The 71666-nt window shown below is 36.4% G+C and overlaps 6 protein-coding genes and 1 long non-coding RNA gene across 8 annotated transcripts; 3 read left to right on the top strand and 4 right to left on the bottom strand.

Annotated features, from left to right (window-relative positions):
- Window positions 1-6667: 6667 nt before the first annotated feature.
- On the bottom strand, window positions 6668-7484 carry LOC133828805 (putative receptor like protein 25). The gene has a single exon (XM_062258902.1). The coding sequence runs from the start codon at window positions 7415-7417 to the stop codon at window positions 6815-6817; it is 603 nt and encodes a 200-aa protein (XP_062114886.1). The 5' UTR covers window positions 7418-7484; the 3' UTR covers window positions 6668-6814.
- Window positions 7485-9612: 2128 nt separating this feature from the next.
- On the bottom strand, window positions 9613-14057 carry LOC133828804 (uncharacterized). Its single transcript, XR_009891325.1, has 2 exons — window positions 13798-14057; window positions 9613-9862 (listed from the first exon to the last, which is right to left on the bottom strand). It is a non-coding gene; the product is annotated as an uncharacterized LOC133828804 (long non-coding RNA).
- Window positions 14058-16583: 2526 nt separating this feature from the next.
- LOC133831826 (putative disease resistance RPP13-like protein 1) lies at window positions 16584-20613 on the top strand. Its single transcript, XM_062262239.1, has 4 exons — window positions 16584-16672; window positions 16915-17326; window positions 17889-20506; window positions 20593-20613. The coding sequence occupies exons 2-4, from the start codon at window positions 16921-16923 to the stop codon at window positions 20611-20613; spliced, it is 3045 nt and encodes a 1014-aa protein (XP_062118223.1). The 5' UTR covers window positions 16584-16672; window positions 16915-16920.
- Window positions 20614-26459: 5846 nt separating this feature from the next.
- LOC133831825 (putative disease resistance RPP13-like protein 1) lies at window positions 26460-30837 on the top strand. Its single transcript, XM_062262238.1, has 2 exons — window positions 26460-26721; window positions 27729-30837. The coding sequence occupies exons 1-2, from the start codon at window positions 26460-26462 to the stop codon at window positions 30686-30688; spliced, it is 3222 nt and encodes a 1073-aa protein (XP_062118222.1). The 3' UTR covers window positions 30689-30837.
- Window positions 30838-33763: 2926 nt separating this feature from the next.
- On the bottom strand, window positions 33764-35777 carry LOC133829841 (transcription termination factor MTERF9, chloroplastic-like). The gene has a single exon (XM_062259652.1). It carries the CDS (start codon window positions 35327-35329, stop codon window positions 34184-34186), a length of 1146 nt encoding a protein of 381 aa, XP_062115636.1. The 5' UTR covers window positions 35330-35777; the 3' UTR covers window positions 33764-34183.
- A 1210-nt stretch (window positions 35778-36987) lies between these two features.
- Window positions 36988-47586, bottom strand: LOC133829840 (uncharacterized). The gene is made up of 14 exons (XM_062259651.1): window positions 46940-47586; window positions 45390-45479; window positions 44964-45026; window positions 44402-44488; window positions 44149-44301; window positions 43913-44058; window positions 43267-43501; window positions 43068-43178; window positions 41493-42551; window positions 41126-41389; window positions 40572-40757; window positions 39269-40423; window positions 38632-38970; window positions 36988-38264 (listed from the first exon to the last, which is right to left on the bottom strand). Exons 1-14 carry the CDS (start codon window positions 47360-47362, stop codon window positions 37701-37703), a joined length of 4875 nt encoding a protein of 1624 aa, XP_062115635.1. The 5' UTR covers window positions 47363-47586; the 3' UTR covers window positions 36988-37700.
- Window positions 47587-49243: 1657 nt separating this feature from the next.
- Window positions 49244-51854, top strand: LOC133829838 ((+)-borneol dehydrogenase 2). 2 transcript variants are annotated; one of them, XM_062259649.1, is made up of 2 exons: window positions 49244-49537; window positions 50889-51854. In XM_062259649.1, the coding sequence occupies exons 1-2, from the start codon at window positions 49500-49502 to the stop codon at window positions 51685-51687; spliced, it is 837 nt and encodes a 278-aa protein (XP_062115633.1). In that variant the 5' UTR covers window positions 49244-49499; the 3' UTR covers window positions 51688-51854. The 2 variants fall into 2 exon arrangements, with proteins under 2 accessions (XP_062115633.1, XP_062115634.1); XM_062259650.1 differs by lacking the exon at window positions 49244-49537 and adding an exon at window positions 49877-50815.
- Window positions 51855-71666: the final 19812 nt, after the last annotated feature.

The raw sequence follows: 71666 nt of genomic DNA, 5'->3' as shown, positions 1-71666 counted from the left end.
CCCAGATACCAGTTTGGCTCCTAGACCTGATAGGAGGCCACAGGGTGCACAGATTGGCCGCCAGGGCGGCAATGAGAACTGGAAGACATATCCAGAGTGTGCTAGATGCAGGAGACGTCATCTGGTTGAGTGTCGGGCGAAGGCGTGTTTTGTATGTGGACTGGTGGGGCATCTTAAGAAGGATTGCCCAAGATTGAAGAAAGAAGAACCTAAGAAGCCAGATAGCGCGACTCCAGCCCGAGTATTTGCATTGACACAAGCTGAGGCTGAGGCTAGGCCTTCAGTGGTCACAGGTCAGCTTTCTAGTGCTGGCATATCTTATTCTGTGTTGATTGATTATGGTGCTACACAATTGTATGTATCTAGTAGGGTTGTTGATAGTTTGTGTGACGCCCCACGTCACTATGGCTGCTTTCTGGAATGACGACTGGCCCTACAAACCAACACGAGTCTTTTCAGCATGCTTTGTCCTCACTCACATGCTTCCTAGGAAACTTCCTAGGAGGTCACCCATCCCTAGATTACCCCAGGTCAAGCACGCTTAACTTTGGAGTTCTCAAGTGATGGGCTACCGAAAAGAAGATGCATCTTGTTGATATAGGTAGTACCCATCAATCCATTTAAGCCCTCTTCAACTGTGTAGTCCCATACCTACACAGTCTTAGAATCATCACACTTGACCTTCCCCAGGCGGTGTGGGATTGCACAGCGTACCCGGTCTTTCCCCTTACGGATCACGGGATTCTGACTGTCACAGTTTGTGTAGGCCCTGTGAGTTTTATGTTGTGGGATTTGGGACATTATTACCCACTGGGGATTTGGTGGTTTCCAGGAAGTGGGTTAGGTCTTTACTAGTGATGGTAGATGGTAGGGAGCTATCAGTTGATTTGATAGAGCTAGCCATGACTGATTTTGATATGATTTTGGGGATGGATTTGTTAACCAGATATGGAGCGACTATTGATTGTAAAAAGAAGATGGTAACTTTTGAACCTGAGGGTGAGGAACCTTTTGTATTTGTTGGCATTGTGCATGGACCCCGAATGCCTATGATCTCGATACTGAGGGCTAGGGACCTGCTACAGGAAGGCTGCATAGGATTCCTAGCCAGTGTGGTGGATACCACACAGGTCATGCCAGTGGGACCATCAGAGACTAGGTTGGTCTGTGAGTTTCTGGACGTGTTTCCAGAGGATCTACCGGGATTACCACCGAACCGAGAGATCGACTTTGTTATTGAGCTGGCACCAGGGACCAAGCCAGTGTCTAGGGCACCTTACAGAATGGCCCCAGCTGAGTTGAGGGAACTCAAGGTACAGTTACAGGAGTTGTTCGATTTGGGTTTTATTAGACCCAGTTTCTCACCGTGGGGTGTGCCGGTGTTATTTGTGAAGAAGAAGGATGGTTCACTAAGGATGTGTGTAGACTATAGATAATTGAATAAGTTGACCATTAAGAACAAGTATCCCCTACCAAGGATAGATGATTTATTTGATCAACTGCAAGGTAAGAAGGTATTCTCAAAGATAGATCTTCGATCTGGTTATCACCAGTTGAGAATTAAGGATGAAGATATACCCAAGACAACTTTCTGTACTAGATATGGGCACTATGAGTTTCTTGTTATGTCATTTGGTTTGATCAATGCTCCGACAGCTTTTATGGACCTAATGAATAGAGTGTTTAAGGACTATTTGGACCAGTTTGTGATCGTCTTTATTGATGATATCTTGATTTACTCACAGACAGAGGAGGAACATGAGCAACATCTCCGATTAGTCTTGCAGAGACTGAGAGAACACAAGTTATTTGCGAAGTTTAAGAAGTGTGAGTTCTGGTTACCGCATGTAACATTTTTGGGTCATATTGTTAGTAGAGATGGGATCAAGGTGGATCCATCTAAGGTTGAGGCTGTGAAAAATTGGCCAAGGCCAAGGAATGCCTCAGAGATTAGAAGCTTCCTTGGGTTGGCAAGCTATTACAGGAAATTTGTAGAAGGATTCTCCAGAATATCATCTCCATTGACAGAATTAGCACGTAAGAAACAGAAGTTTACATGGTCAGATAAATGTAAGAATAGCTTCCAAGAGTTGAAGCGGCGTTTGATTACTGCTCCAGTCTTGAGTCTTCCGACTGGTCAGGGGAAATTTATGGTCTACTGTGATGCCTCAAGGCAAGGTCTAGGTTGTGTCCTTATGCAGGCAGAGAAGGTGATTGCTATGCATCACGACAGTTAAAGGAATATGAGCAGAGGTATCCAACCCATGATTTGGAGTTAGCAGCAGTGGTCTTTGCATTGAAGATATGGAGGCATTACCTTTATGGAGAGAAATGTGAGATATATACAGACCACAAGAGCCTCAAGTACTTCTTTACACAGAAGGATTTGAATATGAGGCAGAGGCGGTGGTTGGAACTGGTGAAAGACTATGACTGCAATATTCTCTATCATCCAGGTAAAGCCAATGTGGTGGTTGATGCCCTAAGTCAGAGAGGTCCGGGGCAGTTGTATAGTGTGAGACAGATATCCAGGGAGTTAGCTGAGGATATGACCAGAACAGGGATTAAATTAGTAGTGGGCCAGTTAGCCAACATTACCCTGCAGTCTACTCTCCTAGAGAGGATAAAGGAGAGTCAGTTGTTAGAGCCACAATTGGTGAAGGTTAGAGCGGATGTTCTAGCTGGAGCCGCTAGGGACTATTCTATATCTGACATGGGCCTGCTAAGATACAAGGGTCGGATTTGTGTTCCGATAGATGCTGTTATTAGACGAGAGATTCTGGATGAATCTCATACCACCATGTATTCCTTGCATCCCGGTACCACCAAGATGTATCAGGACCTAAGAACTTTGTATTGGTGGCCGAGGATGAAGGGTGATGTAACTGAATATGTAGCCAAGTGTCTGACATGTCAGCAGATCAAAGTTGAACATCAGAGACCTGCAGGATTATTACAGCCCTTAGACATCCCAGAGTGGAAATGGGAAGACATCGCAATGGATTTTGTGGTGGGATTGCCTAAGACAGTGGGTCAGCATGACTCAGTATGGGTAATAGTGGACAGATACACTAAATCAGCTCACTTTCTACCAGTGAGGACAACTTATACTGTTGACCTGTATGCGGATCTTTATGTTAAAGAGATAGTACGTCTTCATGGAGCTCCGAGGTTGATCGTGTCAGATCGAGATCCTACTTTTACTTCCAAGTTCTGGGGAAGTTTGCAGAAGGCAATGGGCACGCAACTGAAGTTCAGTACATCGTATCATCCTCAGACCGATGGTCAATCTGAGATGACTGTTCAGATACTGGAGGACATGCTAAGAGCATGTGTACTGGATTTTGAGGGGTCTTGGAGTAAGTATTTACCCCTGATAGAATTTTCCTACAACAACAGCTATCAGGCGACTATAGGAGTGGCTCCTTATGAGATGTTGTATGGTAGGAAGTGCAGATCACCTATCCATTGGGATGAGTTGGGTGAGCGCAGATATTTAGGTCCTGAGGCAGTTCAGAGGACCAATGAAGCTATAGAAAATATCAGAGCTCGGATGCTCGCATCGCAAAGTAGACAGAGAAGTTATGCGAATCCAAAGCATAGGAACATGGAGTTCCAGGTGGGAGATTATGTCTCCCTTAGAGTCTCACCGTTCAAAGGGGTGAGAAGATTTGGCAAGAAGGGCAAGCTGAGCCCTAGGTTCGTAGGACCATTTGAGATCCTGGAAAGGTTCGGTCAGGTAGCCTATAGGTTGGCATTACCTCCAGCGTTGTCAGCTGTGCACAACATGTTTCATATCTCGATGCTACAGAAGTATGTTTCTGATGAGACTCGTGTGCTGAGTTATGACGATCTGGAGCTGCAGTCAGATTTGTTCTTCGAGGAGCAGCCAGTCCAGATATTAGACAAGAAGGACAAGGTCCTAAGGAATAAAGTTATACCTTTGGTGAAGGTATTATGGAGGAACAGCAAGGTCGAGGAGGCGACCTGGGAGTTGGAGTCAACTATGCGGGATCAGTATCCCGAGCTGTTCAGGTAAAATTTCGAGGACGAAATTCCTTTAAGGAGGGGATAGTTGTAACATCCCGAATTTCCTAATATGGCTTAGCGCCTGGATTAGGGGGCCGAGAGGCAATAATTTAATTATTATATGAATTATATTATAATATAATCATGCTTGTATTTTAAAGATATTGAATATGTGTATGTGGGCTCGTTTCTTATAAGAAAGGTATATTAGTAATTTGACCCGTTTGGGGTATAAATGCGAATATGTGCTTGTGTGATTGAGACCACATTATTATGTGGATATATTTGGGTTACTTGACGAGAGGCGATCCCGATGCGCGAGTTAGCGAAAAAGTCACAACGGGGTCTAAATACCCGGTTCGGGGTATTCTAGTAAGTTAGTACATTACCGGGAATTAGTGGGTAATGGGAATTTATTGGTGATTGTGTGAGTATATTGGGAGTAGCGGGAATTATAGGATGCAAATTGTGGATGGCGGGATTTAAAGCAAAGGACAAAATTGCCCTTATAGATATTTGAGGTATAAGCTTAGGACAAGGGGTAATTTAGTCATAACCAAGCAATTTAGGATTTAGATGGCTGGGAATTTATCAGAAGGTTGGAGAAATTAAGGAAAGAAGTTCAGCAGCTCACTCTTGCTCTCTATCACGTTCTACATTTTCTCTTGGAGCTTTGGTGATTTTGATCAAATTGAAGGATTTTGCTTGGAGGGAAGGCTTGAAACCAGGGAATTGTTGAGAGTCATTATCATTGGAGTCTTATAGTTGAGGTAAGGTTCTGAACTGAAAGATTTCATGTTAGTTCAGTTGGGTTATTTAAAGCTATGGTGTCCATGCATGTTTGATAGATGGTTGGTTGGGTTTGGGAATTTTGATAAGCTTGATTATGGTAATTAGGCTGGGTTTTGTTGGTAAGAATGGGTATATAAGTTGTGGGAATTGAATTGGAGGTGTGGGACGAATTTGGTTAAGTTTTGGCTGGGTTCGGTTGCAGAAAATCCCAGAAATTTCTGGGTTCGTGGTGATGAGCCGCGGCCTGCGAGGAAGATTTTGGAGCTGGTAGGGCTCGGTTGCTGGGGCGGGCCACGGCGCTCGTTGGTTTCCTGGGAGGCCGAGCCTCTGGAATCAGAGGCGGGCCGCGGCTCGGTTGCAAGGGGCCGCGGCTCTTTAGGGGAAAATTGACCTTAATGGGATTTTTAGGTTGGAAACTTAACCGTTTGGGCTCGGGATCGATCATACTTCCTTGTTAAGTGGAATTCGATGTCCCGGAGGCTAAGAGTTGGTCTGGAAGTTGTTATTTACTTGTTATTGATGGGAACTTCCTTATTGCGGTTGTGACTAGGTTTTCGCTAAGGGCTTGAATCGAGGATCGTGCTCGGAGGGTTGTCGCTAGTAACCCGTATACGGACCAAAGGTAAGAAAACTGCACATGTTATGTGAATGCATGATTAGAGCTTAGTTAGGGTGATGAACATGATTATAATTATGTTGCGAATGTTTGATTAGGTATATTGTAACAGGCATAATTATGATTATGCTTATGACTGTTGAGTGAATTTATTATAATGCATTGTGTGACTATTTGTTAAGTATGCTATATGAAACATGTGACTGTCTGTTATGATTGTGAAGCTTAGTTTATAAACTATGGTATCATTAGAATGTTAAGTAGAGATCAACTTATTAGTTGAGAGTTCCAAGGCTTCAACTTATAAGTTGGAGGCACGTGGTGGCTTGACTTATAAGTCAAGGGCATAAGGGACTTAGTTTATAAGCTAAGATTGGCATAATGCACGTGGATTGCAGGCCACCATGGCTGAGCCACCCTGGGAGTGCAACATGCACTTGATTGGGTTGGATGCCAACAACTGGAAAGGAAGTACGACATGCACTTGTGTGACTCTATGGTCTCTAATTGAGTTTAATAAATGCATTGGATTCAGTTATTACTGTTTGATGGTTGTTTATTCGCTGAACTGTTGATTAAGTTTTCTTGCTGAGTCTTCTGGCTCACAGGTGCTTTGTGGTGCAGGTAAAGGTAAAGAGAAGCTCAACCAGCCATGAGTCGGAGGGCATTGGCAGTGGTATGTACATATGCAGTCCGCTCGACCACCACGGCCGAAATGCTCAAAGGAACTAGGGTTAAACCCAGCTTTTGCCGCTTAGGACGGCTTAATGTGTAATCTGAGTTTTGTAACAAGCTTTTAAACCAATGTTTTTGGGATCCCATGTAAAGAACTAGTTGTTAACTTAATGGAAATGTTTATGAAATGATCAAAAGTTTTTAATATCCAAACCTTAGTGGCTTAATCACATGTTTAGTCCAAATGACTTGTTAGTAAGTCCTGCACTAGTTTCAAAACAAGCCTGGTAATGGACCCTAATTAGCAGGGCGTTACAGTTTGAAAGCCATCTTTTTCTTCTCATAAAAGCTACAAGAGAATGAGAGATGAATCATTATATGACGACAGAGGAGAGCCATATCTCTTTGGTCCCCACCAATGATGATATTTTTTTGGTAGAGATGTATAATTAAAGAAAGAAAAGCAGATGACATAATTAATTAATGACTTATTAGAAGGGACATAAAAACTTTGGAAAAAGAAAATGTAGTTCTTGAACAATGATATATGTTACATTCAAAAAGTTGGGTATAGAAAGAAGGACATAATTTAATTTATACAAAAGAAAATCACACCAATATGTTTATTAGTTGTACAGTAGTACTTATATAGCAGAAAAATAATATAGGAACAATAGTTATTGTGGATACATACACACTTAATTAGTTTCTGATCATCAGTTCCACCAATCTTGTTCTAGAGAAGTAAATCAACCACGCCAACCGCGTCCTTGGGATCACCATCTCCCCAAGAGAGAGTCCAATAACAAGCCCGCTAACAACTCCAGCCAAAGCGAATTTCCAGTCTAGTTCAATGCCAAAATTAGAATCAACATCTTTATTTAAAGCAGATGATGGTGGGAGCAGCAAGTTTTCACATTTCTTCCACAATGGATCTCCACACAGTCCTTGATTACCCTCAAATGAGGTATTCTCGAATGTGTGGAACTGGTTCTCATGTGGTATAGGACCTGTGAGATTGTTATAAGAGACATCAAACTTTTGGAGGAATTTTAGCTCTGCTAGTTGCTGAGGAATCTTTCCCGACAATTGGTTTTGAGAAAGGTCTAATGATTCCAGTTCTGTTAATGTCCCCAACGATGGTGGAATGTGACCTGTGAGCGCATTGTTTGAAAGGTTGAGTGAGTAGAGAGCCTTAAGGCTTCCAATGGACTCAGGAATCTGACCACTGAAATTGTTGCTCGATAGGTCAATGACTGCTAGATTTGCTGGGATTTTCCCATAGCTTGTTGCCACACTTTTCATCACAAATGTTGTTGAATAATTATACAAAGTGGCTCCACTATCAATACCATGTGTGTTAAATGTGACATTTTCCCATGCGTTCATGTATTTCGAGTTGCTCACCTTAAAAGCTACCGGTAGGGCTTAAAGTGAAGTTCTTACAGAAGAATTCTCCTATAATTATATATGTTATCTCCATTTATTCAACTTGATGTGTACCCGTGAGAATTAGCCAAGAGATAAGTAACCAGGTATCCTAGGAGTCTGAATGATCATTGGGGTGCTTATGCTCCATTATATAATATGTTGTGTAAATATATTTAGTGTGTGCACACATTACGGTAAAAAACAATTTATCTGCATTTTTAAGACATTTTAAATATTATGAATGGTTTTAATTATGCAAAATTTGCGTTAGTATTTTCGGGTCATTGATTAGTTATACAATAAGAAATCAAATATGCCTTTGATAAATTCTACATAATCATATATATTATAAAGATTTACAATCACAAATGGCTGTAAAGATTGATACAATAAATGAGAAAAGTAGTGATATATATGGATAATTTAGAAGTCAAGTATTATTCTACCCTACTTTACACGTTTGGTTCTGTATTATTTTCCTAGTTTGTCTCTATTATACATAGACCACATGTAGGAAGATATATAAAAAAAATCAATGACTTTATCACCTATATATAATAGAATTCAAACCAAGTTTTCTTCCTTGAAAGTTTGAAACTAGTCAAAATAGTGATAGCACGTTTTGGCCTGTTTTTGTTTGATCTTTCTTCTTGTTTTTTTTCTCCCGAATAGAATGACACTCTTGATAAATATGGGAAGGACCTCCATTAACTAACACATCTAGTGAGACCACCTTATCTTATTGGAAAGTGATCAATTAATGACTTTTCTTCTCAATATATAGTCACTACTCTCACACCATAATATGCCAATTATTGTCATTATTAATTAGGCATGAACCAACAATTTCTTCTTCTTTTTAAAAAAAAAAAAAAAAAACAGATGAACAATTAATACTAGTATAAATCTTTTAAAGTTTGATTTACTACTAGAAGGAAGAGTAATGGTAATAGTAATGATAATAAAATCAAATAGAATAAAAATGGTGTTGAAAATTGATTATAATGTTTGGTTTTTTTGTTGGAATGAATATTGAAATCTAGTATTAATTGACATAATTGTCTATACATTACTTTTTTTGTTTATATTTTTTAAAATATTCAAAATATAAATAAGTGTTATGACTAATTAAATATTACTGTGTTTATTAGTGTATATTTATTTTAGTCCTTTATTTATAGTGCCTTTTGTTGTATTGAGCTTACACATGTATAGGCTGGTAGTTGTACCGACCCTTCTTTTGTATATGTGTATTCTTTGAGCAATAATAATCAGAAATAGAATTCTCTCAAATATTCTCACTACTACAAGAGCAAACGACGACAGTTAACTAACTGTCATATTTACCTATGCCGGCATAAAGTAACTACGTTGATAGTTAAAAACTATCGCTGTTACAAACAATGCCGAAAGTTATTAGGTGTCACTAATTCTGGCAATGCCCACAGTTATTAGGTGCCGTTATTACTGGCAATGCCGACAGTTATTAAGTGTTGTCATTACTTGCAAACAAAATTAATTTTTCTTAAAAATTATTTATTTTTATTTTAAATTAAAAATTATGATTTAAATGTAACATTTATATACAAATCTAATAAATTATAGATTAAAATAACAAAACATATACAAATAATTTACAAATCTAATAAAACTCATTTTGGAATAAATATAACACTACTACTCGACTCAAAAATCATATAGTTTTGTCTATAAACATAATCATCTTGACTTTAAAAAATATATAACTAGATTTACAAAGGTGTTGTTTAGTAATAATTAAAAATTTGACAATTCAACATAAAATAGTGCTTGGTAACTCTATTTTTATTTATTATTTTTTTAAATTTTAAACAAAATTTATTAAATTTCACTTTCAAATTTTTTTTAAACCGTTTTCAACTTTTAGTTTCTTTTTTTTTTTCTCTTCTTCTTTAAATCAACACCTCATTTTATATTGTTAAACAAAACATAAAAGTAAAAATTATCAAGCACATTTATTATTTTTTGTTTTTAAAAACAAAAATAGTTATCAAATATATTTTTATTTTTTAAAAATAAATAAACAAAAATAAAAATAATATTTCTATTTTTGTGTTTAATAAATTCAAAATCAAAAATTTCACCAAACACAACCAAAGTAAATAATTAACCACTCAAAAAAGAATCTTTTACTCTACTAAAAATTACAAATAAAATAAAATACTAAATTCATTGTCGAACAACATATCTTTCTTCTTCTTATTCTTATACTCACCCTCTTCGTCAATAGTCTTTCCAAAGTAAGAATTGACTGCCATGAGTTTCTTTCTAAAATCATCCCTGAAACATGAAAAATCACATTATAATACACCAAACATGAAAAATTATAACTAGATTTTTATTGTAATGTAAATAAATAAATTTACTCACAATAGTTACACAACTCTCTTGCTACTAATGTCTCAGTCCAAGTGTGACAACATATTCATTGCAATATCATTTATAGGAGTATTGTCATTAAAATTTTGAAGAGAAAACATTGAAGTATAAAGTAAATCAAACGAAAAATCAGACAGCATATACCCTAATTTACTAGCCTAGCCATCTATCACAATTAACACAAACAAATCAAACAACACACAGGTTTTCATCCATATATCATGGCAGCACACAAAATTCTCAAAACCTACTTAACTAATACATGCAAGTTTTCAACCTTCTGTTATCACCGCAACACACAATTATAATCCCGGAACCTACTTCACTATAAATGAATATTTAAGATATTCAAACTCCTCTAACATACACTTGTATAATATGTAGAGAAAAAATTAATGAACAATATTAATATGATATGAAACCAATGACAGCAGTAATAAAAAAATGTCATACTACTGCACATAAATAATGTTAATTTTGCAGCCAAAACCAAGCTATTTGAAAACAATGTAAGTAGAGGACCTTAATGGCATGTCACACTCAACAAAACTATATATAGTCAGAATCATCTATTATCTAAGTATAAGATTGATATATATATAGAATAATTCTTCTATAGGAGCTTCACTTTAAGCCCTATCGGTAGGGTTCTCAGTGTTTCTTGCCACGTGAACAGTTTTCGGCGCGATTTTTTTTTATGACCGTGTATATTGTAGCTATTTAGAGCATCATGCAAATTTTAGAAAATTTCGAATAGTTTACAGTATCGAAAACTAGGTTCAAACATGTTTTCCACGCGCATAAAAAAAATTAGTCACGCGTGCAACATGTTTGAACCAAATTTTTGATACTGTAAACTATTCGAAATTTTCTGAAAATCACGCTGATGCTCTAAATAGCTACGATATACATGGTCATAAAAAAAAAATCGTGCCAAAAACTGTTTAAAGGTCGAGAACACTAAGAGTCATACCGGTAGGGCTTAAAGTGAAGCCCCTATAGAAAAATTCCCCTATATATATAATGTTTTTCAAATCGTTATAGAAATAGTTATTGTCTGTCATTATAAGAATTAAAGTTATCAGTCTTAATAATCAAAATTCAATTGAGATAAGATACTTTAATTATTTGCAAAGTTAGGAAAACATAGTACAGAGCTGGCATATATGCCATTTTCAATATTGGAACCTTGTATTCAACAACATCAAATAAAATATTGAGATGACTTGATTCAAAATCACAGAGCATACGAAAAACCTTGCATAAATGACATAAACAAACATACGGCAGTCACTAAGACATTTTAACAAACACACAATGTGCAGAAATAAGAACTCATAACACAAAAACATAATAAACTACCCACCACCCACGCAAGCAGGCCACGCTACTTCAAGTTGGTCAATAGCAGCGGGTCTGTTTTTCATCACCAATTACAATTCAGCATAGACTAATTTTTCAAAAATTTATTTTCATTTGAATCAATGAGCTCAAAGGTAAAAATCTCTTCCATAAAATATTTTGGTAAAAAAAGAATCCCCGACGGGATTCTTTATGTAGAAAATTTTCAAACCAAAAGCCAAATATAATCCAGAAAATATCATATAATAGACACTCAATTATTTTTCAGCACTTAAAACCACTCACATAGAAAATAACACAAATCATCGTAGCGAAGATGGGACTACAAAAGAAGTAGAAAATGAATGAGAAATCTGATTTCAAACAAGTAATAAAAACATTTGCATTAAGAAACTTCAGAAAATATAATGAATCAATTTATCATGCATGTATCAGTATTCTCAGCATAAAGACATTTCTCAACAAACTAATAAATATAAGAAACACAAATCACCGTAGCAAAGATGAGACTACAAAAGAAGTAGAAAATGAATGAGAAATCTAATTTCAAACAAGTAATATAAACATTTGCATTAAGAAACTTCAGAAAATATAATGAATCAATTTATCATGTTTGAATCAGTATTCTAAGCATAAAGACATTTCTCAACAAACTAATAAATATAAGTAGGGTACTCTAGTTTATTTAACATGTTTGCTTGTCAATTCATACCTTTGTCAAATGAACCAAGAAGCAATAATACATGTTTCAATACAAGAACCCAAATCAAAGTTACTATCTATTCAATACATTACTACTAGTCAAGTCATCAAGGAACAATTGTTAAACAATATTCAATATATGAAACACACAAGAAGTAAGCTAAGAAGTGTCAACAATCACCATTTAAACAACATCATACATACAAGTAAGTCAATATTCAACGAATACATTAAAAATTTCCAAAGTCTCAATTACTATCTCATAAATTAATTAAAGCTTATTCAATATTCAACAAATACATTAAAAACTAAATATTTTTTTAAAAATATTTTTCCATACTCAATAGTTTCAATGAACTAATTTTATCTCTCTAATACTTTATATCAAAACAAAATCAATAAATTAAAATTTTTAGACTAGAACAAGATTTGATTAGAATATTTATTATTATTGATTCCCTTCTTATATTTGGATTTAAGAACACTCAATTAAAAAAATATTTTGTATCAGTAAAGCTTATGGCGTTGCCTGCATCACATAATTCTCATTGCTTCCTCCATCTTCTATTTAAGAGAGATATATGGCTTGGACTAACTAAGAGCAAAGACTAAAAGAATGATAGTCTGCAGCAAAATAAAAACTGCAAACAACATAATAACACTAAATTGCAAATTTCAGATTGATTGGAATCAAGACAAATCAAATAGATGAAGCAAAGAAATAGAATTGAAAGATAGGTCCACAGATTAAACTAACCATACATAACATAAACTGAAACATAACCACAGAAAGGCAACAACAAGCACCCAACACCACCACAAATGCAGAGAAGGGTTAATAGTTTCAACAGAACATATATACTCTGATTCGACATAATTGAATACATTAATTCATCATAAAATATTCAAGAATTCATGTATTTTTAAGTAGTGTTGTTATTATCTTGTCTGTTTGTAGAACCAGAGAAATAACAAAGGCAAGGCATATATTGGGGTGCAAAATCACAACACATTCTATATTTCTATTCCTCTACCATTCACACTTGGCTCATGCCAAACAATGTTTTCAGGCTAATCTTTTAGCTTATTTTAGGAAATCATAAATCTTAATTCATACAAAAATCTATATCAATTATACTTTGTATATTTCAGACGAGTAAAACTAATTGAGTTAAAAAAAAATCGTACATATATATATATATATCATGAATGAGCGTTGTTAGATTTAATGACCCAAAAGATAAAAAATTGCGAAAACACAAGAGATGGTATTGTACCATTGGTTTTAGATTTATTAGTTGGTTCCTAAAACTATAATCACAACAGAGTTAAACAACAAGTATAGTCTAATGAGGAAAAAAAAAAACAACAACATGATACTTCTGCTATCAACGAGCCAATTGTATATATAACAAGATATATTGTTATAAAGAAACATTGCCCACGAGACGAAATTGAATTGACCATTAAAAGTGGCCTTTTTATTCTTAAACGATAAAAAAAAAAAAAAAAAAAAAAAAAGTCATACACAAACAAGAAATTTTACCATGGAATCACAAAGCAAAATTAATTATTTTCTAAATTAAAAATCATCAATGCTTACAAAAACCATGATGAATAATAGAGTGAAGCAAAACTAAATGATACCCAAAACAAAATTCATCATATATTTCGAACGTATCTATATATATATATATATATAATAGAATATATACATACCAAATTAAGGGAGTAATGGATAAAGATCTGAGATAAAAACTGTAGAAACATACCCACCCAAAGAAGAAGCCGAGAGGTATATGCCTATGTGCTTGTGAGTGGGGATTTAGTAGGAGACAACTGCTGAACCAATTTTAGGTGAGACTATTATTGAAATTACATTAGGACGAGTAGAGCTTTAGGTTCGACTGTCAGGTATTAAAGAAGAAAGCCCTAATTTCATGGAGGAGGAGAGCTACAAGTACGGTGTTGAAGCGAGAAAGAGGAAAAGAAGAAAGGGATCTCTCTTAGTGAAGTGTATGGGTGTTTACTGTTTAGTAAAGTGTATAGGCGGGAATGTATTATTAAATTAAAAAATATTATACTTTAGTGCTTTATTTTCTACTCAACCGTGTTTTTACTTTCAAAATATATTGAATAAGGGTGCAGCTGAGAGAGATACTCATTTTGGTATATCTCATCTATGTTTATATAAAATGTGTGTAGATAATAAAAAATTTTGTTTTAATTATTTTTTATTTTTTTAATGTTAATTTTAACGGAATGTTCTTATATTTAATAGAATATTCTAGTAGTTTGTAATTACTTAAATAAAATAAATAATTAAAAAAATTAAAATAGGATATTTTTTAGATATTTTACAATAAATAAGTATAAAGAAGGATCCACACACCTGATTAAGGCTGACAATTCGTGTAATCGTGTTAGATTTGTGTTGACACGACATCCCTCTACGAGTTTCCTCATTCCTGTGGCTATTCTAATCTTTTAGATCGATCGGGGCTCCTGACTAGATGTTCGAAATCTGATGACCAGATGTTCGGAAGTGATGTGGCACGATTAAGGTAAATACAAACACAATACAATTATTAAACAAGTCAACACAATACGACACGATAACACGTTTATGACACGATTAATGTGTCATGACACAACATGAAATTGACACAATTAATCATAACTGTATATGAAATAATCATAAAACCTATGATAATTATTCGACTTATCGTGTTGACATGATTATTAAACGGGTCAACACGATTATGACACGACACTATTAAAGCAAACTCGAACACATACAACACGATTATTAAACATGTCAAAAACTTAAATACGAACACGAACACGATTATTAAACGTGTCACTCAAACCCATTTATTTTCGTATCGTGTTATGTCATTATATCGTGACTCAAATTGCCACCCCTACACCTGGAGTTATATATTGTAGCAAGATGTAATCTCATCCATCCATTGTATAAGAAGAACCGCATTTTGCTTTCCAAAGTTTAATTTATGTCGTTTCTAAAAAGTTAGTATCCTCTCCCTTCAATTTTTTCTTCGATAAAATAATATCATGGTACGCAGTAGGCCAGGCTAAGGCCAGAGGGACATATTGACTCACTCAATGCTTTATCATCATCTTGTACTTGCCTAGCTTTTATTTTTTTGAGAAGAGAAAAAGTACATGGTTTTGGAACTATAGTAGTGGCTGCTGGATTTCATACAAGTCCAGGCATATTCACACCAAGCCTAGGAAGCAGCCCTCAACAAAGTCCACACTATATTCACAAGTTGGCATGAATCATGAAATGGCTGAATATATATTGACTGGTTATTGAAGATGATATGGTTAAGACTTCAGACACAATTATAGCTTAGCTCATATTCATTTGTCTATAGTCCACCACCTTGAAAAGAGTGACCACATAAAAAAGCCAAATGCTGGGACAAATTCCAATTTAAGTCCAAGTGTCACACTTTCTTGCACACTAGGCTAGGTAAATACCTCTATTTTTATATGTGTAATTTAGTCCGAGCAGCACTGTAAGATTTTAATATTTTAAGCAACGTGTTACTTAATTTTATTTAAAAAATATTATTTTATTTTTATTATATTTTTAATTAGTATATATTATAAAAGAATAATATAAATATATATTTAAAAAATTAAAGCATAAAAATAAAATAAATAAGATAATTTTTATTTAAAAAATAAATAAAAAACCATTAAGCCAAAAAAAAATTAAATACATACTTTTTATATATAAAAATATGTGTATTTTAATTTTAAAATTAAATAATTTTCTTTTAGAAAAAACACATATGAATTTTAATTTAATAAAATATTAAAAAACTCTAAACTAAAATTATAACGTGTCACTGCTAATATTAGAAATGTAGACGCTAATAATATTTTTAATTAAAAAAATTATACGAAGTGATATCAATAACGAACATACTTTGTAGCTACTTCTAGTTCCCACTAATATATTATCACTCATAAAAATCAATTTTGTTGAAGTAGTGTATTATTCAACACTCGTTGGAAGTGTTCTAAAAGAAAAATATGGCTTTGGAACTATAGTGGCTGGTGGCGTTGGTCATAATCCACATAAATGTATTTAAAGTCAAGGCAGTGGTTGCTGTTGGGGCCTAGCTAGCCTAGAAATCAGCCCTCAACAAATTCCACAATTCACACCAACTTAACATGAATAATGAAATGGTTGAATATATTCACACTTAATTTATTGAAAATGAGGATTAGGACCAGAGAGATAATCTCATATTCATTCTGGTATTCGATTGCTTCATCTCCAATTTGCTTATTATATTCTCGTCCTTAAAAAAGCTTCAGTCAACACTATTGACTAACTTGTATAATATCTATATATATATATATATATGCCAACAATTCTATGCTGCCAACTATGGAGTTTTGGAAGGTTATTACAAGAAATCTTATGAGGTAATAAGAGCTCTTAACTAATTAAAACTCTTCAATTTTTTTAGTTTTGGTCTGTGCAGCCATGAGATTTAACATATATGTGTGTGTGTGTGGCATGTTATGTTTGGAGGTAGATAACATTTTGGGGAATTTCTTGAAGGGTGATTTAAGGTTTTTGATGGAGTAAGGAAGCTTCTTAAGGTAATTAATAAAAATCTTAGCTGGATTATTTATATTTCGCTCTTGCATATATTTATTTAAAGTAAAAATGTAACAAGGTTTTAAGATATAGCTCAATGATGATAATAAAGGTGAAAAATCTTTATTAAAGAGATAAGGTTAATTAGGATGAGAGAGGTAATAATTAACTGGTATATTCATATAGTGGCATATATGCTTAATCTCCACACATTAATTTTTTTAACTGTTTTATCTTTTAATAGAATAACATGGCGTTGGAACTGGTTGGTGGAGCATTGCTCAGTGTTGCAGTTGACAAGCTTTTTGAAAAGTTGACTTCTCCAGCATTTGTCAACTTCATCAGTGGAAAGAAAACCATTGATGATGATGATTACCTGCTTAAGGAGTTGAAAATGAAGTTGAGGAGAGCTCGTGTGCTGCTCAATGATGCTGAAGAGAGACAACTTGAGGAGGAAGCTGTGAGGGAATGGCTGGATGAACTTAAAGATGTCATTTACAAAGCACAGGACTTGGTGGACGACATCGACCATGAACTCCTATCCATGAGTTTGGAACGTGACCATAAATCCAAAACTAAAACCAATTTCCGAAAGAATATCAAGACCAAGGTCTTCTCATCCTTTTCAAAACTTGACAAAACTACTGCTGTTAGAGGTGAGATATAAAACTGATGGTTTTTTTATTTGGGATTGAGAAAATAATGATGAGTAGTATTAGTCGCTAGAGTAAGTATGATGGGTTAGGGTATTGTAGTTGATGTTGTTGAGTGGACGAGTGATGGAATTTGGGGGGTTTGGAGGAGTAAGTTTTGTGTTTTATAGTGTAGAGTATAGTAGAAAGTAGTAGAGTTTTATGGATAGTTTGTTGTTTGTAGTTATACTATTTACTAGCCATAGGGTATTTATAGTAGCTAATCTACTATAAATACAATTTTTAGACTAATCTACATGATTAAGAGTAAGAGTCTAGACTATTCTTGTTTAACAAGCATATAGCTTTTTGATTACAGAATATTTTAGAAAATATCTTTGAAGTTTTTTTAATTGTACAAATATCTAGAAAATTCTAAAATATTATAAAGTTTTAAAAAAATGTGTAACATACAAAAAATATATATATATATATAAACTTAAATAATGTGTACTGATACTCAAAACTAGATATTTCTTTTCATATATAGTGTTACATGATATAAAATTAAACTACATATGTACAGGTGAGATAACCAAGATCTTGAAGGATCTGACACTTCTTTTAGAAAATGATGTTGGTCGTGATTTGAAAGTGTTTGAAGAAACTAGTACCAGTGGAGCTTCTTCCAGAATTCGAGTTACTCCTTGGCCAGAAAAAAATCAAGTTCATGGAAGGGATGATGATAAAGATAAGATAATTGAGCTATTGTTGTCAAATAATATTTGGGGGAGTAAGATAGATGTGCTTCCCATAGTGGGTATGGGTGGCCTTGGCAAGACCACCCTAGCTCAGCTTATCTACGATGATAACAGATTCGAAGAACAAGGTTTTCAGCACAAAGCATGGGTTACTGTATCAACTGATTTTGATGCTTTCAGAATAATGAGGATTATATTGCAACAAATCAATCCAAGCGGTAGAGATGACTACATCGACGAACCAACAATACTTCAACGTTCATTGAATGAAGCTCTTAAAGATAAGAAATTTCTCATTGTGCTTGACGATGTTTGGGATGAGGATTACAACAATTGGAGTGTGATATGGAGCACGTTTGGATTTGGAGAGTGTTCCAGCAGAATCATCGTGACTACTCGCAGCAAAAAAGTTGCATCGAATGTGAAAACAGGGCCAATCTATGAATTGCAACTATTAGAAGATGAGCATTGTTGGAAAATATTTGTGGAGCATGCCTTTGGTGGAGACTCAAATGCAGACCAGTTCTTGGAAGAAATAGGCAGAAAACTTGTTGACAAATGTGGAGGAATCCCATTGGCTATAACATCTCTTGGTGGTCTTTTGAGGTCTGAAAATGATCCAAAACATTGGGAAGGAATTCTAAACAACCATGCATGGAAGACAAACAAAATTCTTCCATCTTTATGGTTAAGCTATCGTTACTTACCTTCGCCTTTGAAACAATGCTTTACTTATTGCTCTGTGTTTCCCAAAGATTATGAATTTGAGAAGAAGGAAATGATCTTACTATGGATGGCAGAAGGCTATCTGCAATGTGATCAGAAACAAAAGCAAATGGAAGAAATTGGAGAGGAGTATTTCAATAACCTTATATCAAGGTCATTATTTCAAAGATCAAGAAAGCCTTATGGGGAAAGATTTGTCGTGCATGATCTTGTACATGATTTAGCTATGTTTATATCAAGAGAGTTTTGCTTGGCATTAGATGACAACAACAAATCGAAGCTTTTTTTGAGGAAGATTCATCACTTATCATTCGCACTAGTCCCAGACCATTATGATCATCATGAGTCCTTGAAGACATGTCTCTGCAAAGCCAAAAATCTACGCACCTTCATAGGACAAGGACAAGGACACTTAAATTTCATACCTTCATATGATGGTGTGGTCAAAGAATTGATAGCAACAAAAAGCCATTTGAGAGTATTCTGCTTGTGTATGTCATCCTTGCACAATTCAATAGCGAATGATCTAAAACATGTAAGGTATTTGAACTTATCCCATAGTCATATTAGAGAGATACCATGTTCGCTTTGCACTATGTACAATTTGCAGACATTGTTATTGTCACATTGTGGAAATCTCAATAGGCTTCCAAAAGACATGGGAAGACTAGTCAATTTGCGTCATCTTGAAACTACTGGGTCCGGTCTAGTGGAGATGCCCCCACAAATGGGTAATTTGAAACAGTTGCAAACATTAACTGATTTCATTCTGAGTCGCACTGATCATGGTTCTGGCATTAGAGAGTTAGTAGAGTTGCAACATTTGGGTGGCCATCTTTGCATTTCAGGGCTTCAAAATGTGACTGATGTTGATGACATTGTAAGAGTAAATTTGAGGAGCAGGAAGAAGCTTAGTGATCTATGTTTCGAATGGAAATGTGATACTACAAGCACAAGAAGAGAGCAATCTGGAAAGGTACTTGAAGCACTTGAACCACACAGAAACTTAGAGAAACTAACCATTAGATATTACCCAGGTTCAAGTTTTCCAAGATGGGTTGGAGATTCTCAATATTCAAGAATAGTTTCAGTAGACCTATGTGGTAATAAGAGCTGTGTTTTCTTACCACCGCTGGGGCAGTTACCTTTTCTTAAAGCTCTTAAGCTCAAAGGCTTCGATGAGGTGGAGAGCATGGGGGCTGAAGTTTATTATGGCAATAATTCTTTTGGTGCTATAGCTCCATTTCAAAGTTTGGAAAGGTTGAGTATTGAGAAGATGGCGAAATTGAAGAAGTGGTTATTTGTTGGAGATGATGAGAAAGAAGGTGGATGTTTCCAACGTCTTTGGTTGTTTCATTGTCCAAACACAACTGACTACTTATTACCCGATGGCCATGAAATAGAATCTCTCCAAATTGAAGATAGCTACAAATTAATGGAATATCTTCCATTGAACCGCTACCCAAGGCTTGAATGGCTTTGTTTATGGGATTGTGATTTCGTAAAGTCACTGCCATTACACAACTTCCCAAGCCTTAAATGGTTTTTCTTGAATGAATGTGATCACTTGGAATCCCTTATCGTTCCACCAAAAATAGAAGTTCAGTCGTCCTTAGTATCAAAATTAGAATTGCTTAAAATTGATAAATGCAACAAAGTCTTGGCACAACATGCACAATGGGATTTGGAAGGACTAAAGTCTCTCAAGTCATTAGTGGTAAAGAATTGTGATGTGGTGTTGGATTCATTCCCAGGAGGATCTCTTCCTTTCTCTTTGACTAGCTTGGAACTTGATTCTCTTAGCTGCCTTCGAAGCTTGAATGAAAATACGTTGTGTTGTTCTCCGTGCCCGCATTGGACTGATCAGCCGTGTTGTTCTCCCCGGTGGTACTTTCCACCGCCATATCTTGGTCACACGGTACCAGGCCCACCATCTGAAGGAGGTCCAAAGTGACCAATTTTTTCACATCCTTCTCCCTAAGACTCATGCTAGCCAACTTCTCGGCCCGCTCAAACATCCCCTTAGTAGGCAATGGTCACTCGAATGGACCCGCACGTGTAAAGGCCAAGTTGTTGGCCTCAATGTCCGATGTAAGGAAGTATTCTTTGTGATACTTCCCGGGGTTCGATTTGTGAGAGATACCATTAAGATATGTAATCCCCCTATGCCTATGGTAGAAGTGGAAGAAGCCCGTGTTGTTGTGGGAAGGATTGGTCCTAAGGTCAAACAGGTAGTGCACCTCATGAGGGGTGGGCTCGTCCCAACCATGCAGGAAGTAGAGGATGTACAGCGCAGAGAGTGCCTGGATCCCATTCGGTGAGATCTGGAATGGGGAGACATTGAAGTAATCCGCTACAGACCGAAAATAGGGGTGTAGCGGAAGTGTCGCTCCGGCGTGCACATGGTGCCTGGACCAGGCGCAATATGTTCCACCAGGCCTATTGGCTCTTTGATGAGACCCCGGACATATCACGTTTGCCTCGCTCAAGCCTAAAGCTTCAATGTGTTTTTGGAACAACGCGGGATTAAGCTTTGAAGATTCGGCAATGAACCAGGAAGGTTCTTCTTCTCCCTCCTTGCGTGGCCTCTGAACAGCCATGTCCTGGATCGCGGTAGCAAATTTCTGAGAAGGTCTTTATGAAGTTGTGGCAGTGCGAGTGTGACTGCGCTTTACCACCTTCTGCACCGCCCTGCGGGCAACCTGTGGATCATGTTCCTGAGGAAGTCTGTTGGATTGTTTCACCCTCGTCGTCGACTGAGAAACTTGTTGAAGGAACTGTTCCTCGTGGAGGAGATACAAGGCTGAGCGAGGGAGGATCTGCTTGAAGCGGCGGAGGCGGTCCTCTGGAGTACAACCGGTGGACGAGTTTGGTGAGGAATCGCTATTTAGAGGAGTCTCGATTGATTGCGGGATGGATGTATCGGAGTCCGTATGATTGTCACCTCCCCTATAGTCGGAGCGATTCATCTACAAAAATGAATAAAAATGGGGAGGTGAGTAACCATACAGAAAAAATTCACCAAGAATAAAATTTATTTTTGTACTTAGAAAAGTTTGTCTAAGTTATAAAAATATAGCACACAAGGAAAAAATAATCTTAGTGCCCAAGAGTGCCTAAAAAGTATTTGAGGTATTGAAGGTTACTAAAGTTTATATAAATGGAAAATTTTGGGGTTTTCCTATGAGGCTAGATTCCCTATGTGTACGTGTGTGCACGAAAAAGGGCTGGGTATACATTTGAAAGAAAAGAAAGAAGGTTGAAGCCTAGGAGGGTGGCTGTGGTCCGATCGGACCACATTATTGATCCTAGGAGGTGGCCTTGCCTATTGCATCTGATCGGATGCCTAGCCACGCTAATGCGCACGACCAAAGAGACGTTCAGGAGCCGTGGGAAACCAAGGAAACTGCCTCCGTGCGAGCCCAGCGCCAAGTCCCCCCAAGAGACCCGATCAGACGTAGCACACTCGAGGAAAGGCGTGCCGCACAGTCCGAACGGTGGCATTCAAGCGTCCGAGCCCAACGTGTCCGATCGGACATGGGCAATCGGACCACATACTTGCCCAGAATTTTCAATGGCCCGATCGGATGTACTTACTTGGCTCGTTCGAGGAGATGCGTGCCTCAAGGTCCGAATGAGTGGTGTCCGAACGCCTAGCACATCTTACGCCTCCAAAGGTCCTAGCCACTAACAGCCCGTTATGTCCGATCAGACATGGGCATCCAAGAAGGTTCAAAATGTGGTCCGATCGGACCACATACTTGCCCAGATTTTTCTTGGCAAACCATATGAGCAAAACCCTTAACTATACACTCTTCCTACCTCAAACCCAAATCGAATGGGCAAAGCCCTAAAATCCCTATTTTAAACACACTTCTTCATTTCACACATACAAAAACAAGATCAAAGCATGGAAAGGAAAAGTTTTTTTCTTTCATGTTCTTGAAAACCCATTATACTATCAAAAACCCCAAAACCCATACTCATATTCATGTCAAATTAGCCCATTTGACTTGAAATTCCTATGAAATTAAAGGTAATTTCGGGTTACCCATACCACAAACATCATCAAAACAACAAGCTAACACATTGTACAAGCATTCATAAGAACTTCAAGAACAAGCAAAGCTATAAGAAGTTTCGGCCATGGCATGGTTTCTCTAGAAATATTTTGAAAAATTACAACAATGAAAGGGCATGGAAAAGAAGACTTACTCAAGGTTGGAGAACCTTTGGCTTGCTTGAAGATGGAGAGCTTCCCTTGGAGTTCTTGAGGATTCGGCAAAAGGAAGAAGTCTTGGGGGTTTCAGCCAAAAAAGAAAGAAGAAGATGAGAGGTTTTTGAAAAATGTGATTTTTTCTTGTGTGAATAAAAGTGTGTAAAGTTGGGTTATTTAAAGGGAAAAAAGTGGGTTTATTGTTTATTTTTGGACCTTTGGCATTCTGGGACTATTTTTTCTCTCCACGATCATGGGTAGTTTTTTGCAGTGATCGTGGGTTTGCTGCATGGAGATGAACAGTTATTATTTTTTATAATAACGTCAGCTGGAGAAAAAGTTTATTATGTGAATGTATCATATAATAAACTTGGGGGGCAAATGTTATCCCAAAATTTGAAAAGGATGACGTGGCAATAAAATTGACACGTGGCATGAATTAGTTGGGTGATTTGGCTTAGCAGTAGCCCAATGCATCAGTAAAAAATTTGGACTGCTTGAGAGATGCCATAGTCAAGTCAAATACACCCGAGGAGAATGTTTGGGCTAAGGTGTGCTTGGCTCAGACCCCAGTTCGAAGAGCCCAAGTGTTTGGTTCAAACCCAAGTCCAAGGAGCTTAAAAGATGAGTTTGGACTTTGGCTCGAGGGACAAAAGCAACAGGTCCGATCGGACCTTAGCATGTGGAGCCTCCCAAGTGTTTGGCTCGGATGTGTCCGAGGTAAGTTTCCTAGGTGGTTGGCTCGGACCTATCTGAGGTAAGAGGCTAAGGAGGAGAAGTCCTATGCAAGCCAAAAGATGGACTTAGATTTTGGCCAAGGAAAGGCTACGCAAGGTCCGATCGGACATAGTTGGAGGAGCCTAGGGCTTGCCTCGGACCTATCCGAGGTGAGATGCCAAATGAAGTTGCCTCAGACCTATCCGAGGTGAGATTCCAAAGGGAGATGCCTCGGACTTGTCCGAGGTGAGATGCCAAGGAGGGTGGCTCGGACCACCTTGGTCCGAGGAGAAGGCAAGAGGAGAATGCCTCGGACCACCTTGGTCCAAGGAGAAGCAAAGAAGATTGCCTCGGACCTATCCGAGGTGAGAGGCCAAGGAAGTTGGCTCGGACCACCTTGGTCCGAGGAGAGCCAAGCATGCATGACATTGGTCCGAGGAGAGCCATGCATATATCACCTTGGGCCAAGGAAAGCTTGGAGGAGTATTTCTGACCAATACATGCATGTGTTTGACTAGGAGACTACGTCAAGATCCCCGGAACGACTTCAGCAAGAATCGGTCTGGGCACCCGGGAATCTCTCATTCCTCACTCAAATTGAGGAATCGGTTGTATTTTAAATATTTCTTGTAATTTAAATATAATATGAATAATAAAATATCCCTATCTAAAGGGGATATCAGTTGAGGATCCCAGGCCTATAAATAAAGGGTTGGTGGGATCGTAAAAGGACTTTTGGCAAATTGAGAGTTAATCTCTGTTCTAGAGAGAGAAAGTGTGTTTTTCTTGAGAGAACCCCTTTTTTGTATTCTGGAATATTTACACTGAAGAAACTCAGTTGATACTGGTTCATCTGATCTTGAGTGTGAATACAGTAATAAAATCTCTAAGTGGATTAGGCTATTACCGACTATCGGGGCTGAACCACTATAAAATCTCGTGTTATTTACTTTTATTGATTAAACTGTCTATTGTCGTTTACATTCTCTTGAAGGCTTGTCGTTATTGACGTTCTCACGTCGTTGGCTAAAAACACAGTCAACATACATAGTTTTGGAACTTTAGTTACTGCTGAATTTCATACAAGTCAAGGCATATTCACACCAAGCCTAGGAAGCAGCCCTCAACAAAGTCCACACTATATTCACACCAAGTTGGCATGAATCATGAAATGGTTGAATATATTGACTGATTACTGAAGATGATAGACCAAGGACACAATTATAGCTCATATTCATTTGTCTATAGTGCCACCACGCTCTGGGACAAATTCCAATTTAAGTCCAAGTGTTGTTCCATCAATTTCACACTATCTTGGACACTAGACTAGGTAAATACCTAATATATTTTTTAAAAAAATAAACCAAAACATCTTCTATATTTATTTAAAAATAAAATAAATAAGATAACTTTTATTTAAAAATAAATAAAAAATCATTAAATTAAAAATTTGTTAGATAGACATTTTTTATATATAAAAATATGTGCATTCTAATTTTAAAATTACATAATTTTCTTTTAGAAAAATTACATATGAATTTTAGTATAATCAAATATTAAAAAATCTTAAATTAAAACTATGACTTGTGGCCGCTAATAATATTTTTAAATAAAAAATTATCGGAAGTGATATCACTAGCAAAATATGCTTTATCACTACTACTAATAACTACACTTCTGGCTGCCGCTAATATTATAGCTCATAAAAATTATTTTTCTTGTAGTAGTGCACTCATTAGAAGTACCCTAAAACAAAATATGGCTTTGGAACTAAAGTGGCTGGTGGCGTTGGTCATAATCCACATAAATGGATTTAAAGTGAAGGCAGTGGTTGCTGTTGGGGCCTAGCTAGCTTAGAAATCAGCCCTCAACAAATTCCACAATTCACACCAACTTAACATGAATAATGAAATAGTTGAATATATTCACACTTAATTTATTGAAAATCAGGATTAGGATCAGAGAGATAATCTCATATTCATTCCGGTATTCGATTGCTTCATCTCCAATTTGCTTATTATATTCCCGTCCTTAAAAAAGCTTCAGTCAACACTATTGACTAACTTGTATAATATCTATATATATATATATATATGCCAACAATTCTATGCTGCCAACTATGGAGTTTTGGAAGGTTATTACAAGAAATCTTATGAGGTAATAAGAGCTCTTAATTAATTAAAACTCTTCAATTTTTTTAGTTTTGGTCTGTGCAGCCATGAGATTTAACATATATATGTGTGTGTGTGGCATGTTATGTTTGGAGGTAGATAACATTTTGGGGAATTTCTTGAAGGGTGATTTAAGGATTTTGATGGAGTAAGGAAGCTTCTTAAGGTAATTAATAAAAATCTTAGTTGGATTATTTATATTTCGCTCTTGCATATATTTATTTAAAGTAAAAATGTAACAAGGTTTTAAGATATATTATATTTCAGGCTCAATGATGGTAATAAAGGTGAAAAATCTTTATTAAAGAGATAAGGTTAATTAGGATGAGAGAGGTAATAATTAACTGGTATATTCATATAGTGGCATATATGCTTAATCTCCACACATTAATTTTTTTAACTGTTTTATCTTTTAATAGAATAACATGGCGTTGGAACTGGTTGGTGGAGCATTGCTCAGTGTTGCAGTTGACAAGCTTTTTGAAAAGTTGACTTCTCCAGCCTTTGTCAACTTCATCAGTGGAAAGAAAACCATTGACGACGATTACCTGCTTAAGGAGTGGAAAATGAAGTTGAGGAGAGCTCGTGTGCTGCTCAATGATGCTGAAGAGAGACAACATGAGGAGGAAGCTGTGAGGGAATGGCTGGATGAACTTAAAGATGTCATTTACAAAGCACAGGACTTGGTGGACGACATCGACCATGAACTCCTATCCATGAGTTTGGAACGTGACCATAAATCCAAAACTAAAACCAATTTCCGAAAGAATATCAAGACCAAGGTCTTCTCATCCTTTTCAAAACTTGACAAAACTACTGCTGTTAAAGGTGAGATATAAAACTGATGGTTTTTTTATTTGGGATAGAGAAAATAATGATGAGTAGTAGTAGTCGTTAGAGTAAGTATGATGGGTTAGGGTATTGTAGTTGATGTTGTTGAGTGGTCGAGTGAAGGAATTTGGGGGGTTTGGAGGAGTAAGTTTTGTGTTTTAGAGTGTAGAGTATAGTAAAAAGTAGTAGAGTTTTATTGATAGTTTGTTGTTTGTAGTTACACCATTTACTAGCTATGATAGAGTATTTATAGTAGTTAATCTACTTTACATTTGTGGCTAGAATTACTTATTTTAGATTTGTGTAGTGTATTTGATTCACAAATACAATTTTTAGACTAATCTACACGATTAAGAGTCTAGACTATTCTTGTTTAACAAGCATATAGCTTTTTTATTACAGAATATTTTAGAAAATATCTTTGAAGTTTTTCTATTGTATAAATATCTAGAAAATTCTAAAATATTATAAAGTTTTAAAAAAATGTGTAACATACAAAAAATATATATAGGGGAATTTTTTTATAGGGTCTTCACTTTAAGCCCTACCGGTAGGGCTCTCAGTGTTTATAACCCGTGAACAGTTTTCGGTGCGATTTTTTTTTTTATGACAATGTATATTGTAGCTATTTAGAGCATAAATTTTCAGAAAATTCCGAATAGTTTACAGTACCGAAAACGAGGTTCAAACATGTTGCACGCGTGACTAATTTTTTTTATGCCCGTGGAAAACAACATATTTGAACCTCGTTTTCGGTACTGTAAACTATTTGGAATTTTCTGAAAATTTGCAGGATGCTCTAAATAGCTACAATATATACGGTCATAAAAAAAAGTCGCGCCAAAAACTGTTCAGGGGTCGAGAAACACTGAGAGTCCTACCAGTAGGGCTTAAAGTGAACCCCTATAAAAAAAATTGTCTTATATGTATATATACTTAAATAATGTGTTATTTCTTTTCATATATAGTGTTACATGATATAAAACTAAACTACATATGTGCAGGTGAGATAACCAAGATCTTGAAGGATCTGACACTTCTTTTAGAAAATGATGTTGGTCGTGATTTGAAAGTGTTTGAAGAAACTAGTACCAGTGGAGCTTCTTCCAGAATTCGAGTTACTCCTTGGCCAGAAAAAAATCAAGTTCATGGAAGTGATGATGATAAAGATAAGATAACTGAGCTATTATTGTCAAATAATATTTGGGGGAGTAAGATAGGTGTGCTTCCCATAGTGGGTATGGGTGGCCTTGGCAAGACCACCCTAGCTCAGCTTATCTACGATGATAACATATTCGAAGAACAAGGTTTTCAACACAAAGCATGGGTTACTGTATCAACTGATTTTGATGCTTTCAGAATAATGAGGATTATATTGCAACAAATCAATCCAAGCGATAGAGATGACTACATCGACGAACCAACAATACTTCAACGTTCATTGAATGAAGCTCTTAAAGATAAGAAATTTCTCATTGTGCTTGACGATGTTTGGGATGAGGATTACAACAATTGGAGTGTAATATGGAGCACATTTGGATTTGGAGAGTGTTCCAGCAGAATCATCGTGACTACTCGCAGCAAAAAAGTTGCATCGAATGTAAAAACAGGGCCAATCTATGAATTACAACTATTAGAAGATGAGCATTGTTGGAAAATATTTGTGGAGCATGCCTTTGGTGGAGACTCAAATGCAGACCAGTTCTTGCAAGAAATAGGTAGAAAACTTGTTGACAAATGTGGAGGCATCCCATTGGCTATAACATCTCTTGGTGGTCTTTTGAGGTCTGAAAATGATCCAAAACATTGGGAAGGAATTTTAAACAACCATGTATGGAAGACTAACAAAATCCTTCCATCTTTATGGTTAAGCTATCGTTACTTACCTTCGCCTTTGAAACAATGCTTTACTTATTGCTCTGTGTTTCCCAAAGATTATGAATTTGGGAAGAAGGAAATGATCTTACTATGGATGGCAGAAGGTTATCTGCAATCTGATCAGAAACAAAAGAAAATGGAAGAAATTGGAGAGGAGTATTTCAATAATCTAATATCAAGGTCATTATTTCAAAGATCAAGAAAGCCTTATGGGGAAAGATTTGTCATGCATGATCTTGTACATGATTTAGCTATGTTTATATCAAGAGAGTTTTGCTTGGCATTAGATGGCAAAAACAAATCGAAGCTTTTTTCGAGGAAGATTCGTCACTTATCATTCGCACTAGTCCCAGACCATTATGATCATCATGAGTCCTTGAAGACATGTCTCTGCAAAGCCAAAAATCTACGCACCTTCATAGGACAAGGACAAGGACACTTAAATTTCATACCTTCGTATGATGGTGTGGTCAGAGAATTGATAGTAACAAAAAGCCATTTGAGAGTATTCTGCTTGTGTATGTCATCCTTGCACAATTCAATAGCGAATGATCTAAAACATGTAAGGTATTTGAACTTATCCCATAGTCATATTAGAGAGATACCATGTTCACTTTGCACTATGTACAATTTGCAGACATTGTTATTGTCACATTGTGGAAATCTCAATAGGCTTCCAAAAGACATGGGAAGACTAGTCAATTTGCGTCATCTTGAAACTACTGGGTCCGGTCTAGTGGAGATGCCCCCACAAATGGGTAATTTGAAACAGTTGCAAACATTAACTGATTTCATTCTGAGTGACACTGATCATGGTTCTGGCATTAGAGAGTTAGTAGAGTTGCAACATTTGGGTGGCCATCTTTGCATTTCAGGGCTTCAAAATGTGACTGATGTTGATGACATTGTAAGAGTAAATTTGAGGAGCAGGAAGAAGCTTAGTGATCTATGTTTCGAATGGAAAAGTGATACTACAAGCAAAAGAAGAGAGCAATTTGGAAAGGTACTTGAAGCACTTGAACCACACAGAAACTTAGAGAAACTAACCATTAGATATTACCCAGGTTCAGGTTTTCCAAGATGGGTTGGAGATTCTCAAAATTCAAGAATAGTTTCAGTAGACCTGTGTGGTAATAAGAGCTGTGTTTTCTTACCACCGCTGGGGCAGTTACCTTTTCTTAAAGCTCTTAAGCTCAAAGGGTTCGATGAGGTGGAGAGCATGGGAGCTGAAGTTTATTATGGCAATAATTCTTTTGGTGCTATAGCTCCATTTCAAAGTTTGGAAAGGTTGAGCATTGAGAACATGGCGAAATTGAAGAAGTGGTTATTTTTTGGAGATGATGAGAAAGAAGGTGGATGTTTCCCTCGTTTGAAACGTCTTTGGTTGTTTCATTGTCCAAACACAATTGACTACTTATTACCCGATGGCCATGAAATAAAATCTCTCCAAATTGAAGATAGCTACAAATTAATGGAATATCTTCCATTGAACCGCTACCCAAGGCTTGAATGGCTTTGTTTATGGGATTGTGATTTCGTAAAGTCACTGCCATTACGAAACTTCCCAAGCCTTAAATGGCTTTTCTTGAATGAATGTGATCACTTGGAATCCCTTATCGTTCCACCAGAAATAGAAGTTCAGTCGTCCTTAGTATCAAAATTAGAATTGCTTAAAATTGATAAATGCAACAAAGTCTTGGCACAACATGCACAGTGGGATTTGGAAGGACTAAAGTCTCTCAAGTCATTAGTGGTAAAGAATTGTGATGTGGTGTTGGATTCATTCCCAGGAGAATCTCTTCCTTTCTCTTTGACTAGCTTGGAACTTGATTCTCTTAGCTGCCTTCGGAGCTTGAATGAAAATACGCTTCAAAAGCTCACATGCCTTGAGAGTTTAACGATTCGCCATTGCAATGAGCTTCATAATATTCCAGAACAAGGATTGCAGTGCCTCAGTTGTCTTCAATCTTTAGTCATACGGAATTGTGGTGTACTTGAACGAAGATACCAAAAAGGGAAAGGGGAAGGCTGGGATAAGATCTCCCACATTCCCCACATAAGCATTTACGGAATGACAATTATATGAGTAATCTATTATATTCCTATTCTCTTAAATTATTTAGTGAACTTTTTTTTTTCTTTCCTTAATTCATCTTATTTGAATTGTGGAGTTGGATAATATTTGATTTGCAATATTGATTATACTTATCAATTATGAAGTATCACCTTATTTAATCAAGGGTTTATATTGTTTAGATTCTGTGTTTTGTCCAATTAATTGTTTGGACTCTGAGCAAAAATTACAAATAATTCACCGAATTAACAATTGAAAACAAAAAAAAAATCATTTTGTCTAATAACTGCGTTGTTATATTAAATTTTTACTTCATCAAAATTGGATTTAAAAGTCTATTTGAACCATTTTACAAAACACATGGTCCAAAAATGAATTTGTCATAACACAATTCCAAAAAGGTATAAACTCTTTAATCAATTCTATTTTATATTCCATTAGACATTACGGGTATGTTTGGTGACTGTATTAGAGTTAAAAAGATTATGGAGTTTGTTTGTTTAATTTTCTTGTTTGGTGGTGCAAAATCCTAAAATTGGGTATCTTTGAAGACAATTTGTTCTTACTCAAAAGTTGTCACAACAATTGTCATGACAAATGTGCACCTCATTTCATTCCTTACTTCTTTGTATTTCATTGTAGTTCTTGAGAGGTTTTTCTTTGTGAGATTAAAAGTGTGCCTTCTTAATCTTATGTGAGGTTACTGAGTAGCAACATTTTTTGCAAATCAGTTCATGACTCGTTTAAAGGCTATTCTTCGAGAGGAAGAAGGCTATTCTTTGAGAGGAAGAAGGCTTCTCTTCGAAAGAAGACTCATCGCCAACCATTGAAAGGAGTTCAAATAGAAAGTTAATATTGAAGAAGCTGGATTAGTATGTGGTGTAACCTCATTAGAAGTTTATATTAGTTGTTTCTTTCCTCTGTATTTTGGCTCTTATAAATACCTTGTGTGCTGTTACTTTCTAATTCAATAAAAAAAAACATATTTGTTTATTCTTCTTCTCAAAAAATAGTTCCATTATGCTGTTCTCATATGTACATTATAACTAGCAATGCTAAAAGTGACTTTATCTACTGTCATCGAGTCATGATAATATTATTGTGAATGGCAGAAGGATTTTTTTGTTTTTGTTTTGGAAAACTAACCAATAACTAGAAAAGAGATTGAAAGAAGTTGGTGAGGAGTATTTCAGTGTCGAAATTCATCAGTTTGAAAGTAAATGATAATATCTAAACTAATTAGATAGAGCTTCTCACAAATAAGATCAGTCACCATGAATTGGATTAGAACGGGGCTGATGATACTATGAAAATCCAACGAAAAAACAATCCAATCCAATTACAATTAAAATATATAAATATATATATATATCATGTTAATTATAAATGTGTTTAATTTTTTAATATTCATTCTTAGTTTTTAGTACTTTGGAAATGTTATTGTTGATATTTTCATATTATGTTATTATAGCACTTTAGTTATTAATTTTGAGACATTAGTAATAAAAATTAAATAGACTTAATGTTGTAAACTTAATATTTTAAGGACTAAATGTAGCAATTATAAATATTTAATTTACTGCATAATATCTAATTTTTTTGTAAGTTTTTTTTTTTAGTTTCTTTAATATTAAAATTTGAGTTCTAAGATAAAATAACTTATCAAATTCAATTACAATTGGATTGGATAGGATTTTAAGATCAAACCGAATTGGACTGGATTTTAAGATAATGATTTCCAACTTTCAACATGGCAAAAAAGTTAATCCGATGGGATCGGCACCCTGCTTCGGAATATTCAAGAACAAGTGTTGCAATCCCTCAGTTGTGTTCACTCTTTGACTATAGAGAATTGTGGATATAGTTGAACCACGATACCAAAAAGAGAGGGGGAAGACTGGGATAAGATCTCCCACATTTCCCACCTATACATTAATGGAAGTACTACGTGTATATATATACAACCTGAGTATATACATGATATTGTGAGTGTAATGTTTATTATCTTTACGAAAACATTCTGTGTGAATCTTCAATACAATTCTGTGAATCTTTTAATTATATTATAGTTATTATTATAATATTTGCAGATGTAAGACAAATTGCGATGAGAATCTGGCACGAGAGTATAGAGGTTGTTTAATTTATATTTTCGGTGCCAATGCAAAAAAGGGAGCATTTTAGTAGACATATAAACATATTCTAAAATAAAAGTTGCATAAGCAAACAAACGTTTCAGCACGACTTGAATTGACTATCATTATAACAGAACAATGATTGATTTAGTTTGATGAGAGTGCAGTGAAAAATACTTTAAAATGCTTGACAAGCCAGCTGTGATTGTTCAGCTAATATAATTAAGCAAACATCTTCTTATTCCTAACATTTAACAAATCCACAAAAATACAAGCTTATCAAATAACAAAAACGTATCCAGAGAGAGTGCTCAAAGAATAGATTAAGGAACATTATGCAGAACTATCAGAACACAAACTCCTGGTAAAGAGAGTGACCTTGATCAACACTTATGGAAGAGCTGATGGCTGAAGCTTTTCTCACTGTTTTTTTATTGACAAACTGGTTGAAAACTTGAATTCTCAACTTACACATTGCCCATTAATTGGTCACTGGTCAAGGTAAGTATTTCTATTTTGACCACTGTCTTTTCATGAAAAAGAAATATCATTTAATTTAGTATAAATTTTGTGTTTTATGTTATTACGAAATTATTTTAAATGCTACAGGCCCGAAGAAGATGATGAATGAAGACTACTCAAGAGAATATTAAGGATGCAGAGGAGACCATCTCTGCTTTTGAGATGTTTACAATATTTCACTCTCTGCAACAATGCTTTTGAGATGTTTACAACAATGCTTTTGAGATGTTTACAATATTTCACTCTCTGCAACAATGCTTGTCCAGTGCATGTATGAGTTCTAGGTACACAATAAAAAACAAGCAAATGATACATAAAATCATTTTTAAATACAGAGTAAGGTGATGAGCTCGTTATTAGTGTTAAATGTAGTACTAATAGTTTGCTCATTAATAATAAGCTGTTGAGAAGCAGTTTAATTTTTTATTGATTGAATAGATTTAGAAAAAATAAAAAGTTACAACAATCAAATCCGTAGGCATGATAAATTTAGGCTGCAAATTTGTTACTTACACTTAAATCCAACTAGTCAAGTTTAGTGGTTATTTATACACAATTTCATTAATAGTTTTTAAAGGCTATATATCAAAAGACCAGACCTCTAAACATTTCTCTAACATTTGAAGCATGCTTCGAATATCACAACCAGTTGTTAAGAATTTCCCATTTTGTATCATGGTCAGTTTATTTGGTTCAAGCAAAAAATCAATATTTTGATCAATTTTAACTCTGCTATAAAAACTTGTTCTTTGTGCACAATGTACTCAATTTTCAGAAAACTGAGCATCACTGTTTTTCAACATATTCAACAAAACAGAAAGAATACCTGAGCTAAAAGAAAACAGCACATTCAGAAAGGAAATCCCAGGTTGCAGTTCTTCTTTGAGGTCACTGCCAAACGCTTAATCTCTTTAGCATTTAAGTAAAACTCAATTAACTCGTCAGCAACATCCTTGGGCTGACAATTCACAAATGCCTTGAGAAATCTCTTTTCTGTCATTCTTAATGCCCTCAACATGTCGGATCCTTTGATATGCAATTCCAAAGCCATGTCCTTCATCTTCTCTGCAAGAAGAAACCGCGGTTTCAATACAGCTTCTAGGTTACAATACAACAAGTTTGGATGATCAAGGACAACTCCAGCTGGAATCTTCATTGTGCCTAGAATGAATGTCATGTTTCTCTGAACTTTGTCCACTGATAGTGTCAACAAAAGAGGAGACCGCCCCAAAAGCCTAAAAACCTCTTCCTCGCTAAACCCGAATTTTTCAAGGTTTGCAATCTTACTACGAATTGTTTCAAGGCGAGAGACACCGATGAGGGTGACAATGTACTTGTACATCTTGGACTTGTGGGAAATCCCAGTTTTGTGTATGTATTCCATCTTCTCGTCATTAAATGAAGTTCGCGGGATTAAGGTTGGTCGGAGTAGAAGCATTGCAGTCAAGTCCTTTTTGCTCAATCCCATGTCTTCGTACAATGCTACGGTGGGTTTGATTTTGTTCTGGAAATCGTAAGTCAGCAAAGAAGGGTTCCTAACAATGGCTTTGATAAGAACTTCATTCGACTCAAACAATGACATGAGATACTGAAGTCGTTCGTCAAAGCAACGATTGATACGACAACTAAGAAATCGAGGGCGACAGTTTATGATCTTCACAAGTTCAGAAGCAGTGATACCCAAGCCACTCAATAGACTGAGCTTGGACTGAAGTTGGACAAGGTCAGCATTCTTTAAAGAAGGCCTTCGTATAAATATCTTCGATACATCTTCTTCATTACAACCCCAACTCCTCAAAACCTCTCCAGACCCCTTTGACTGGTCTTCACCTTCATCTTTAACACTCTCTACTTCAGCTTGACAATTCGTCGAACAGGTCGTGGTCGAGCAGAATACACGTGTTTCAAACATCCATCTCTGTGAAATAGAAAACAAACTTGGAAAATTCGGCACAACACGACGGACATTAACGAAAATACCAAGCCCGGATTTCATAGTAGAACTTTTCACAATGTTGAGAATTGTTAGCACTATGTCGCAGACTCGTATATATGAAGCTAACCGCAATAATTTTCCAACTTTTTCAACTACGAGTGCTTAACATCCAAAATGAATAAATGGGTCTTTCTCAAATCGAAGTTTCCTCGTCTTTGAATTGTCTGTATCGGCATAGACTTAGTTTCACTGAAAACTTTCAAGCTCCAAGCTTTATGAAAAGCTTTCACTTTTGACAACTGTGTTAGAGGTGAAGAAGAAGAAGAAGAAGAAGAAGAAGAAGAAGAAGAAGAAGCAGCATCTGCAATCAGTGAAGCCGAAGAAAATGTCGTTAAGAGAGGTTCTCAGAGATTACGACACCATGTGGTGTGAGTGAGAATACTCATAATTGACCAGAGAGTCTACGAAGAAGATCCAAACATATCTCGGATATGCTGTGCTGAGTGTGTGTTTTTAAATAGCTAATTCAATATTTAGTTAAAACTATTATCCAAAGAAAATCCCATACACTAATTTTTCTTGTAGAATTTTTCTCAGAATATTGGCTCCAAAATTATATTGGAAATCCCATTTTAAACTGTTGAACTATTAAACAATTTTCAACCTAATACAAAAATTTGTAATAAAATGTGTAATATTACAAGTATTATGTATAATAATTTATTATAACTTTAATCATTAAAATCCTCAACTTAGACTAAAATATTTTGACTTTTATAATTGAAATTAATTATAATTATTGTATATTATGTATTTCTACTATTAGTATTACTAGGGCCGGCAATTCATGTTCTGAGATTATATCCGTGTCGTGTCGTATCGAAGTTCATGTATTATAAGCAAACTATATCCGACCTATCCATTTATTAATCATCTCAAAAACTAAAACACAAACTTAATCTGCTTATAAACAAACAAGTTATCTATTTAACCTGGTTATAAACGAATCAAGTTAAATTAATATTTTAGAGTGTGGTTTATAATTTCATGTTCAATGAACAAATTCAAATATGTCATTCAAATGTTAACTCACATAGCACATATTTAGATGAATAAATTACTCATTTAACCTATGTAATATTCAAAATATAAATTTATACCAAAATAGCCATATTCATATATATAGTAATTATATATGTCTTAATTTATACTTAAATTAGTTACCTCTACCTAACATATTTAACTTAATTTACCGTGTACCTATTTATACTAAATCCAAACCAACTAATTTTGTATCGTTTTCGAGTCGTGTCATGACCTATATTCAAGGAAAATATTTCAAATCAATTTATTTATTTATTAATATACTCTCTATAAAAAAAAAGTACAAACCAACTTGTTCAAATCAGTGGTTACATTACTTTCTTGTATAGTTCATTATTGAACATATATCTAATCATTATAGCATGGGATGGTCAATTTGTAAAGCTTGACGGTCTAGAAACTAGAGTCCCTTAATTCATTGAGATGAACTCGTCGGACATTCAAAGATTTGTAAACCATTCAAGTATTTAGTTTCATGCTTAGTATATTGTTTCAATCAAAATAATCAATATTTTGATCAATTAAAACACTGCCATATAAACTTGTTTCATAGGGAACGAGGAACTTCGAGCTTTTACCAATTTGCAATCACATCGTAGAGTTGAACATACAAGTTTTATACAACAAAAATATTGATCTTGAATTTGCTAGGAAATGAATGATGATGCTTCATCAGTCACAAACACATTACATACTTGAAAAGTTCTGAGAGAAATAACCGTCTGTTCTAGCAAAACTTTTATGAATTGAATAGTACATAATTAGCTATAAAAAGTTAAGATAAGAGACTGGGCTACAAAAAAGGATATGTGAAGGAATATTCCACATTTTTTTTAGTTCTTTCTACTTACAGAGATGTCCAACAAACACATTGGCAAGAACCTCTTGTGGTCGACTAGTATTATTCATAACCAACTTGGAACGCTCGATTTTTTTAATTTCGAGTACAACAAAGGTAGGTAACTATTAGCACCCTATAGCATAACAAAAAAGCTCTGGCCTGCATAGAGAATCGTAAATTGTTTTCACACCTATATCTATCATATTCTTTTCAAAGAAGAGAATTGTAAGTTAGGAACAAAGTAATGCCTGCTTAGAAGATTTTGAGTCCTCACCATTCTTGCTTTCCAACCTAAACAGCAAGTAATCATTTGTGTACCTGTACCATTTTATGAGTTTTGAACTTTAGGAGCTTAATTTCGGTTGTAATCATATCAATTGCACTGTCTGGTTGGTATGGAGTGGGCTCGAGGCTACAGTTCCCAATCCTGATGAATGGCAGTTTGGGAAAAACGAAATGTCTGTCGGCAAATCACCAAAAACCAATCTATTCTTCCGTGTTGGCTCCGTGAGAATCACTTTCAGGATTATCATCCATCTCCCCATTCAAATGGCTCTCGGGCGGTAAATCCTCATTCGGACCATTTGATTTTGCGTCTTCTTTCATGTTGCTTTCATCTGGTACATTTTCAGGTGCACCATTTTCAGAGTCTTCTTTCATGTTGCTTTCATCTGGTACATTTTCAGGTGCACCATTTTCAGAGTCTTCTTTCATGTTGCTTTCATCTGGTACATTTTCAGGTGCACTATTTTCAGAGTCTTCTTTCATGTTGCTTTCATCTGGTACATTTTCAGGTGCACCATTTTCAGAGTCTTCTTTCATGTTGCTTTCATCTGGTACATTTTCAGGTGCACCCTTTTCAGAGTTTGGTGCTTCAGCTGCTTCGGACATGCTTTCATCTGTTGGATTATTTTCTGCTGCACCATTTTCGGCAGTTGGCGCTTCAACTTCCATGCCATTGGGCCAGGATGTTGCATTTTGATGGTTATTCTGCTCCTCAAACACCCCTGTTGTTAGAGCTGCTTGTCCCGGATAAGGTGTGAACTTTGCCTGACATGAGAAGAAAAGGGGTGTCAGTATATTCCACATTTAGTTTAGAAACCATGTAAAATAACAGAATTGCAACTAATGAGAAAGGATACATGAGAGCTGGTTAAGGCAATGCCTGAAAACTAGTGCAAATGAGAGAATGTATATTGACCAACCTGGCTGATGTATAAATGCAATTATAAAATATTAGCAAGGACAATAGAGAAAGAAAGGTATAAGGAGAAAGAGCTCCACGCAAATTCCACTGTTGTTATACTTCGAAATAAAGCATTAACAAGTAACAAGAGAAGAGATTCATCCAAAATATGAAGAAACAAAGGAGAAGGTCGGATATATCACCATTCACCACATGAAGATAGCAATATACCTGATAAAGCTGCTGGTAGATGGTAACCATCTCATCGACACTACTGACAAAATGTGTGGGACCAGTGTCTTCTACATGGCGTTCTGTGTATGATGAAATCTCGCTTAAATTAAGCCCAAGGCGGTCAGGCCTCTGAAGTAGAAGTTGAAATGTGGGTTGAAGTTCATAGCACTGCTCAAACAAAGAGCGGCGACAAAACACATACAGGCCAAGTCGAGCACGAGACATGGCAACAACCAATCTTCTAACATCACGAAGGTGACCAACAAACCGAGTACGCACGAGTGAGAGCAATATAAAATCATTCTGCTGACCTTGAAACTTATCAACTGTTGTAACCTGAAAGACATTAAGAAGAACAGCATTGTAGAGATGGAATCTTAAACCACAGTTAAAAGGATAAAAGAGAAGCTAAAAATGCTACTGGGTCACAAGGGATAAAATTATAATTAAAAAAAAATAAGTGACTAATAAAACGCTTTTTGACCCCAACTACAGAATCACAACATCTCGAATAAAACGTTTTTTGAATCCTGCCTTCAATGGTTATAATCAATTGGATTTCATATGATCAAACTCTCCTAATCCTGCCAGTATATCAATTTTTGTATTGTAAAAGAGGGCATATAATGCATACCTTGCTAGGAGGACCGATGAAGTCATATGGAACACAACGTCGATTTATAACATCACGAAGCAAGAGCTTCTGTCCATTGTATGTTGTCAAAATAGAAATTTTATTTGCAGGATACCCTAGTAAGCGCATGTATATATAAACACTGACAATATACTCAGCCTCTCCTTCATTTTGGTAGAACCAAGGTGAAGGGGCAGTCTCACCCTTACCGTGATAGTCTGGGACATCTATCAATTGATAGTCGTATGAGAACCCAGCATTTGCTCTCTGAAATATTGCACCCTCTTTAACAAATGAAAGGTCTCCCAAATCTCTGTACCTCCAGTTGTAAAGTTCTGCAATGCTCGGCCGAGCTCTACCCTGGGCATTAAGTTCAATATAAGGAATACCAAGACGAACAAATCTTGTAAAGAGACTTTGATCCATGTGGCTATACTTCTGGAAAGCCATGTTCTTAACAACAGGAGGCAATTGATGATGGTCACCGATCAGAATGCATCGTTTAAGCCGTGCATAACCATCTTCCTGCCTCTGGAGCAACATTGGAATGAATGTTTCAATCTCCAAAATCTGGGCACTTTCTTCCATAAGCAAGTTGTCATACTTGAAGCCCAACTGAAGAAAGTCTTTCCTCTTTAAAGCTGCATGAGTGCAAGTCATGGCAACAATCTTGGCCTGCTTTGTCATCAAATAATTTGCTCGATCAGCTGTTGATTTGAGTAATTCAAATGCCCTACACTCTTCAAGTTCTTGGAACATAGTCTTGAGATGACTAAAGCATCCTTTAGCAGCCCACATGTCTTTATCAAATGACTCCCCAGTAAAGACTGGATGAGCTGTGTTGGAAAAGAACTCCTTGAATGGAAAGCGATCCTTAACAAACGATGGTTTATTTTCATTCTCAGCACAAGCGGCCAGAAATTGCTCCCAGCGGGAGTACACATGAAGCAGCCAAAAGTACCCAGCTGTTTCACAGGTATAACCAACATCCTCGGGGAGTTGGAGAGATCTTGCCAGCCTCTCCACTTCACCGAGTAATTCTAGCCGCCTTACAAGCATTGCATTCACACGACCTTGTCGGCTGAAATCAAGATCAGTTGCAAGCTCTTGTTCTCCTTGACCAAGTCGAAGAAGATAGCGAGCAGGCACATCCCTCTGAAATTTCAAATGATTAATTAAAAAGTTAAAATATAAATACACCCACACACACAACAATGTATTACTAATACTACAGGTGCTATGTTCATAATATAAAGTCTAATACTTGTATTTTTCCCGTTGTAACTAAATTCAGAACACATACCTGCATTATCTTCTCAAAAAGGTCATTAAGGGCCTGGTTGGAATGAGTAATTATCAATGTTCTCTGAGTAGGACAATTATGATATAGAACATTCAGGATCTGCACAGCAGTATCAGTCTTTCCTGTACCAGGTGGACCCACAACCATCGTTAGTCCTGGCTGAACTCCTGAGATGATTGCTCCAATCTGCACAGCATGAGAGAATACAAGTAATCAGTGAAACATGGAGTACATAACACAAACAAAAGCTTCTGCAAAGTCTACTTTGGTTGAAAATTCAACTAGATCAAATTCAGAAAAACCATTGGAAGGGGGACAATGATAAAGGAAAAAGAAAAAGATTACTTGAACCAAACAATTTACCAAAGGCAAATTTTTTTATTTCAAATTTCCAAAGTTGGTACCATGTAATTCGTTTCAAAATTTCAAACATACTAGTAGTACCCAGCAAAGAAAAGAAAGATAAATCAGCAGATAATATTAATTTAACCTCCCCAAGAAAATCCACTTATTTAAAGAAAAGTAACATATTGAAAAAAGAAGTTGTATAGCACCTGTATGGGGGTAAATCTAACTGAGTTCAGTCTCGGTTGATCTTGGGGATAAGGACCACGGTCAGGAGGGGTGTATGCCTCAACAAAAAGTTTCTCTTTCTCACTATCAGCATTTACCATGGAAACATCATTCTTTGAATCAGCTGTAGACTTCTTATTCCCTGGAAGAGCATGAGTGCTGCTTTTCAACATCTTGGGAAGAGTAATTCTGAAAGGAGGTCTAGGATCCAAATTTTCTGTACCATCTGAATTCGTATAACAAACCTGAAATTTGGTATATGGAAAGGAGAATGATTCATCAGTAACATTACCCTACAAATTTATACATAACTCTTCGTACCCAAAAAAAAGGAAGAATTTCAGCTACCTGATAATCTGGAAAACTTTCCTTCAAATGCTCTGCATCAAGAAAAGTATCTTTGAAATCCACTGTTTTCAAAAGATCAGGCATATTAGTCCATTGTGCTGCAGAAGGATTCCCGTAACCCAGAAATATATTGTGCAACCAGTCAGGAACGATGCAATACTCATTCATAAGATCCCTTATAGATTCTAAAATAGCTTTGAAGTTGTTCTCCTTAGGCTTCCTCCTCATCAATATATTAAAAGTCCCATAAACATCTTCTTCACCTTTCTCAGCGATATTGCTTACATCCATGTGGTATTGTGCTGTATCTAATGCTACAGTTACAGTTCTCAGTTCCCCTTTTGGAGGCTTCCATTCATCCCGTTTAATTTTTCCAGTAAAATCATTCATTAAAGTTCCCTCCTCATCACGCATCTCAATAACTTCACACCCCCGTACATATTGAAGGCCAAGTCTTTGTGGGACACTAGCCTTGGCAGCTTCTTCTGCACTTAGAGGCTCAAATGAAGGGCGGATAGAAAGTAGAAACAGAACATCATGCTCCTTAAGAGAATTCCATTCTGATCTTATCTGTGCTTTATAACTGGAAATGCTAAAAGTGACTTCTGCTGTTACAGAAGATGGTTTAACTTCTCCAATGTTTGGCTGCTTTACCTCAGCAATTTTAAATTCTCTAATTGGAACAGCCATCCTTGACCAGCCACGAAAAGCAGTTTCTCCTTCATTATTAATATAGGCCAGAAGATGTGGGACAGCTTCTTGAATATCCTCACGAATTTCATATGTTGATTCAAGACGGAAGAGATTGAAATTTCTCAAAAGATAATCATGAAGTGTTAGAAATTGTAAATTAAGTTTTGGAAGTGCCAGACAACCCTCTCCCGAGTAATTAATGCTAGGAACAACGCTTTCATCCCACATAATCTGTTCATTAGGGTAAAGTGGAAGAGCATTTATGGCTTCTTTTTGAGACTGTTGCTTCTCAAAAAAGGAAACCATGACTTCAATGAGAAAATCACCCCTATTGGACCAAGGATCATCTGTTGACACCAATTTGAGCTGCAATGAGGTAAAGGGTGTGAGCAACACTACCACAGAAAGTTACATGAGCTCAAATTAAGTGTTCCTCTAAAACACCAAATTACATGAATGAAAAAATCCACATTTTCTAAGGCCTCCCAAAGCAAATAGGCTAACGGCCAGTTCCAACCAGTATTGTATGCATATAAAGTAGCATACATTATACAAAATATTTGCATGTTACATACAGAGAAATATAGAATAGCAAAATCTTAAAATAATGCAGAAGAAATTACTTTGGCCTAGAAAAATAGACACTAATAAGAAACACCAAATCATAAACAACACACCATATTATTGCTAGCCACAAAATCAATAAGCAATCCAAGTTTCACACCAGTTGCAAACTAAGAGAGAGAGACAAACACACACAGTGACCAAACCATCTTCACACATTCTTAAGAGGTTTCATTAAATTACGAAGAAATAAAAACCGGTACTTATCACATTAAAAGCATACATAAAACCTGGCAATCAATGTGTCATGAAAAATACCTTGTGACAAACCAAATCCTTCAATTCATCAGAAGAAAGTACAGACAATTTCTTGGAGAGATCATTACGCTTGTTAATTGCACCAATGTTAGCCAGCGCAAGGTCCCTTAACTACAACAAAAGAAAAATCAAAGTTTAACTATTATCTAAGGCAGAATGATTTATAGTTTATACTTTCAATCAATTCTCATATACTGACCTTGGGAACCTTTTTAAAAGCAAGTAGTTGGAAAGATTGCAGGCGATCATAGTGAGACTGAAGCACCTCATCATCAGTCAGCTGTGTTCCAACATGATCATTAATCTCAAAGCCTTCATAAAACTGTAGCAAATCCACAAGTTGTGCAAAGAGTTTTCCCTTTTCATGTCTATAAAGAGCACTTAAGTGGCATTTTGCAACAACAGCAACATCAGCAACAAGAGGCCTCAAGTACCTGTGACCAAATTTTAGAAGGGAGAAGTATAATAGTAAGAAAAGTCAAAATAGCATATGATAGAAAAAGCATCAACTTTTTAATAAAATCAGATTGAAGTGAGTTTGCAAAAGTCTAAGAGAGAAACTAATGCATGGCAAACAAAATAACGTGCTTCCACAATTATTGGATAAAAAGTATGAACTTAGGAATGGTAGAAAGTAAAATACATGAGGAGTTAGATTAACAATAAAAAGAATAGCTGATGGGAAGAACAAGAGAATATTCCCAAATAATCCCTCTATCCTTTTTGCTAAGTAAATATCTTTCCATACACACACACACACAAGTATCTTCGCTGCACTTGATGTCAACATTTAACTAAGTGTCGGAAAAGGAATCATTTTAAAAAAGAGGAAAATGTGATAATACCTCCTTGTTGGCAGCTGGCTCAAAAGGTCAATTAGAAATTCCATAAATCTCTCGCAGTACAAGATACATGCATCACCAACCTGACCAATTTTATAAGTATCTCCATTGATACTCTGCTCTGAGGGAAAAACTTTGCAATCAAGTATCTGTAAGGGCATGAAAAGCAGCCATTAGTTCCTCCATATATACAATGATTTACCAAAACATATCACCAAAAAGTAAGTGTGAAAAACAACCTCAAGAAATTCCTCAATGAGACATCTCAAAAACTTCACTTCAGGCATATTTACGGGATCAAAAGGCTCTCCTCGTTTCGCAACTTCCTTGGCCTCCCTTTTTAGCATTCTCTTCCATTTCTTGATCAAATCCGTGTTCAAAGAAAGCTCCATCTACAAATCAAAAAAGCGAATCACAAACATATAAAAATTTCTGGTCATGTATAACTCCAATTAAAAAAATTGCCATATGAATATGACAATTGAAGCTTACCTGAAATCTACCATAGGACAAACTGTGCCAAGTTGGCAAACTTGCCAATCTAAGGATTGTCTCACTGACAACCTCATCTTCCAAACTCTGCCAAACAATACCATTGTTAAAAAATTCTCACAAATGTCCAAATTTCTATATGGTCCTAAAATGTCACAAATCATATACTCAAATATCCAGACAAATCAGAATCATAGACAAAAATTGCCATTAAATATTCAGCATGCAGCAGTTCTATTTATCATGCCACTCACTAATCAGAAAACACTCAAATGTGAAACAAAAGTAAAAAAATGAAAAAGTACCAAAACTATGCAATGTGAAGCAAGCAGTGACATCCAATATCAACAATATGCTACCTACTTCAAAATTTACCAGCCTAGAATAAACTGAAATCTAGAGTAATCCGAGGCCTAGTCAATTCTTAAAAGTAAAACAGTGAACAAGATCTTACAATATAACTCTGATAACATGAAAAATAAATAATTACCTGCAATGTCAATCACAAAGTTAAAATATTTGACTGCTTATAAAGAAAACTTAATTGCAAAAGAAATTATACCTGAAATGCATTAATCATGAAGACCAAATAATTTGTCTTCTCTGCGATACTTAGTTCTCTTCCCTGCAACCAAGATTGGAAATAACACCTTAATCATTAATCTAAAACACCAACATCAATCATATGCAATCTTTTATCTGACTTCTGGCTCAACTTGATAAATTACTAACTAGTAGGTGATCCACAAGAACAAAGCACGTTGTGGGTTTCATATTACAATGGTGTGAAACTATTATCAGTATGTTTCCAAACAAGAAAGGCAAGCTAGGAGAACTAATGTCATAGATAACAATTTATCACCTAAGCTTCCTGAGATTAAATGTCAAAATACAGTAAACTTCAAATCAAACTACATTAAGTGACCAAGTAATTATATGCTCTTACCAAAGGAGAAAAAAAATGACTTTAAAAAATATAGGCACAAACCTCCTTAAGACGAAGAACCCTCTGAAGAAAACCCTGAAACACATCTTTCCGATCATAAAAACAAACCCAAGCTGCTACATTTTCTCGAAACTGCAAGTTGAAAAGACAAATCAGTAATCTGACCATAATCTCTACTCAACACAAAGAAAAAAAGTAAAGAAGTAAAAAAAATAAAAATAAAATATGAAGAAGAATTATACTAATGTATCAGTTTATTTTTCAAAGAAAAATAAAAATCAATATAACAGACAAGTGCAATCCAGTCAGTCGCCTTATAATGTGAGGGAGGGGGCAATAAATTTGGAGTGTGTATAGTAAGAGGGAGATGTAGAAGGAAGATGAGGGGCAGAGAGCTTACTGGATGATTGAAATAGAGTAATTGATAGGTAGGAAGAACTTTTTTAGGGAGGAGATTAGGCAATGAATTTCTTCAATTTTTATAAATTTTTAATCCTTCCAACAATTCATTTGAGAGATTTTAGGAGTGAGCTGTTCACTAAAGTTGTCCACCTACAGCTAAAATATCCTTCTTTCTTCCACTTCTCCTTTCGTACAAACAAATTTGGCCTTCTTCTCTTCCATTCATACCAAACATTACAAGAAGAATATGGTTCTTCTTACTTTCTATCTTCTCTTCCAATTACAAAATAGACTAACTCATAAAACTTCTACTATTTAGAACCTATATTACCTCATAAGAACAAAAATCTACATACCAAACTCAAATAAAAGTACTTTAACTAGCCAATGTGAGTTTATCATTCATAACTCACCAACCCCCATTGCCGAAAAAACTGAATTATAAGCCTATGACATCTACTCCAAAAGTTCTGTAGATTTAATCCACTAAGTCACAGTCATTTTAGTAAGATGACTTGTCAACTGAAGTTAGTTGGTTATTAGTTTTTTTTTTTTTAAACTAACTTCGGTCCATTATATAAGAACCAAGTTAGACTATATTTAAAGACAGAGAGAGATTTAGCTGAGCTAGAGAAGAAGTTTACAGAGAGAAAACGTAGTGTATTCTTCTTGAGAAAGATTGAGAGAAGAAGGAAAGAACTAGTGAATGAAGCTGTGACGGAAGACTGAATAGGAGGAAATTCAGTGCTGGTTTCTTGGGGATTCAAGAGTGTCACAAGTCTTAGTTCTTTAGAGATTCTCTCGTGTATTCTTGTACTCAAAGATTGGTGTTTGTATTCTTACATACATATTAGTGGAACCTCTTCAAGAGGAAACTGGAGTAGGACATTTTAATGGTGTCCGAACCAGTATAAATCTCTGTCTCCATCTCTTTTGTTATTTTTTATTTGAGCGAAATAGTTTTATATCTGTTTGATGAATTGTTTAACCATTCCATTTTGATATTTGGTGTTTAAGTTGTTTGCCATTGTTGTAGTGAAATCCTACAAGTTCTCAAAACCAAAACATAAGTCTGAATCAATACAACAGTTTTTCTAAATTTCAACACTTATGCATACTTAGACAAGATACTAGCTTGTAATTTCAAAATCCAATACAATACTAAACATTCAAAGAGAAAAGCTCCAAACCTTTTCATTAATCATGATTATCATCGACATCACATGCTCGAAGGTCGCAGTCTCGGGATCGAAATTCGGCCAAAGATAGTTCTCCAAATACTGACTAACCTCCAAAATCATAACTCTCTGCAAAGGGACGGGCTTTCTCTGACCTTCTTTAACCAACAACTCCGTCTCATAAATCTCCTTCACCAGCTCCGGGTTGAACGGCTTCTTCGACTTCGCTGCTTCACCAGCTTTAGACCAATTCTCCATGGCAAGTTGCGTGAGCCGGTCCTGCTGAATCTCCGACAACGTTATCGAGCTGGGAAGCGTCGAACCGGGTTTGGACTCCACCGGCTTATCAGCCAGCTGGTGCTGCGACTCCACTGGGTACTCGGCAACATGGTGACGCTTGAAATCGTACGCCCCAGTGCCGTACACCTTCGTCATTGTCGTAATTTGATTCAGGACTCAGTGATAGAAAGAAGCAAAAACTAGGGTTTTAGAACCAGTTCAAGGGTTAGTAGGGCTTGTTCTGGTTTAAGATACACAAAGAGTGAAAGAGTTCATTGTCTGAGAAAGTGGAAGGGTTTTGATTTTAGGGTTTTTGAATTTTGGCTCTGAATCACAGAGCTGAGCGAAAGAGATGACTAGAAGACGAGGGAGTTACAGGCGGTATTGATTGGACGTACAAAAACGACACCGTATTTCTTAAAGATAAGTCGTTTTATAGTTTTTTTTTATGGAATAAGTCGTTTTATAGTTAAACGACGAAATTCTTATCCAGACAACATGTGTCGCTATAAGGCTAAAACGAGATGTCGTTTTTTAAAGAACGACAGTCAATATTGCAAACCCAAGTAATCATTTTTGGTTTATTATGATTTTTTTTTTCTGAACTATTACTATTATTAAATTTTACCCCAAGCCTTTCATCCAATTTTTTTTGCTAAATGGGGATGTCGCGACACTGAAGTATTGATGTGGCATTATCATATGTATAATTTAAAAAATAATTAAGATTTATTTCTCGAACTATTACCACTACCAAATCATAACACTCAAATTCAAAAAAAAATTAATTTAAACAATATTTTGAATGTTAAAAAGAAAAGATAAAAAAAAATATTAAACTAAAAATCCATTTAAATTAAATTAAATCATACAAAATTAAAAAATCAAATAGATAAAAACAAAACTATATTAAAATTTTCTCTTATTCTATTTCATTTTTTCTTACTTTCTTTCACTTTCCCCACTTTTACACCAACCAAACAATCTTAATAACACTCATCAATAAATCATAACAAAAACTCATCCAAAACAAAATTATCAAAACATATACAAATCAAAAATTCAATATCTCAAATTCACACACATTTTATGTTGATATTAACAACATAACAAAAAAAACCCAAAATTTTTATTCTTTTTCTGACACTTTTGCACCATCCAAATACCCTAAGCCAAATTTTGTCACCATCAAAAAAATCTAATTTCAATTGATTTTTAGTTTAATGTTTATTTTCTCTTTTTTTTTAATATTCAAAATATTGTTTAATTTTAAAATTTTAAAAATTTAGGAGGCACAATTTAGTAATGGTAATAGTTTGGAGGACAAGAATCTTATTTATTCTTTAAATTATAAACGATGCATTGACGTGCCAATACCGCATCGGTGCCCAAACTACCATATCACTATTTCATTAGCGAAATTGGACAAAAATACCACATTTCAGTAACTGAATAATTCATGAGTAATTTTTAATAAGCCATCAATTTTCTTGCCCAAACGACATCTCGCTGGGAATAAACGACTTGTATTTTCTTTTTCTTTACTTTGTCAAACATGTTCAGTAGAATTTCATCATTTTAAATAATAATAAAAAAATAATTATGCAAAAATCAAATAAACTCCATTATTTGTCCAAGTGGAAACATATGTTTTGTCCTAATAAATATTTTATCAAAAATAATAAGAATGTAATACAAAAATTATGCTATTTCAACTATTTTAAATTTATATAAATAATTCATTATCAAATATCAATAAAGACTACATTGTAGGGATATTCATAAATCTCACTAAATTTTTTATTTTATATTAAAAGATAAGTATATTGGGCCACAAATTATGCAATTGTTGAACTTAAATACTAATTTTTAATTTTCGAAGCATAAAAACATTTCTTTCATTTTTTTTTTTTGAGAAGTTCTAGTTTATATATTGCAACTTTATCATAAAGGTGATGTGAATAGTAGGAACTATTATTATTATTATATAAAGCAAGTGATGATGAACAAACAACTGTCTTTCACTCTGTGAGGTCAATGGAATTCTCTTGGCTCACATGCAAAATATCTCACATCACATTCACATGGTGCCACACATGGCTAAGTTATATAGAAACAAAACACTAATTAATATTCTACTATTATTATCATCATATTCTATGTTTCTCTCCAATTATCTCATTATTATATTATAATACTACCTATTTGCCCATCTACTCAGAGAGACTTGGAGTCTAGAGAAAGAGAAGAGAATCACTCAACTGAAGAAGAGGGTTGCAAATCAAGTACAGCCATGTCCAATCAAGAAGAGGGTTCACTTTCAAGCCAAAGGTGATTTTGTTTTATCTATCTTTTTTGGTAGAATAGTTTCATTTGAGTGGTGATTTGTCTTCAACATCAAACTTGGATACAGTTTCATATGAACTGTATATTGTTTTGAGATCTATGCTGATGAATTATATAATTACATATTGAATCAGAAAAAACTGAGACTGGTTCACCTTTGTGGGTATGACCCAATTGAGTTGTTTTCTGGCTTGCCTCAGATTCTGGTTCTCATCCCAATTCTGGGTTTTGCAAAGTTTTCCAACTGGGTTTGATTGGCTGACTTACTGTGCTAAATGTATATTTCTGACCTAATATCTCTCTATTTTCTTTGTTCTTTCATGTCTTGTTAGATTTTGCTGAAGTGATTTTGTGTTAGTTTATTAGTAATTACAGTTGTTTCTGAATTTATCTATACCCTAATTTATTTTCTTGCTTAATCTGTGATGTTAAAGAACTAGTCTCCAAATATGGTTAAATTAATTAAAATCAACTCAACACTGTATAACCTATAATGTCTTTTGGAAATTTTACCAAAAAGTTCTCAACTCTTCAAATTCTGGCATTGATGCTTCAGAGTCATAAGACTTGTACTGAAAATCTGCTTTTAGGCTCATTGTGGCTTAAAATCTTATCTTTTAATGGCCTGTGAAAGAAACTAATTAAGTTGTTAATTGATGGTTATGATCAATGTCAATACAAGATGAACTGATATTGACTTGAACACATGTTAGAACCATTCATTTAGTTTATAAAATGCATACAGAGTTTGTAGTTAGTAAGTAACAGAAGTTTTCAACTTTAAAACTCTTGGGGTAGTGGATCCCACTCACAATTGTGTGGATTGTACGTAATTTACTAAAATGACAGAAAATGGACCCTTGATTTGTTTGCTGTGAAAACTCTTCTTTGACAGAAAAAAAATAAAACCAATGAAAGTGGTGTTCGGAATCATTAAGAGTTAATTAACTTTGTTAACTGATTAGTTTAGCAGTGGTAAGTTACCACTCGTTACCCATTGTAACTAACTCTAGTTACTCTTATCTCAGCTCTATAAATATGTAGAGTCTTCTTTGTAATGATTCAACACTTCAAAAATACATTCTCATCTTTCATATACTGTCATTCTTATTTTCTTTCACAAGTGGCCCATCTTATCATAAACTAGTGCAATACAACATTTTTCTATACATCCTGGGTTACTATTTTGTTGCTTCTTTAGTTTTGTGCCTTGATCCCATCTGTTAGGTTGTTTGACTCAAGAAGAATAGCTCAAATGGTTAGGTAAGCCATTTGGAACAAAATCATTTAGTAAACAGTTAAATAATATTTGTTTTGCTCATTTTTTTTTCTTCAGACTGTTGGGGAAAGTAGCATTGGTCACAGGCGGAGCCACGGGTATTGGAGAGAGCATTGTTCGTCTATTCCACAAACATGGTGCAAAAGTCTGTTTCGTCGATATCCAAGACAACCTTGGGCAGCGAGTTTGTGAATCACTCGGGGGCGATCCCAATGCCTGCTATTTCCATTGCGATGTTACAAAAGAAGATGATGTTAGCCGCGCCGTTGATTTCACGGTTGACAAGTTTGGAACTCTTGACATCATGGTCAACAATGCTGGCATCTCAGGCTCGCCTTGCAAGGACATACGCAACGCAGACTTAAAAGAGTTTGAGAAGGTGTTCGACATAAATGTTAAGGGAGTTTTTCTAGGAATGAAGCACGCCTCTAGGATAATGATCCCAAAAAAGAAAGGCAGCATAGTTTCTCTGTGTAGTGTAGCAAGTGTACTTGGGGGAATTGGCCCTCATCCTTATACAGGCTCTAAGTATGCTGTTTTGGGGCTAACCAAGAATGTTGCTGCCGAGTTGGGAATTCATGGCATACGAGTCAACTGCGTTTCGCCTTATACCACTCCAACAAACTTGGCTCTGTCCCATTTGCCTGAGGAAGAGAGAACCGAGGATGCTTGGACAGGCTTTCGTGACTTCGCTAGACAAAATGCGAATCTGCAGGGCGCAGAATTGACAGTTGAGGATGTCGCTAATGCTGTGCTTTTCTTGGCGAGTGATGAAGCAAGGTACATTAGTGGGGATAATCTCATGATTGATGGGGGATTCACTAGTGTGAATCATTCATTTAGAGTCTTCAGATGAAGAAAAATGTTGGTATCCTGGATTGCATAGGTTGATTGGATTGGATGGCCATTTTGGAATGTTAGATTTCATCCAATTTTAAACCAAGGGTGATAGGTCTTAAAACCTTGGATCTGAATCAAGTTCTGTTTGAACTTTGCATTATATGTGAAAAATAAATTGATTCACATCTAGTTGTAGAATAGAACATAGATTTAGATGTGATCCCACATTGATCAAGGATAAAAAAAATATTAGATTTTAAGTGAATAAAATGTTGGTTTACCTCTCTTTCAAATTATAACTTTTAATAAAATAAATTAGTTTTCTCCAATCTTTTTTAATAATATAGGAATTTTTTTTTTAAAAGTTAATCCTTAATTCTAATGAGGAAACTTATAATTTTCAAACAAATAAATAGAATCACTTTGGTACAAATAATTTTTATTATGATAATTTTGGTACAAATCTATTTTTTTTAATGATATGAACTAATTTGTATTATAGGTTAAATATATATTTTTAAATTAGTGCAATATTGTTAATTAAACATTAAATACCAAAAATATTTTTTTTAATGATATGAACTTTCCGTAACACTTTTAGATTAAATATAAATTTAAAAAATGTTAGTTTGATATCATAAGATATAACTTGGATTCGGTTCAACAAGAAAACTATATCTTATGTGTATAATAAAATTATCTTAAATTTTTAGCTGGAAAACATGATATCAAAACAAAACAAATATATAAAAGACTTTCTCAATGATTATTATTTATGGATGTTTATCATAAATCACGGTAATGTGACAATATAGTGAAATAATTCACCAACAAGTAAATATTTATTTTTTCGTCAAGATTCTTTTTTTATGCATTAAATTTGATTTTTTTTGTCATAAGCAATGATGATTCTAACCAATAAAAGATGAGTTATATTCGAAAATTGACATGCTATAAAAAAAATAAAAAGTTTTCAACATTAGGGTTTTATAATAAATACATATGTTTCTAAAAAACTCCATTTTTAATATTGTTCTTCTTTATTCATAGTAAAAAATATACATGGGAAATGAAAAAAAAAATCGTTCATCTAGGGCTTGATATTATTCTTCTTTATTCAAAGTAAAAAATATATGTAGGAAATTACAAAATGGTGATGAATACCATTATATTTTTTTTTCTGGATTGTGATGGTATTCATCACCATATTGTAATCTCTTTTTTGTTTTGTTTATATTTGTGATTTTTTGTTGATTGCTGAGGATTTTTCACACCCTTGTATTCTTATTTTAAATTAATACTAGAAAGTTTTGTATAAAAGAAGAAAACGGTGAGATATGTGGTTTCATGATATTATATCTTGGTATTGTTCTCTTTTTAATTTGCAGTCAATTCATAATGACTTATCATTTGTGGTGTGAAATCTTTTCTCCTAGCATTAGTGAAATTTTCTAATTGGTTGTACAAGATTGGAAAATGATATGATTTTTTTTCTGCCTTTAAATCTTTACACTTTCGATTGAGTAGTTTTTGAAAATCAATCTTGGTGTTGAATAATTGATTTTTCACGGTGAGGAGATGATACCGCAATGGATGTGAATTTCTCTGGAAGTATGAGCTTTGATAAAATTATGAATCAATATATGCTTGGTTATTTTAGACTAATTTCACTCAAATTAGGAGATTTTTCTCATATCTGCATTTACATTTTTCCTTGTTTTCTAATTACATTTTTAGAGACTATAATTCATTTCCCATCTATTTGAACTCGCGATTGATTCATTTCCTCCATTCGATGTCGTATTCCATCAAGAATTTCTATTGAAAAGAAGAAAAAGATTATCACTTATCAAAAATAATAATAAAAGATTATAAATATATTAGAATGTGAAATTGCAAATAATGAAATCGATACCAATTTTGATACAAAACAATGAAAAAATGAGATGAAAAAAGTATTATGTTGAATTTGAAGATAGTGGAAAATTGATCCCAAAACAATGCAAATATGAAGACCTTCTATAAAAACTGCATCAGCAACTACAATAACAAGTATAATAAGGCTTCCCACCCCTAAAAATAATTGATGATGGCAGTTTTATTTTTTAATTGTAGTTGAAAATAAAATAAACTGATTTCAAGGTATTATTTATATGTGAGTATAATAGATACAAAAGCAACAATGTCAATCATTCTCTTTTTCTACTATAGAGAATCAACAATGCACCAAAGTTGTGTTGCTATTGTGTTGTTGTAAAGTTGATAGTAAAAACAGTGGCTCTTGTTGTTGCAGCCTTGATTACTTTGATATATGCATAATCAATTTGTCCACTCCAAAGCCCTCCATTTACCATTGGGCTTGATTGGAGCTTTACCATCACAGTCCGTATTTCCAATTGCTTCATCGACAACGTACTCAATAAATGTCGCTACAAAAACACCACAATCATTACAGAACAACAAAAAAACAACATATAACTAATCAAAAAAAGATAAACCAGCAAAACATAATAAAGCGTGAAACATAAACAAAATTTAATCGATACTTGCTTATTTTCTTACTCAAGCAAACCATAAAAGAGCCCAACACAACCGAAACACATAAAAAATCCAACACAGAACCCTAAAATAACACTTAATAAAATGAAAAAACAAAACACCAAAAGAATTATAAAATCTAGCTAGCACTAAACAATCTATCTCAATTATTCAAGCATCACATCAAACACATTGCATGCATTATGAAGAAAAAAAAGCACTAATATACACAAAAATAGAGCAAAATAAACCACAAAAAAAAAGTAAAATAAACATAAAAAGCAACAAGATAATAAAATACATAGGGAGTAAAGGTGAAACAATTTTAAAGTGTCCTCCTTGAGTCAATATCCGTTCCAAAAATTACTGATTGGACTCGATTCCCCTGCACCAAAATTTAAAGAAATAATGATTAACATTGTATTATATGAGTTGAAAAAGATAAATAAAGGTATGCTACATTCATTTAGGAGAGTATTAATAATTTTCAAAGTAATATATATTCTAACAAATATGATACCTGTTGGTCGATTAATATTAGATTTTGGTATTTGACTGCTAAGTTTCGACTTGTTTGCTTTGGAGATTTGTCTGCCACAATCATCTTGATTTTCCAAGGTTTTGTATTTGGGTGATCTAGTTGATCGAGATACATATTGTTGGCATTTTTTTCCAATGAAGATAGAAGAATATTACATGCATAAATATAATGTATTTGAATTATTAATTTATGAAATAATAGAATAATGGATTGAAAATAGATTAATAAAATTAGTGAATGTTACTTATGTAGGATTTTGGAATTTAAATCTAGATGCATGCTTCCTATTATTTTTCCAAATACATAATAGAAACATAGAATAACATGACACATATATGAACATTAGATTCGTAAATTAACATAAACACAATAATGTAGAAACTTACGAATACGTAGCGGAACTGGAACAACTCCTTCCTTCAATCTCTCTAACCCTTGATTCCTTTCTGTAGCAGAGTATTATCAAGAGATTGAACTTGATCAGCAACACAGTCTTCCTCACCAAGCCTTTGATCAACCTAGAACTAGTGTGGGCTGGTTCTCAACACATGATATAGAGATCTAGAAAAAGAAGAAAAGATTGTGGCTAAGAAAGGATTAGAGTGTCTAGGTTTTCACTTACCCAATGAATCAACTGAGACTGACTTATGAAAACCATAAATATCATATTCCTTATATAGACAACTTAATGGGATATATTTAAATTTAAATTTTGAATTAATTAAAATAATAAACAAAAAGATAAAAGCCTTAGGCTCCTATAAATGGACTTGGGCCCAATATTTTTATTTTGAATTTAAATCCCAATTGTGTCTAAATTCAAAACCTTTTATTTATTTATTTATTTTAATTAATTAATTAAATCATTATTCAAATTAACTAATTATAATTTGAAACTTGATTTAATTTAATTTATTTATATTGACACAAATTTATCAATATTAATAAATTTACTCAAAGATTCTCTTTTATTCTCTAAATCTCATATCTCTATAAATTTTCCAAAATTGACCTAGTCAACTTTAAAAAATCATAATTGATAACTAAATCAATTAATTGAGACATTCTAGATGATTTACTCAAAGGCGATGCGGGGACCATGGATCCATGAAATCAAGCTCCAATAAGTTATCGTGAATTTATTTACGAATAATTTCACTACCTTATTAATTCCTCGTGACTCCACTATAGACTTGGAATTGAACTCTTGAATTCATAGAACGTATTTTCCAAACCATAAATACATTATCCATTGCTATAATCATTACAATTAGTCAATCCTCTATCGATGACTTACTAACAAGCTGGGTGAAAATTACCGTTTTACCCCTCATCAGTATTTTATCCTTAACTCCCACTAAGTTCCTTATAAATGATATTTCCGTGAACTTAATCATAGAAATGAGATCTCAATCATTTAACCTTTTGAACAAAGTAATTAAGGAAATCATCTTTTCACTTCTCATACAGAAGTTATAGATTTCATATCTATGAATAATACTCTCACTCAATTACATTACTAAATCTCAAAGATGTAAGTATGGGCTAGACTATAGGGTAAGCTGGTAACGAACAAGTCAAAAGATTTAAATAATATAATTAGCAGAATATTATCACTCAGAATTAAGATCGACTTAACCTATGGTCAATGTTGTGACATTGATTAGATTTGATAACAACGATACTTATTTATCAATCAATAATCAATATCGGTCCTAGTCCGATGTAACCAAATACATCCGATCAAATCTACTTGGTCAATGCCTTGGACAAGACATCACACTCCTAATGTGTAAGTAGATCATATCGTAGATTTCCTAATCAGTGAAAATCCAATGCACTGATCTAATCTAGGACTCGTTCTTTTGAACATATAATTACAACTATAATCCACTATGACCTAGTCACTATAATTGTAACTATCCATATGCTCAGGATTTTATGAATGTTTGTATTAATTGAATAAACATGTAATAAAACAAGCGAACAATGCAATTGAATAAACAAAATGATTTCTACTTCTTTTATTGATAATAATAACGTGTTACATAAGAAATATGATTTTATTAAGGGCATAAAACCCAACAACTTACGTAGACATTAATTTAAATATGATAATGATAATAATTCTACGTACACAATAATTTTGGTGTAGTTTTTGTCAAGTTTATCAGTGGTCACTGGTCGAATTAAAATCCTTATTGTAGATGTTGTATTTACCATTGATAAAGCCACGTATAATTGACCATAAGAAAATACTAGTTGTAGTAAATAAATCCCAACATAATTCAATGTTTGGCCTTGTGACTTATTATGGTCATTGCAAAACTTAATCTTATAGGAAATTGAGTTCACTTAAACGGAAAACCACTATTATCATCCACATTTGGTAAGAATGATATCCTTGGAATGAAGACTCTTTATCCCATATGATGTCCAACGACAATTTCAGTAGCTATGTCAGAATCTTTGATGTCTCGTAGCATTTTGTCTAATGTCTCTATGTGTTGTTTTCTTGTCATTGGAGCCTCATCCCATATTATTAATTTTGTTGCACGAAGTAGGTTTGCAATTGCACTTTGTTTGCTCACACAACATGTATTTTTTTCGTCAGTATCAAGTAGAAGCTTAAAGCGTGAGTGAGTTGTTCGACCTCCTGGAAGTATAGATCCAACCACACCTGATGAAGCAGTTGCCAGTGCTAACAAGTTTCTTGATCGTACTGTTGCCAGAAGTGCCCTATATAGGAATGTTTTCCCTGTCCCACCTGGGCCATCTACAAAGAATGCAACATTTTTGTTTGATAATTTTTTTTCCAACACTACATTATACACTTGTTGTTGCTCGCTATTAAGTGATCTTGAAGATGTAATATCTTCTTCTGGAATTTCAACATCCAACTCATCATCGATTTCTCTAGATTGAAATTCATTTCCATCGAAAGAAATGTCTTCATCAAAAAGATGGTATGAAATAATTTTTTTTTCCCATTGATTCAATCATAGAAGATATTGACCTTAATATGTGATATCTTGCAGTTGATGTAGAATATTATGTTGATTTGAAATCAATTGAATGTGTAATGCACATTTTCTTAGTTTTATTTATAAAATTTATTAATTATTTTTATTAAATTTATATCATCGTCATATAAATTTCAAACAAATAAATAATATTATATATAAAAGAATGACATAAACATATTAAACCAAAATATTGTTTATGGTTTTTTAAATATATATATATATAATATGATAACATTTTTAAACATAAATGATAATTTTTTTTAATAAAAATTAAGATTATGTATTATATATTATTATAGTGATATTTTATAATATTTAAATTTATATTAATATAAGTATTAAATATATAGCATTGTATTAAATATTATTATCATAATACTATTTTATAATATTTGAATTCATATTAATATAATTAGTAAAAATTATAATTATATATTATTATCATAATAATATTTAAATTTATATTAATATAATTATTAAATCTCTAGTCTTGTATTATATATTATTATAACAATGATATTTTATAACATTTGAATTTAAATTTATATTATAATCTTTGAATTTATATTAATATAATTCATAAATATCTATTTTAATTAATTTTAAAGATATACTCTGTTAAATATTTAGAATATTTTGTTTAAGTTAACAAAACAAATCCTTAAAATCAATAATTTCTATTATATACGTACTTTCTATATAGAAGAGATATATTAAGGTAAGAGCACTCCCAATGGATGAGCTAAAATGTGTTATTCTTTATAATATAGAGAAAAAATGGTTAAGTAGTATTCCAATGGGTGATGTAAAGTTATATTTTTTTACCTAAATGAATAGTATTTCTCTATATGTAGTAAAACATTATTCATCAAGCTATAAATATTGTATTATTTTTTTATAAACTTTTGTATATATATGAGTGTGATACTATTATATTTAATTTTTTTATTTCTTAAAATGAATAAAATATTTTTAAAAATATAATATATAAATGATGTAGACAAAAAATAGAAAAGCAGATGTATGATATAATGTAAAAATTTTAGGTAAATTATAAAAATGCATGATTTGGTGATATATTTTGTAATACACTTTCTCTATAATATTTAGCTAAAACTCATAAAAACATCTTCCATCAGCTCCTTTATACATATATTTATAATAGCTATGCACAAACTCCAGTTAATCCATATCTACATATATATAATATTTACATATCCTTTATATAATATTTTAATATTTTTTTTATAAGCTTTCTCTCTCTATTTAGTATATATTTATTATTTCTTTTTTTTCTTTTTCAATTATTTTATTTTACTTTAAGTGATAAAATATATTTAAAGATATAATATTTAAATGATATAGAAAAACTGATGTATAGTATAATGTAAAACTTAGAGGTAAAATAGAAAAATGTGTGTTTTGATGGAGTATTTTAAAGGATAGAGTAGAACACCCTTTGAGAGTGTTCTAAGTCACATGTTTTGTTACAATTCACTTTTATTTATTTAAAAAATTTATTTGCTTAACTTTTGATATGATAATTCATATCACGTAGAATATATGTTAATTTTAAATTAAATACTTTGTATTATTTTGAAAAAGTTTCTACAAATTTCAATTAAATAAATATAAAATTAAAAACGTAATATTTTGAGTTAATTATTTTTTAATTATTTATCATAAGATATTTTAAATCTAATAAGAAATTATATAAATATATATAATATAAACAATAAAATGAAGAATTTAATTTATATATTTTGTACTGCATAATTAATTAATTATTTTAATGGTGTTAATTGTAACATTTAACTTTAATGGAAAAATAACAAAATCCATTAAATCAAGAAAATTATATTAGAAACACTTTTTATATATATATATATTTATATATTAAATGTATTATGTTTTAATAAGTTTTTTTGGAGAATATTTTAATAGCTTAGAGGATTCAAAGTGCATTGATATATTTTAACAAATGTTAAAAATACATCACTCTAATAGTAGGGGTGAACATTTGACCCGAAAAACCCACAGCCCGAAAACCCGTTTTTTGGGAAAACCCGTCAAAATCGAGTGAAATCCGACCCGAACCCGAAAAAAGTCGGGTCGGGTTCGGGTTTGAAAATTTGTTAGCCTCGGGTTCGGGTTCAAACCCGAAATCCGAAAAAAAAAAATGGTATTTTCGAAAAAAATGGTATTTTTGAAAAAAAGTGTAAAAAAATGGTATTTTTGCAAATTTTAGCTTTTCGGCCCAAAACCCAATAGGCTCAGCCCAACCCAAAATCAAACCTAAAATCTGAAGAAAAAAAACAAATGGTATATTTGAAAAAAATGGTATTTTTGAAAAAAAGTGTAAAAAAATGGCATTTTTGCAAATCTGGGATTTTCGGCCCAAAATCACAAATGGCCCAGAAAACCCGAAATTAAACCCGAACCCGAACCTGAGTGAACCCGAACCCGAGTGAACCTGAACCCGAAAAAACTCGAAAATTTCGGATCGGTTTCGGTACCATTTTTCTTAACCCGAAACCCGCAAAACCCGAACCCGAAACCCGAAAATCCGACCCGTGTGCACCCCTATCTAATAGTGTTCTAAGAGCATCTTTAATGAAGTACAAAAAAAATGTGGTACAATGCTATATTTAGCACATCTTACAAAAAATATGACTCTAATAGTGTTCCAAAAAGTGTGTCAAATTTGGGAGATGCTAAAAGTTGTGACAAATTTGACACAAAATATAACATGAGTCAAATTTATCACATCAATAAATGTTACTTTTTTATTTACTATGGTGTTGTTTGGTAACTAGTAAAAAAATAGTTTTTTTATTTAATTAATTAAAAATTTGACAATTAAATATAAAATATGTAGGGTAACTCTATTTTTATTTATTATTTTTTTAAATTTTAATTAAAATTTATTAAATTTTGAAAATAGAATTTTTTCACTTTCAAAATTTTTTTAAACCATTTTCGACTTTTACTTTTTTTTTCTTCTCTTATTCAAATCAACACTTCATATTGTTAAACAAAAAATAAAAATAAAAGTTATCGAACGCATTTATTCTTTTTTTATTTTAAAAATAAAAAAAATAATTACCAAACATATTTTTATTTTTAAAAAATAAATAAACAAAAATAAAATTATATTTCTATTTTTGTGTTTAAAAAATTCAAAAACAAAAATTTTACCAAACACAACCTATATTGTCACTAATTACAATATTTTAGTAATTGACAATTAATGACCAACCATATATGCTTTTTTTATTTATTTAATAACAAATTTCTTAGAGTACATAATTTGGATAAAAAAACTAATTTTTGTATGTTTTAAATAAATATTAAATTAATTATTAATTTTTTTGTGTTAATTTAGATCTTGTGCATTGAAGCATAATTATAAATATTGGGCTAAATATAGCATAAACTCATTTTTTGTGCTAAATTTTGCACAAAATTTATATCTTACATTAGAAATGGTCTAAGAAGTGTGCCAAATTTGACACAAGCAAAGAGTCAGTACAAACTATATCATGAGTTACAGCTAAAACAACAATAAAATTTACCTTTCTTATTTACTATTACTGTCACTAATTATTATAATTTATTAATGATTATAAGTTTCATCCTTTTTATTCACCTGTTGACGCGATTCTTCGCCAACAGGTAAATTAGAGAAGAAGAGAAAGTGATTAGTGCTGAAAGTAGAACCGTCACAGATATGAAATCTTAGAGGATGAACTTGGTGACTCAAGACACGTTTTTAAGTGGTTCAAAGGTTAAAATCCTTCTACTCCACTAGTCAATATTATTGATATATTCTGGGTATTTGGTTACAAAGTATATATCTCTCCAGAGACTATTTTTTCCAACCCTTATCAACTCCCAGGGTCTCCATATTTATAGGAGAAGCACCTGGAAGTTGGTAAGGAGGTCTTCCCGTGACCTTCTTATTTGTCATATCAACTCTGTGACATTCATGATTAATTCCTAACCCTGACACATAAGTATGGTCAAATCGATAGGTAAGGAGATAATGGGCCGCACGGCCCAACCCAGTCGTGGGTGTCTGAATACGCACGTTCCTGCTGCGTGTCCGAGAAGTCAAGGAGATATCGGACACGTGATGTCAGATATAGGCACGTTTATCTTGCGTGTGTTGACTTTACAAAGGGTCAGAGATCCATGAGAAGCTCGTACCACGAGCTGCTCCCCTGACCCGACCTTCGGCCTTCAGACTCCTTCCCCCAGTCTTGGGCAGCCTTGGCAAGTCCTTGAGGATCCCTCGAGCTAAGGGGGTACGACCTCGAAAACAGGAGCTCCGGCCTGGGGAAATTTACGGACTAACCATGATTAGTCCGAGGCTCGACCTGCTAATCAGCCCGTGGGAAAACCAGGGCGTACATCTGCCCCCCAAGCTCCTGCTCGTGGTATATGACGTCATATATAGAAGACCACAGTAGGGGCTTTTAGACTTCCCCACAACCCTTCACATTCCACTTTTTGTGCAGGCGTCTGATACGTGGAACGTCGTGGGTGGCGACGGTACGTTTTACGAGAACCGCATTTAATGGCCTAGTCTAAGCCCAGCCGTCGTTTCGTATTTCGAGTGGAAGGCCTCGGATCCCTCACTAGGGTCATCCAAGAGCCGTCTACACGTGATCCTTCACGTATATAAAAAAGGGGTGGCCACCCTACGCACGGGCCACCCCTTCATTCAAAATTTCTCAAATCTCTTTCCTTCTTCCCTCTCTAACTTTCAGAAGAACGAAACCCTCGACTCAGTTGCTGCCATTTTCATTGTTCAAGAAGCTTAGGCGCACGAGTTTCTCTGAAGCTTTGGAAGCTATTTCACCGACGAAGCTCCTACCAACGCAGCACTCTCGTCTACCTTCCAGCATACACTGTAAGTTTCCTGACCCTGTTCACTTTGAAAACATGCTACTGTAGCTTAGGTAAAAAAATTTACTGTAGCCGCATGCAAGGGTTTTCTGGGTTGCGTGGATATGGAGGGTGACAGCCCTTTTTAGGTTAGGGCATACTTGTTGTAGGAAATCGCCTTAGAGCATGGGTTTCGGGATGCTTTTTCTGGAACAATTTCTGGGTAGGAGTTTTGGGAAATGTTGGGTGTAAAACCGGGTAGCTTAGGGAACACGCCTCATGGGCGGTTTTGCAATTTCTGCCTACTGAAACTTTCCTCCCAAGGCAAATTTTACTCTGAACCCCCTAACACGCGAATTCCGAGTAATCTGGGATCTGTTGGGAGTATACGCGCGTGTTCACTGAACCGCGTGGTTCCACCTTCCGCGAGTTGGGCTTACCTCAGCTCGTGCAAATAATAATTATTCTTCCTCCTGCTTGGGTCGCCTTTTCTAAAATGTTTTCTTGTGTTCACTAGGCGACCAGATGGCTCCAAAAAAGAACCTCCCTCAGAAGAACGTTGGAAGCTCGGCCTCCAAGCAGGATAAAGGAAAGGCGGTGATGTCCAACTCGCTGATCCCCCACTTTGGGCCGGCCGTGGAGAAACAGGTCGAGGTGGTCCCCGACGCATTCTTTGAGGCGGAGAGAATCGTCTCAAAGATAATCGACCAGGCGAAGATCAACAAACTCTTCCTCACCCACAACATTCCACTGGGGAAAGCCTCCGTCATTGCCTGACCTACTGCGGAGGGCGAGCGGAGCTGCACGCCGCTCGACGAATCGTTCGCGGCCTGGAGCGGTGAACACTTCAAGGCAGGGGCCTTCCTTCCCCTGGATCAGTACTTCGCTGATTTCCTGAATTATGTGGGGTTGGCCCCATTTCAGCCCCCCCCCCCCCCCCCAACTCCTACCGTCTGCTGGCAGGGTTGAGGTACTTATTCAAGAAGCAGGAGTGGGAGGTCCCCACTCCTACGGATATTTTATACTTCTTTTGCCTAAAAGCCAGCCCGGACCAGCAAGGGCGAGGCGATGGGTTCTACTATTTAACCCGTTTTCCTAATACGGCGGCGGTCATCGAGCTGCCAAGCCATCCAAATGACTTCAATGACCAGTTCTTCATGTCAACTGGGTTCCGGAACTACGAGCACCATTACTTCAACCGTCCTCGTAAGTGAACCCTGATCTTAGCTCGCCTTGTTATTTTATTTTAGCTCCTCTCGTATTCCACTCTGATTCCAGCCAATCTTGCAGCCATCTACGCGAGGACCGAAAAATCTGTGACCCTCGGGGGTCAATATGAAACACTGGCGGGCTTGCCCCCCCAGTGAAAAGGACTATCGCGTGCTCGTGACGGACGAGACGATGGTGTTCTGCAAACTGATTTTCCCAAACCAGACTCTGAACCTGAAGAGGCCCCGGGGGCCGCCCCTAGCCCGCGACAACAGACCTATCATCGTTGAGGAGGTCGCGGCAGAGGAAGACGAGGAGGACGAGGCGGCTGAAGTTCCGCTTGTGAGGAATAGGAAGAGGACCTTGGAGGTTGCCCAGGGGATGGACGAGGAGAGGATCCAATCCGGAGCAGCCGCGGGTCCTTCCGGCCAAGGTAACCCTTTCTTGCTTAAGAATGTAGATAGGGCCACTGCGGACCCCCGGCTGGTTAGGTTCAATCCTAGGCAGATCGTCCATCGTCACCGAAGGGACCCGGACCTGAACACACTCCTGCTCCATTGTGTTGACCGGCTCGTGCTGGATCACCAAGAGAGCCGGCCTAGGGGTACCGTAGTAGTAGATAACACCCTAGCTTTTAGGTCGATCATTTTTTAGGAGTATGGGACCAACTTACGCACATGGCCATCACTCCAGAGGGGTATCTATGCTCCGGGGCTTAGGCAGTATGTAGAAGAGTCTAGCCCCGAGTCAGAATCGGACCCAGAACTTGCGCCTGTTCGGGAAATAATCGTCTTAGGTTATTTCAGCTCGGGGGGTAGGGCTCCCTTAGTATTCGCATACTTTTTGCCTTTAACCTTTTGCTTTTATTTCTGCCTGATTGCTAACTTGTAATAACCATGTTTTTTGTTTTTGGCAGAAGAGATGTCTCAGCCCGAGGATAGCCTGCGGGGCATAGACTTCAGGGGGAATCCCCCAGCAGGGCCAAGATTGAAAAGGCTCTGAGGGTCCAAGAGCACAGCTGAGGGCTCCACCAAATCTCCGGCAAAGGAGAAGGAAAAAACCCCATCATCCCAGGTCGGGGGGGGGGCAATTCTTCCTGCTGCCGGAGCAGGACACATGCCCCCGCCGCCCCAGCGATCTCCATCAGCCACCCAGGACGTGGGAATGGAGGTCGGGACTCCGGCTGTAGTGGCCCCTGGCGTACGCATCACGGTCGACCCCCAGGATCTAGAGAAGATCCCAGAAGCCTTCCGGGGGACGGTGTATGAGTCGGCGAGCTACGCCGTCAACCATTTCTACAAGTTCAAAGAGAAGGAGCTCCGGGCTATTGAGACACTGAGCCCGGTCCACGTAATAGAGTCATCGATGGACATGACCCTAACGGTAAGCTGCCCCATTCTTTTAAAGCTTTAATTCTCACACACCGCCTTATTTTTCCACTTAGCCAATTTATCTTCCATTTCTCGCAGGGCATCGCTGCCGTACACCGAGGAATCACCAGGACCAGAGCTCAGCTCAAGGAGATGAGGGCTGAGCACCAGACCGCCCTTTAGGAGGCTCAGGCGGTGAAAGATGCGCTGGCGACCTCGAAGGCCGAGTTAGAGAGGACCCGCTCGAAGGTCCAAGAGCTTGAGGCATCCCTTGCCACCTCGCGAACAGACCTCGAGGCAGTGAAGACCGAGGCACAGGCCGCTCTTGAAGCCAAACGGAACACCTCGGAACAGTCCATGCAGGAACTGTTCTATCGTTGCTGGGCCCACAACCCGGAGGCTGACTTCTCTTTCATGCCGTCGAGTCTCTGGGCGCGCTTGTTGGTGAAGTTCCAAGCCCGCTTTGACAAAGAGGTGCCGCCCTCGGAGACTGGGGAAGCCTCTGGTGCGGCGGAGCAGGGTGAGACCGCGACCTCCAAGGGGCCGACTGACGGGGCTTAGGGCGCTTTTTCTTCTCTTTTTTATTTTGAAGTATTTTGTGTAATCCTTAGCACGAGGTATTTTTACCTCGAGACAATTTGCCTTGCAATTTTAACTTATATATTTCTTCATGCTTTTGGCTACAATACACTTTTTTTTTTTTTGATAAACTTAGTTCGTGTTAACCGTTATTTATATCCTGAGCCCTTTAAGAAGAACCACGATCCATAAATTTAAGTTAACTTCTAAGTTTTATGACCCGGTTAAAACCAGGAGCTTATTTTGAAAACTTAGTTCGCGTCAACTTTTATCCATATCTCGAGCTTCTTTAAGAAGAACCACGATCAATAAATTTAAGTTAACTTCTAAGTTTTATGACCCGGTTAAAACCAGGAGCTTATTTTGAAAACTTAGTTCGTGTCAACTTTTATCCATATCTCGAGCTTCTTTAAGAAGAACCACGATCAATAAATTTAAGTTAACTTCTAAGTTTTATGAACCGGTTAAAACCAGGAGCTTATTTTGAAAACTTAGTTCGTGTCAACTTTTATCCATATCTCGAGCTTCTTTAAGAAGAACCACGATCAATAAATTTAAGTTAACTTCTAAGTTTTATGACCCGGTTAAAACCAGGATATGACTTAGTTCGCGTTAACCCTTATACATAGATAAGAATCAACATCTAAGTCGTTAAGGAGACCTGGTTATATCCAGGTACCATATGCCCCCCAAGTAACTGGGAAAAGGTCTTTCGTGGTTACTTTAAGATTACACTTGCAAATAAAAAGAAAAACTTGATTTTTATTAATACATAAAAAGTGGCCCTCCAGGCCTTACAAGTGGGTCATTGATAATATTTCTTTAAGTGGATGGCGTTCCAAGTCCGTGGGACTGCCGCTCCATCAAGTCGAGCTAACTTATAAGTTCCTTCCTTGATGACTTCAATGACCTGGTATGGTCCTTCCCAGCTCGGTCCTAAGACTCCATCTTTGGGATCTTTCCCGGCTAGGAAAACTCTCCTTAGGACCAAATTGCCAACGCTAAAGGTACGTTTTTTGACTTTAGTGTTGAAGTAGCGAGTGATCTTTTGTTGGTAATGGGCGAGCTGGAGCTGCGAATCCTCTCGCCTTTCATCGATAAGGTCTAGGGAATGGCCTAGGAGTTCGTGGTTCCTATCTTGGTCGTAGGACTGGACTTTATGCGACAGAACCTTAACTTCCACGGGGAGGACTGCTTCACTCCCAAAGGTTAGGGAGAAAGGAGTGTGTCCCGTAGGAGTCCGATGCGAGGTCCGGTATGCCCAAAGGACCTAGGGGAGCTGTTCTGGCCATACCCCCTTTGCCTCATCTAGCCTCTTCTTGAGGCTCGCCTTTAGAGTCTTGTTGACAGCCTCGACCTGGCCGTTTGCTTGAGGATAGGCCACAGAGGAGAAGCTTTTCACAATTCCGTGCCTTTCACAAAACTCGGTGAACAGGTCGCTGTCGAACTGAGTGCCGTTGTCAGAGACAATTTTCTTCGGCAGGCCGAACCGACAGATGATGCTTTTAACCACAAAGTCGAGTACCTTCTTCGATGTTATTGATGCCAACGGCTCTGCCTCGGCCCACTTAGTGAAGTAGTCTATGGCTACCACGGCGTAACAGACCCCGCCCTTTCCAGTAGGCAGGGCGCCTACTAAATCTATCCCCCAAACGACGAATGGCCAAGGGGCCGAGATCATTTTCAGTTCGACTGGAGGAGCTCGGGCAACCACAGCGAATCACTGGCACTTGTCGCACCTTTTCACATATGAAATCGAGTCTTTGGACAGAGTTGGCCAGTAATAACCTTGCCTGAGAACCTTTAAGGCCAGGCTTTGCCCCCCAGCATGGTCTCCGCAGAATCCTTCATGAATTTCCTGCAGGATGGCCTGTGCCTCACCTGGATGAACGCACCGGAGGAGAAGCAGGGAATGTCCACGTCGGTACAACGCACCATCGACCAGCGTATACCTCGGAGCTTGATACAAGATTCGCCGCGCATCGTTACGTCCCTCGGGCAACTTGCCCTCGGTGAGATACTCAATGACGGGAGTCATCCAGGTCGGCCTAGCATCAATCATCTCGACCTTTGCCTGATCTCCTTCTATACTTGGTTCTTTCAAGAATTCTATTGGCACCAACCCCAGGGTTTCTGTCTCTCCCGAGGTGGCGAGTTTGGCGAGAGCATCTGCGTTGGCGTTCTGTTCTCGAGATATCTGCTTGATCGATTCTCGCTCGAATGCAGACAGCTCAGATTTTACCTTTGCCAAATAGGCGGCCATCTTGGGTCCCCGCGCCTGATATTCGCCCAGAACCTGGTTTACCACGAGCTGGGAGTCACTGAAGCACTGGACGGAGCTCGCCTTTAACTCCTTAGCTACCCTCATCCCAGCTAACAAAGCTTCGTACTCTGCCTCATTGTTAGACGCCTTCAACCCGAACCTTAGCGCCGAGTGGAATCTATGTCCCTCGGGGGATATTAGAATGATTCCAGCCCTGGAGCCGTTCTCGTTATATGAACCATCAACGAAGATCTTCCACGACGAATGCGGCGAGGTGACTTGAAGTAGGCCTTCTGATGGATCCTCCTGGAATCCCGTGCACTCCGCCACGAAGTCAGCCAATGCCTGAATTTTTATGGCAGTTCGTGGAGTATAGAAAATCTCGAACTGACTGAGTTCGACCGCCCACTTTAACAAACATCCCGATGCCTCAGGCTTTTGCAAAACCTGCCTTAGAGGCTGATCGGTCATGACGTGTACCGAGTGGGACTGGAAATACGGTCTGAGCTTTCGCGAGGCTGTGATTAGGCAAAACGCCAATTTTTCCATCAGTGGGTACCGTGATTCTGCTCCGAGGAGTCTCTTGCTAATGTAGTAGACTGGCTTTTGAACTTGGTCATCTTCTCATACTAGCACGGCGCTAGCTGCATCCTCCGTGACGGCCATGTAGAGGAAAAGAGGCTCTCCTGCCCTGGGCTTGGACAGCACGAGCGGTTCAGCCAGATGCGCCTTCAGATCGAGGAATGCGCTTTCGCACTCTACTGTCCACTCAAACTTCTTGTTTCCCCGGAGTAGGTTGTAAAAGGGCAAACACTTGTCGGTTGACTTGGAAATGAACCGGTTGAGTGCTGCCACTCTTCCCGTGAGGCCTTGGACATCTTTCCGTGACCTGGGGGAAGGAAGCTCGAGCAGTGACCTGACTTTGTCGGGGTTCGCCTCGATTCCTCGGGTATTGACTATAAACCCCAGGAATTTCCCCGATGCGACACTGAACGTGCATTTATGAGGATTAAGCCTCATGCCGTATTCCCGTAGTATTTTAAAACATTCTTCCAGGAAGGAAACATGGTTGTCGGCAGTCTTTGACTTGACGAGCATGTCATCAACATACACTTCCATGTTCTTTCCGATCTGGTCCGCGAACATTCTGTTTACTAGCCTCTGGTAGGTAGTTCCGTCATTCTTCAGGCCAAACGACATGACCTTATAGCAATAGACATTCGTTGGGGTCATGAAGCTGGTATGCTCCTGGTCTGCCGGATTCATCGCGATCTGATTGTAGCCTGAGTACGCGTCCATGAAGGACATGAGCTCGTGCCCCGCCGTAGCATCCACCAGCTGATCGATCCTTGGCAATGGAAAGCAATCCTTGGGGCAGGCTTTATTCAGGTCGGAGAAGTCAATACAGGTCCGCCATTTCCCGTTGGGCTTTGGAACTAGCACGGGGTTGGCGACCCAAATTGGAAATTTGGCTTCGCGGATAAAGCCACACTTTTTGAGCCGGGCCACTTCTTCTTCTAGGGCTTCGACTCGGGTTGTTCCTAAACGCCTTTGTTTTTTAGACTTGGCAGGAACGCTTTTATCCAGATGGAGCGTGTGCATGATGACACTCGGGCTGATCCCCACCATGTCCTCGTGGGACCATGCGAATACGTCCAAGCTATTCTTCAAAAACGTAATCAGCTCCGCCTTTCTCTTGTCGCAGAGGTTCTTCCCAAGCTTAACCGTCCATGACGGATTTTGTTTATCAATGTTCACCTCCTCGAGCTCCTCAATAGCCTGGAGCTCGGATCTGTCCTCGCCTACTCGGGGGTCAATGTCCTCACTCAAGGCGATCTTTTCCTCTTCGGGATTCTGAGGTTTTTCAATCTCAGGAGCCGCCAAGGGTACCTGAGATTCCTCCTCGCCCTGAATGGCCATTGCCAGCTGTCCGGGTTTAGACTTTCCCTTCATGGAAATGCTGTAGCATTCCCTGGCAGCGAGCTGATCGCCCTTGATGGTGCAGATTCCTGTTGAAGTAGGGAACTTCATGGCGAGGTGTCGAATGGAAGTGATGGCCTCGAAAGCTATGAGCGTAGGTCGGCCCAAAATGACGTTGTAGGCAGCGGAGTAGTCAATGACCACGAACTCAAGTAGCTTGGAGACTGTCCGAGACTCTTCTCCTAGGGTGATTACCAGCTCGATCGTCCCTATCGCTGCCGATCCTTCTTCCGAAAAACCATATAGCATCATGGAGGTCGCCTTTAGCTCGGCGACGGTTAGACCCATCTTTTCTAAGGTGGATCGGAATAGGAGGTTCACCGAGCTTCCGTTGTCCACCAACACTCTCCTCACTTTCCGGTTGGCGAGCTGGACTGCTACGACCAAGGGATCATTATGGGGGAATTGGACATGGCCTGCGTCTTCCTCTGTAAAAGTAATCGGTTGCTTCTCTAACCGCTGCTGTTTTGAATGACGCTGCTCCGGGGCGAACTCCGCTCCGTTGTGGGCCTTTAATTCGTTCACATACCTCTTCTGTGCGCCTCTGCTCGTGCCAGCCATGTGCGGTCCTCCAGAGATGGTGGATATCTCTCCCTCGACCATGGGAGGAGGGACGTCCTGATCTACCCGAGGCCCGGGCTGACTGGCTGGGACTTCTGGAGCGGGTCGACTCGCTGGGACTCTGTTTCGTGAATGCTGCGCCAAGGGGCCTGCTCGGATGAGAGTCTCTATCTCATCTTTGAGATGCCTGCAATCGTCGGTATTGTGGCCGACGTCGTTATGGAAACGACAGAATTTTGACGTGTCTCTCTTTCCCTTGTGGTGTTTCAATGGCTCCGGCCTCTTCCAGGGGACCCGAGCAGCGTTGGCCAGGAAGATACTTTCCCTGGACTGGGTGAGCTCGGTATATGTTGTGAACACGGGCTTGAATTTATCCACAGACTTATTCTTCTTTTGACCGTGCTGGCTGTTTTCACCATTTCCCTTTCTTTTGCCGCCACCGGGCTGGTTGTTCTGCGCGACCTCGGGAATCGCCACCACGATCTCTGTCCCCGTTCCAGCGGTCTTCTCGGGAACCTGGCTGGTCCCCGCGGCTGAAGCTTCAGCTTCTTCTAAGTTTATCCACTCTTGGGCCCTGTTAAGGAATTCGTTAACCGAGCTAACTCCTATCCTTTGTATATCTTTCCACAGGTCTCCCCTAACCAGGATTCCGGTTCTCATGGCCATGAGCTTAGAGCTATCGTCAGCGTCTCTGGCTCGAGCAGTGACATTCGCGAATCTGCTCAAGTAGGCTTTCAGTGTCTCGCCGAGCTGCTGTCTCACGTTAGCTAGGGAATCTGCTTGGACTCGGGCGGCCTGGGAGGCGCGGAACGCCCTTTTGAAGTCAGCTGAGAAGGTCTTCCAGGAGCTGATTGACTGCCTTTTACTCTGCTTGAACCACTGCCTGGCAGGTCCGGTCAGTGTGGAAGGAAAGATCAAGCAACGCAGCTCCGGGCCAATGTTATGGGCCATCATTAGGGTGTTGAACATCCCTAAATGGTCCGACAGGTCTCCGTCCCCATTGAACTTTGACAAGTGAGGCATACGGAAGCCAGATGG

This window comes from Humulus lupulus, chromosome 4 (assembly GCF_963169125.1).
Source record: "Humulus lupulus chromosome 4, drHumLupu1.1, whole genome shotgun sequence".
NCBI classification, from domain to species: Eukaryota; Viridiplantae; Streptophyta; class Magnoliopsida; order Rosales; family Cannabaceae; genus Humulus; species Humulus lupulus.
Note: the sequence above shows the minus strand (reverse complement) of the source record. Positions and strands in the feature narration are given on the sequence as shown.

What these genes read in the sequence shown, in the direction of transcription:
- LOC133828805 (XM_062258902.1), bottom strand. Translation starts at nt 7,417, where the DNA reads ATGAAAAGTGTGGCAACAAGCTATGGGAAAATCCCAGCAAATCTAGCA.
- LOC133831826 (XM_062262239.1), top strand. Translation starts at nt 16,921, where the DNA reads ATGGCGTTGGAACTGGTTGGTGGAGCATTGCTCAGTGTTGCAGTTGAC. An exon ending in CAAAACTACTGCTGTTAGAG is followed by an intron (nt 17,327 to 17,888) that starts GTGAGATATAAA and finishes ACATATGTACAG; the next exon opens with GTGAGATAACCAAGATCTTG. An exon ending in AGTCTCTCAAGTCATTAGTG is followed by an intron (nt 20,507 to 20,592) that starts GTAAAGAATTGT and finishes TGATTCTCTTAG; the next exon opens with CTGCCTTCGAAGCTTGAATG.
- LOC133831825 (XM_062262238.1), top strand. Translation starts at nt 26,460, where the DNA reads ATGAAGTTGAGGAGAGCTCGTGTGCTGCTCAATGATGCTGAAGAGAGA. An exon ending in CAAAACTACTGCTGTTAAAG is followed by an intron (nt 26,722 to 27,728) that starts GTGAGATATAAA and finishes ACATATGTGCAG; the next exon opens with GTGAGATAACCAAGATCTTG.
- LOC133829841 (XM_062259652.1), bottom strand. Translation starts at nt 35,329, where the DNA reads ATGAAATCCGGGCTTGGTATTTTCGTTAATGTCCGTCGTGTTGTGCCG.
- LOC133829840 (XM_062259651.1), bottom strand. Translation starts at nt 47,362, where the DNA reads ATGACGAAGGTGTACGGCACTGGGGCGTACGATTTCAAGCGTCACCAT. An exon ending in GGGTTCTTCGTCTTAAGGAG is followed by an intron (nt 45,027 to 45,389) that starts GTTTGTGCCTAT and finishes TCTTGGTTGCAG; the next exon opens with GGAAGAGAACTAAGTATCGC. An exon ending in TGTCCTATGGTAGATTTCAG is followed by an intron (nt 44,302 to 44,401) that starts GTAAGCTTCAAT and finishes TTTGATTTGTAG; the next exon opens with ATGGAGCTTTCTTTGAACAC.
- LOC133829838 (XM_062259649.1), top strand. Translation starts at nt 49,500, where the DNA reads ATGTCCAATCAAGAAGAGGGTTCACTTTCAAGCCAAAG. An exon ending in GGTTCACTTTCAAGCCAAAG is followed by an intron (nt 49,538 to 50,888) that starts GTGATTTTGTTT and finishes TTTTTTCTTCAG; the next exon opens with ACTGTTGGGGAAAGTAGCAT.